The 72089-nt window shown below is 40.2% G+C and overlaps 5 protein-coding genes across 9 annotated transcripts in view; 1 reads left to right on the top strand and 4 right to left on the bottom strand.

Annotated features, from left to right (window-relative positions):
- nck2a (NCK adaptor protein 2a) overlaps positions 1–15695 on the bottom strand; it is a 42728-nt gene extending 27033 nt beyond the window's left edge. The window contains exon 1 of the mRNA XM_073474285.1: positions 15460–15695. The gene's annotated coding sequence lies outside the window, so the exon portion shown is untranslated. The remainder of the gene's footprint in view (positions 1–15459) is intronic.
- Positions 15696–32463: 16768 nt separating this feature from the next.
- Positions 32464–35017, top strand: LOC141002501 (four and a half LIM domains protein 2). Of its 3 annotated transcripts, XM_073473851.1 has the most exons (6): positions 32464–32619; positions 32895–33069; positions 34025–34027; positions 34274–34443; positions 34591–34777; positions 34866–35017. In XM_073473851.1, exons 1-6 carry the CDS (start codon positions 32464–32466, stop codon positions 35015–35017), a joined length of 843 nt encoding a protein of 280 aa, XP_073329952.1. The 3 variants fall into 3 exon arrangements, with proteins under 3 accessions (XP_073329952.1, XP_073329953.1, XP_073329951.1); XM_073473852.1 differs by lacking the exon at positions 34025–34027; XM_073473850.1 differs by lacking the exon at positions 34025–34027 and having other exon boundaries at positions 32895–33070; positions 34269–34443.
- A 781-nt stretch (positions 35018–35798) lies between these two features.
- On the bottom strand, positions 35799–41439 carry c9h2orf49 (chromosome 9 C2orf49 homolog). Of its 2 annotated transcripts, none has more exons than XM_073473049.1 (4): positions 41325–41439; positions 40975–41138; positions 39011–39266; positions 35799–38601 (listed from the first exon to the last, which is right to left on the bottom strand). In XM_073473049.1, exons 1-4 carry the CDS (start codon positions 41433–41435, stop codon positions 38545–38547), a joined length of 588 nt encoding a protein of 195 aa, XP_073329150.1. In that variant the 5' UTR covers positions 41436–41439; the 3' UTR covers positions 35799–38544. The 2 variants fall into 2 exon arrangements, with proteins under 2 accessions (XP_073329150.1, XP_073329151.1); XM_073473050.1 differs by having other exon boundaries at positions 40984–41138; positions 41325–41435.
- Positions 41440–45470: 4031 nt separating this feature from the next.
- On the bottom strand, positions 45471–52298 carry gpr45 (G protein-coupled receptor 45). 2 transcript variants are annotated; one of them, XM_073473887.1, is made up of 4 exons: positions 52167–52298; positions 50541–50634; positions 50381–50458; positions 45471–49098 (listed from the first exon to the last, which is right to left on the bottom strand). In XM_073473887.1, the coding sequence occupies exon 4, from the start codon at positions 48989–48991 to the stop codon at positions 47840–47842; it is 1152 nt and encodes a 383-aa protein (XP_073329988.1). In that variant the 5' UTR covers positions 48992–49098; positions 50381–50458; positions 50541–50634; positions 52167–52298; the 3' UTR covers positions 45471–47839. The 2 variants fall into 2 exon arrangements, with proteins under 2 accessions (XP_073329988.1, XP_073329987.1); XM_073473886.1 differs by having other exon boundaries at positions 50381–50634.
- Positions 52299–60192: 7894 nt separating this feature from the next.
- On the bottom strand, positions 60193–61477 carry pou3f3a (POU class 3 homeobox 3a). The gene is given in 2 exon segments (XM_073474066.1): positions 60193–60282; positions 60284–61477. Coding segments are annotated over 2 exon segments (1284 nt in total).
- Between the last annotated feature and the right edge of the window lie 10612 nt (positions 61478–72089).

The raw sequence follows: 72089 nt of genomic DNA, 5'->3' as shown, positions 1-72089 counted from the left end.
CAAACTAAATTGTGAAAATCGGTTCCTACTGAAGGTGATAACAATCCAGATATGCCAGAGTCACATATCTTTATCATGACTCTGAGGGCAGACACTCATTATATTTATCCTTTTTTCTTTTTTATCTCTATCTTCTGGAGAGCTTATACAAAACCTGTCTTGCAAAACTGTCTGAACACCATCAATCCAATTAGTGTCGATGGTAGGTGAAGAGCTGGGGAGGATAAATGCAAACAAAAGACTTAACTTGTGAATAAAATGCATATTGTTTACTAAAGGAAATCACATATGCTTGGTAAATTACATAACTCTTGTCCTATTGGAGTGGAGAAAAGAAAAACTAAAAAGGGGATTTTGCTTGTTTTTCTGATCAACAGTCCAAGAAATCAGTAGATTAATGGCAGGTTATAGAATGAAAAGCTGGCAAAGAGTGCAGCCGTTTGCTCGTGGTATTTTATTGTCATTAATTCTTCGTATTTCTTTTATTATAAAGAAGTCTAAATTTGAGCCAATCAGTGTAACACAGCTTCAGCAACTGTTGCAAAAGAGATCAGACAGTCTTGTTTTCCAGCAAATAGAGAAGGTGAGAATTTGTCAGATATTTTCAGGAAAGACAAACACTTTCTGGGACATTTTACCTTGCTGTTTATTTTCCATGAGTGACTGTCATTTTCCATGACTGATGGAAAACGGTCTAAATTTATCCAGGTCTTCCAGGACACATGGGAACTCTTTCTGAGGAGCACGAGCAGAGAGTTGTTACTGGTATCCTGCTTGTCTTTCTTGTGAATGTTTGTTTGTCTATGTTACATAACCTCGTGTGGATGTCAGAGTCACATGGGGAGACCAGAAGAGTATGCAGAAAACAGAAATGACATATGTAAAATCTACATGTCTCTTCTGTGTATACATGGACCACATACATGTCAGTTCTTGAAGCCATGTTTCAACATCAGCTGAGCAAGACAGGGAATGAGATCTCTGTGTGCCTCAACTCTTTCACAGCATCAAAACCGGCTTTGCCAAATCTCCAGAGAGACATTGACCTCTGTAACGACATTCAGCCAGTAGGAAGAAAGTTATGGGAATGAGTACAGGAAGCAACTACTTAACAAGAATGAAGGGAAGTTGTTATTCTTTAATTTCTATACTGCCCTCTCCACCGCTCACTGGAAGCATATCTCAGGAATGTCTGACTAGTTTGAAAGTTGATAGACAGAAATATAGTCATCACTGACAAATGAATCATTTCAGCCACCAATGTCTGCATGTAGAGTTGGGTATCCTTTATGATTTTTTTTCAGTAAGAAAAGAACCAAAAGGTGGTTAAAGGAATAGTTCAACTTTTTGGGAAGTATCATTATAGGCTTTTTTTGTTGAGAATTAGATGAGATGATCTAAATCACTCTAGTTCGCACGTGAATATGAAGCTACAGTCAGAAGAAAGCTGTTTAGCTTAGCTTAGCATAAAGACTGGAAACCTTTGTGCAAAGCTAACTAAATCTGTTCCCTAGTTCCTGTAGGCTCACCATTAAACATGTTATATCTCGTTATATCTCTGGCTAATCCTTAAAAAAAAAAAAAAAAGTTACGACAAGTTATTGTCTTATGTGTCATGTATCAGACAAAGTCTTAAATGGGCACAGTCACATCCTGGAGCTTTCACTGGTTGCTTCTCTAATTTCCTGGCAACCTCACAGCGATGACAGGACTCAGGGATCTTCTCATCCAACTATCAGCAAGAGATTTCCCACAATGTCTAACTTTAACTTGAAACTATAGTACTGAGCGTCTGTGCTCCAAATTGTATTTCTAAAGTCACATCTTAACCTGTATTTTATTTTTGGTCCGATTCTCTCTTGTTTTTAAATTATTACAATAAACACTGATTTCCTGTTTTGGTTTTAAAAAACGACATTGTATACTGTGGGTTTTTACTTTTTGGAGTTTTTACAGTGATAACAGCTGCAACTAGAAATAAAAACAACACTATGGGAGCAGTAAGACTTAACCAAAAACAGTTCAGTTGTGGGCCTGACAGCTAACAATGAGTTAAAACTTGCTATAGCTCTGTAAAGATGACGGAAGCTACAGATTCAGCTGGTAATCCTCTGTAGGTACATCACTACAAATGATCACTTTGAAACCATCACATTGTTTTCACATTGTCATTTGATGCATTGTTATTAAATAAAGTATTGATTATAGCTGCTTTAAGGTCCCACTTGTAGCATATTTTAAGACCTTTGTTTTTCTTCGGTTTCACCGAAAAATGTTGAATATTTGTCAGCAGTTTAGCCTCTAGTGTTAAATGCCAAAATTCAAACAGCGAGTACAAAACAAAGAATGTAACACCTGGCTAAGTGCTCCCTGCTATATGGACAAGAATTTTTCCTGACACTAAATCATTTCAACTACTAAAGGTTTCATTTTTGCACTTTAGCTGAGGGCCAAAAACATGATGTTATCTCCATGCCATCATGTTAATCTCTGTTCAGTGCTTCGACTGATCATTTAAACATTTAAATACTTCTTCTCTCCCTCTTAGCTCTATTGGTCCTATTATAGTTGCTTGACATTTTAAATGCACCCAAATGCCACTACAGTGATTTAGTGTGGCCTGAGCATAGGATGGCATTGCTTCTTCCCTGACATGCAGATGATATCACTCCTTCCACTGAACCGCTGCCACAAAAAACACTAAAGCACCACATTCAGCAGGCATCTGCCTGCAGCGCTCTGCCTGCTCCTGAGGAAGACCGAGGTCACGCTCAAACAACTGTGGTTCTGCCCAGCCAAAACAGCAGATAGCGTAAATAGATGCCCTGCAGCATATGCATGTGACTGTGTGTGTGTGTGAGAGAGCAGAAAAAAAAGGAGAGACTCCACAGGCGAAATGCTGTGTGTGTGCAGTCTTGAATTCTCAGGAGAACCCTGTGGCTCTCTGAGCTATACATCTCATAAATAAAGCAGGATTTCCTTCAGCTGCAGCCATGGGAGCGTGTGTGTGTGTGTGTGTGTGTGTGTGTGTGTGTGTGTGTGTGAGAAAATAAGAGAGAGAGAGGCACAAATGGATTACAGGAGGCCTATCATATTGCTCCATTCAGCAACTGAATCAACTCCGTAGCACGCAGCAGCACATTTCAGGTCAAATAAATAAAGACATACAATCTTTGTAGCCTATATGTTTAAAATTACATGAACTAGTGGTTCCAGTTTATTATCTGCCATGAAATATTTAAGGATATTTGGAGCAGAAATATCAAAATTGACCTCTTGTTTCCAAAACATTAATCTGACCTCATACAGATTTCATGAGACTGAATAATGGCCTTGATTACCTAAACTGCTGTTACATGACAAGCTTGTTGTTCTTTATATCTCTGTATAATTTCTATATGCTCGAGTCACTACAGTTCTTTTATACGCCACAAAGACATTTAGGATAAAAGTATCAAGAATCATTGTCATCCAGCTACTAGAACACAGTTGTAACCTAATTATTTCACAGGTCAAGGACATAAAACACAATTAGCGTGGTATAGAAATATGTGACAAGCCAACTGAGAATCAAAACATTACAGCAATGTGGCAGGAAATCCGAGTGCAAGGGAAGATTAAAAGGACAATTCAAGTGAATTGTGATGGAAAAAAACCCTCCTTCATTCTGTGGACCCCAAATGTGGGACACGACAGGTGAGAGTCATCAAATTTTTAACAGCCATTCATCTGGGGGACATCTGTGTAAATGTACAACAGATGCAGATAAGAGACAAAAAACGCTACTCCTCCTTTAGGGGGTGTACAGTCAGAAAACAGCCCTGCGTACAAAATATGGCTGCAATGAGGGGGGCGTGTTGCTTCAGGTACTGGTGAGAACATAGAATACGATCCAGGAAGTCCAGTTGTAGTAATAGATCCATGAGTTTGAAGGCTTATGAGGCAGCAAAACACTGCCCATCAATTTATAATAGTACGAGACAGCAATTTTACAACTCTGAAAAGTTATCACTGCAACAATTATTTTAGCTTTTGTCACCACCATGGTAAACAGTAAAAATACAGAACCTGGCCCTGCATTAACACTCCCGCTGTGTGGCCTCAGATCAGAAAATATTATCATCTAACAATATGTGACAGAAGGCCTGGCAGTTCAGAGCCCTCTGCACACTACAGTTGTCAGATATGTAGCTATTATCACTTGGCTGTTCTGGGTTGTGTCTTGTCTTGCTCATTGTGTAATTCTGACAACATTGTTCAGCTCCCCCATTGTAGAAGCAGCTGAGCTGGTGGCAGGTCTTCACTAGAGTTGAATTCCATCCATATAATCCCTCCCATAATGCATGTCCCAGCAACACTATTGATACGCCTTGAGAAGCTCTCACTTTCTTTTTCTTTGTGTGTAGTGTGGGCACTTTCCCTTAATAACAGAGATTTCTCAATCATCTTGCGAGAAATTACCTTTCCTAATCCTCTCTGCGGCCTTAAGTCAGATGAGTGATCAAGGTGTTTGCTCTCAGGGGGAGTGTAATAATGATTAAAAAAATACAACTTTTAATTTAAGATAAGAAAGTGGACGTCCAGTGCATGCTTACAGATCCCGTAGCCCAGAGGTGAACACACCAGAGATCTGAGAGTGTGCATTATTTTAAATCCAACAAATTGCAAAACAAGCTTATTTCACTCCAATCCATATCTGGTTGAAGGTGTGCTAATCAGGAAATCAGCAGCTGTGAAAACCTGCAGAGCCCTCACCACCAGTGACTGCACAGTCACAGATCCAATTTCAGATCACTTAAACTCATCAAGTCATAAAACCTCCCCAGAGTTTTATTCTGTTCGACACTTTAAAGCTTAAGATGCTACACATCTGCTGAATTCTTAACATGGGTGTTTAGGGCTGGGTATCAATCTTTGATTAAGGAATTAATCTCAACAGTATCAGTGAGCCAATAGGCATGCAGCATGCTTGCTGTCCAACAGTGCTCGTGATTGGCTGTCTTGAGGCATATAGGAAAAACACTAGGTTACACCCAGATACAGGGATCACCACATGTACGTGTAATGTAATCTTTTTTAAAAACAGATTTCATGAAATGGGTATCAAAAAAGTGTCATTCAGGAACCGGTGTCGAAGTCAAGGTATCGGTATCAAATCATTTTTAACGATACCCTATTGCTGTAACACCATCCTGCTGTGTCTGGATGAAAATTGAGAACTGGTTCAAGTTGAGAACCGATTCCAAATCGTCTGATCCATCAGAATCTCATGCCTCCAAGCTTATTAATTCCTTTAATTGAAGCCAGCATGCTTTTTTGGCAGTTTCTCGATGCAAAACTATGGTGTCGAATTTGTAGCTACACTTCTGGAAACTTGCAACAAGGAAATGTAATAGCGGAGAGGAAGAAATGGTCCAAGTCTTCATTTCACAAGAAAGACGACAACAGAGCTAGCTGTAATGTCTGCAAAATGATGCTGTGATCTTATGCATGCCGTTTTTGTACTGTTTCTACACTGTGTTCTCAGAGATTATAAAAGAGTTGTGCTGATGCTGAAATCCTGTGTAAATCCTACTGCTATCAATACAATCTTATCTATTCCCATCCCTACAGCTGTGTTGACCATGCAGCACAACATCAGTGGTATACGTTTAGTGTCATTAGTCTGGTCACCTGACCACAACAAGGACTCACCACTGTTCAGTTATTTAAATAAAGATTTTTTAAAAGGGAGCATGTGGAGGGTTTGGGTTCAATAGTACTTTTGAGTTTGGAGAATAGCAATCAAAACTTGTGACTACAATCTCAAACTGAAATGAGCAGCAGAGGATTAACAAATTTTTTTCAATAGCTATAAGCCCCTTACACTGGAGACACTGATTCAGAAATATTACAGTTAAAATACTGAAATATGAATGAAAGTTGAACTCGGGGATTCTAACTTCTGAAACTGATGCAACCTTGATAGAGCTGCTGACTGCAAAAACAGATGGTGCACTCATGGCTGTAGAGTGGTGCTGCTGAGCAATGTTTCTTTTTACTCACAAACTGTATTTGGACGAGTACACCAACTTCAACTATATTCATCAGATAACACTTAAAGTTTTAATTTTAGCTTATAATCAAGTTAGTTTCGGAATTAACGTTTATAAGAAGCAGCTGATATAACTTGCTGCCAGATATTAAGTCATTCATTTTGTGAAAGGGAGTGCCATGTAATTTTAGAAACAGCCACTAACAAACTGTACTGGATGGCTAGGGCTCCAAAACACTGGGGGTGGAACTGGGGTTATAGCTTGAAGCACCTACTTGCTATTCCTTATTGGTGAAGTTCATTGCTGGGGGTTGAGAAGCACAGCTGGAAACACGAGTCACTGAGGACCACATCAAAGTTAATAGCGCATGGGTAATTAGGTATTCCAAATTGGGAGTAAACAAGGGTAAGTAAAAATAATTAGACTTCATTAAAATCAAGCAGAGTAGAATTTGGCTAAAGCAACAAGGCTGTTGTAGAAATCGAGATAACGATAAATGTGTATGTGTATGTCTGCCTATCACAGTGTGTGGAACAATTCTTCATCGCTGATGAGGGCAGACCCTGAACAAATGTGAGTCATAGTGTTTACTAGAGTGTTGATGCCTTTCGGAGCATCCACAGGAATGGCGAGAGGTTGTTAATGAGTCTGAACCTCAGAGGGATCTGCGTAACGTAGGCTGTGATGCTCTGTGGGGAACTTGGAACGTGGATCATTCTGTGAAATACAGATAAGCAAAACCCTTGTGCTCCGGGTGAGATAACTCAATGTTTGTCTGCATACTGCTGGTTTGTGCATCAGGACCGCCAGAGGGGAGAACGTCCACTTAATTAAATCAATTAGAGCATGAAGGGCCTGTTGAAGCCTCCACTGAAAACAACATGATGAAATAAACTCCAACGATAGCTTAACTCTTTTCACGAGTCACAGAAACTGCAATGATGCATGAGCATCCTCTTTATTTCAACTTCAATGCATTGTTAGACAATGCAAGCCATCTACATAAGATCATTTGATTGTTAATAAATCAGGTAAATAAAGACTTGCTGGGCAGGTACATCAGGGGTACAGGTTATGTCTTCATCTGTTTCTTCAAATATTTTGGAGGGGGTACAACTAATTATTATTTTCATTTTGGTTGGGTGCACCAATGTTGATCTTAACAAACAGTTCAGTTCAGTTCAGTTCATTTTCTTGACCGCTTTGTCCGTGAGGGTCGCAGAGATGTTACCGCTTTATCCCCCCCTTTCGGGGGGGTTGCGGGGGTTAATGGGGCCAAATCCAGTTTTCTTATGGGTGGAGGCCAGGGTATATCCCTGGACAAGTCGCCAGCTCATCGCAGGGCCCTCTGACGGCAGAGGCTGCCACACAAGGTGCCAACTGCGCATCAGGAGCAATTTCAAGGTTCAGTATCTTGCTCAAGGATACTTCGGCATGTAGCTCAGTTCCGCCCAGGGGAGCTGGGATTTGAACCAGTGACTGGTCACTGGTCACCTGCTCTACCCACTGAGCTACAGCCGCCCCCTTTCATCATCAATTTTCATCAAATACAGTTTTCTTGTCCACCCCAATCGTTTACAGTGATATAATAATATCAATAAAGTTATCAATAATTCACCACATCCTGCATGTGTTTCACATTAAATGCATTGTAATGTGAAGTAACTGGCAGCAGAAGTTTAGACAATAACTTCTGCAGTTAACCAATATTACTCAGGATTTACTCTGTATGTTTTTTGACAATGGATTTAGACATTTGCTACACCTTTGGTCCAAATATCTGGAATCCATTTTATCAAGCGTTAACAAAGCTTTATAAAGGAGAGCGGCTCAGGAAACAAGGCCTGATGTTACATATTGTATTACAAACAAAACAAAGCTGGAGCACTGTCATGAGTACTCAGTGTTAGCAGGTGCCAGTGCTGTGTATCAGAATCTGTATCTTAGGAGAAATAGTTCAATCGGTGCATTCTTATTATTTTGTTGATACATTTGTTTGGGTTTTTTTTAGCCAATAACCATCTCTTAGAACAAAGTCTGTCACGTTGAAACTGCTTGCAAATCTTTCCATTTAAGAAGTTGGAAACTTCTTTCAAATTTTTGCTGTTTTTGCTTGGAAAATTAATCGACAGTCTAAACTGTTGATCAATTAATCTTCTCCTGATTTCTAATTTTCCTCAATCAGTGAGTTAATCATTTCAACTCTAATATTTTACAAGTGTGTGTATGTGTGTGTGTGTGTGTGCCTGCATTGGCATGTAGAGGCACATAAGGTCCTGAACTTTTGTCCAAAGTTTACACTCTCCTGCTAAGAAGTGTTGAGTTTCATTCCTCGCTTGGTCTCTCTTCATGGCCTTAAGTGCCAATTTTCTGCTATGTAACATGAACCACATACACACTGAAGGAAAGCGTGGGGGAGTTGCTGACCCTTGATTAAGATTTAACGAGCAGTTCTCGGTCAGTTTGTGAGTTTATGGTCACGTTTGTCTGTTGAGGTAGGAGGAGTCAAATTTACTAATCTAATCTCCACAGTGATCTCCCTGAAGACCTCAGGAGGTTTACAGTCCCCCGCGCCCTTAAATCTCTTTTGCATCACTCCATTAAATAAGAAACACTACCAGCAATGGAGATGAACTGAAAACAGAGCTCTCTGCAGGGATCTGTTGCCCTTTCTTCCTGCTTTTATAATAATATTCCACATTATTATGTTTCCTTAATCATCATGTTTCAAGTTCTTGGACTCCTTCACCTCTATGATTACCTTCAATGCCATCACAGGCCTGACATCATCATGCACCATCCACAGATTACAAAGTCCTCGGGTGTGGTTTATGGACCAAGTGAGTGTGAGGCTAAGATACTGTACCACCGTATTATAACCAGCTTTACTCACTCCGAGTGTCCTCCCAAACTCCTACTCCTTCATGCTCTCCCCCCCCAGTGTCCCAGAGCAGGATTAGGCCCGATGCCCAGTGGTGACACAAGGACACTGGAGCCAACAGGCTGTTAGTTCAGTTGTTGGGCATGAATTAGGAACTCAAGCCGGGTGGTGGAGGAGGGACGTGATGACAGAGATGAAGGACAAGGAGGAGAGAATGGACAAACTAAAGGAACAAAAGAGGAACGTTCAGGGGAGACAGCTGAAACTCTAAACTGCTGATAAGAAGCCGAAAATATAGTTGTGACTAAACTAAGGTGTAAATTACAGGCAAAAGAGACAGATGCTATATCACTATGACTAGACTATGGCCCGATACCATTTCCGATTTTTGCCCCAACCCCGTTTTACGGTTTTAAGATAGAAAAGCAAAATAGCTTGCAATTCATTCACAACTTCATGCAATCAAGCAAGTCATCAAATAAAAAATAAACACTGCTTCATTACCTGACCACTAGCGGTGCTTCATAGGCTAACATTAGCAACCCATGCTCCTGCCCTTAACAGTCTGCACTGATACTAGAGGACCAGTACAAAGTGTGGCAACCTCACTTTTTGAGCTAAATTTTGGGCATCATATGCCATCAAGGGGAGGAATACAACATTGAAATACGTCAAAATGCAGGCCTGTCATGCACAAATCAGCAAGAACAATGTAAGAGCGGCTAGCTAGCTAGTTGTCTACAGAGACATCAGTAAACTAGAAGTGATTGTTTAATGCTTGTTGAAAAATACCATATCACAATGAAACAACAGAGTTCTCATAACCTCGATTTTAGGCATGCCTCTGAAAATCCACCATTTAGAGGGCCATGCAGCACCAACAATTCACTCTACAGTTTTATCCCTACCTCTAGACATGAACGCAGGTGGTCACCATCTTACTTTAACATGTTAGCATGGAACACAAGCACATAGTGTAGCGGAGGCTGATGGAAACGTTGTTATTTTTTCAAAGTATTGGGCAAGTAAAAAATTTGACCCAATGACGGCATTAGAAGAAATGCCAGTCGATTCAATGATTTAACCTTATGATGGCACTCAAAGAAAAGCCAAAGGATTGTTTTGGGGCCTATCCACCATGTAGATGTTAAGATATTTTGCAGAATACTGCTGGTGGTGTTACAAGAAAAGTAATGGGGATCACCATAATGATTAGAATTCACCCTTGGGGACCATGAATATCTGTTCCAAATTTTATGGTAATCTATCCAACAGATGTCAACCTCATGATGGTGTTAGAGGAAAAGTCACCAGATTCAACAGTATTCATCTACTGGGGACATGAATCTCTGTACAAAATTTCACAGCAATCCATCCATGGAGCCTCACGTAGTTTGTAATCATAGCAATTAAGACACATTATTGTGCTGCAGCAACATGGGGGAGGAAAATGACTGATAACACAGGAAGTTGTATATAAATTCTAAAGACAGAGTACTAATGACTAAAACTATTAGGCTATTTTGCTGAAAGGACACATACTGTTTAATGGTCACTGTGTGCCTTCTGCTCAATAGCACAAATCCTCTTTCTCTTCATAGTTCATGGGTCACAGAGAGAAGATCTATTGTCATAACTGTATGTACTCTGAGTTTAATGGACGCCTATTCCCCAGATTACAGATAATTACAAGGACAATGGGATGACCTTTATCTCGCTACCAACATGATGCTCTTTGTGAGCGTGGCTCCACGTCTCCTGACCGGCCATCTGTGCCTGCACTTATTAATTCCTTCTCCTCTCCTAGAGAGATTAGGATTTCCTGAGGGAGGCAAATATTTCACTTTCCACAAAGCCAAAATACCAATTTTGACAGCGATCTGTATTCCCTGCATGGTTTTCCCTGCTGCATTGTAGCTTCCTGAAGGAATAATGGAGACGCTCAACGTGTAGGTTAACTTCAACTGTAAACCATTTCATCATATACACAGGAGAGGCAGATTGTCATAGATAAATAAAAAGTTGTGTTATTTTGTTTGGGCTGTCCAGATAGCAATGAAAAATATGCAGCTGAGGGCACAAACAGGATGAAGCAATACGACAGTGGACTAAAACTATGCTAAATCTAGAATGCCAGATTGTAATTAAGTGTTTTAAAGTGACATATAAATTAGAATTAGAATTCATTTTCCTGGAGAGACTCCATTTATTATGGGTCATTAAATGTAAGAGGATGATGCAATCAACTTTAATAAGGCAGATATTTCACCCGGTCTTGAAATTACTATTCTAAATTATTTAATTATCAATTACATTATTAAAGTATACATTTTTTATTTTTTAAATTATCAAAGACTGTTAAATGTATAATTATTATCACATATGCTAGACTCATAGTACCTTTTGAATACAGTATTAAGACCAGTCATGTTTTAGTAAAAATACACCATCAAGTTCAGATTACACAAGATAGTTTGAAAGAAAAAAAGAACACATCTCTTGTTACAACATGGTCTCTTTCCATCAACTCCTACTCATAACAGTAGAGGAACAAAACGCTGTGTAGGCACTGTGTGATTTTAATCACTTACAGTGTGTGAAGAGGAGCAGAGTAATTAGTCTCAGCTCATAACTGTGCAATCAAATATAGAGGAGGAGGAGGAAGGTGCTTATTATCTCGTCTGTGAAGGCGTGGCTCAAATGACAAGTCTGTGTGCTAAGCGTTTGACTTAAGAAGCCAACCCAAGAAAGAGAAAACATTCAGTTTGCAATGCAAGCGATGTAACCCAAACAAAAACACACCTCTCAACAAATGGGAAACAAACAGGAATGTGTATGAAATAGGGCTGCAACTACCAGTTATTGTCTTTGGCAATTAATATGATGATTATTTTCTTGAATAACTGATTAATTGTTTGGTCTGAAATGTCAGTTTTGTCTACAACACAAAGATTACTGTTTACTCTCATGGTGGAGTAAAGAAACCAGAAAATATTCATATTCAAGAAGTTGAAATAAGAGAATTTGGATTTTTTTTTCACCTTAAAAAATTACTCAAATAGTTTGTGGTTAATTTAAAAGCTGTGAACTAATAAACGAAACAATTAACTATTGCAGTTCAATTTGAAAAAAATGTTTTTTTTCCTCAACTTTGTCAAGTAAAACCAGGCCTGCAAAATCACCTTATTCATCTGCCCATATATGAGTCAAACTGGTAAAAATGTATCTGTAGTTTAAGAGCAAACACATCATAATAAGTAGACACGGCTGCCTTGAGTAACGACTCAACAAAGGACAGAGAAAGCCTGTCTTTTCTTGATCAACTTTCTAAGACACTACATTCAATGCAGGAGAATCAGGAAATATCATACGACTATATTTCATTTTCATGGAATGTGTTTCTATGTGGTTATCAGTCTAATAATAAAGTAATAAATACATCAAATGAATTGGAGCAATGAGAATGCCACTGCAAGTTAGATGTGGAAGTCAAGCATTACCACCTCTGTTTGTTCTTTTATCAGCCTGGATATGAAGTTAATCATTACATGTTCGCTGTTACAGTTACTCACACACACACTTACTGTAGACAATGTAAATAATGGCAATACATTTACCATTAACCCAGAGTATTGTTTGCCACTTTTCCACTTTTCCACTATGTCTTCAAATACATACCATAACCTGTACTTTAAACTCTGGTATTATAAAACTTGCTGGCTGGGATTTAACACCAACTTCCTGGAGGTTAACAGCTTTCATCTCTGCGAGGCGGACTCTATAGTCGAGTCTAAACCATCTCATTTGGACCAGGGGCACAGGTTCATCCTGCTAGCCTTCACATTACACTTTAACTTTAAGTGCTGCAACTAAAGATTATTTTTACTATTAATTCATCGGTCATTCACTTTCTCAGTAATAGTTTGGTCTGTAAAATATCAGAAAATAATTTTCATAAATTCCTATAGCCAAAAGTGATTTTAAAATGTCTTAATGTGTCCAACTAAGTCGAAAGCCACAAAATATTCAATTTACCATGCAGTGATTGAGAAGCAATAAATTCTTACAGTGGAAATGCTGGGACCAGAGTATATTTATTTTTATACATGGAAAACATGTAGATGATACCAATTAAACAATGATTCGTTGTGCCTTTCAACTTCAATCATCTGAGGGGATTTCACATAAGCTGTACTTCTAGGAGTCGACGCAGCCTGACAGAGAGTTTTGTTTTTGTAAGAAGTGTTGCCTGAATGACTAAATCCTTTTTACTTGTCTAATTTCACTTCAACAACAAGGAAATGATTCATGCTTTCATGTGTATTTGGCTTCCAGGAGTCTTAATATTTACAAGCAGCAGCCTAACTAGTAAATGGATGACAGCTCAACTTACATGAGACTTGAAGGGTATTGTGCCGAGTCTTGACCTCTTGAAAAAATACCTTACATAAGGTGAAACCCTATTGTCAAGCTAAATAAATACAGTGCAACAGCAGAGGTGCACTTACCCATTATTTCTATTACTGATTAGTCTACTGATGACTTTCTCAATCAATCTGGTAAATATTTGGTTACTAAAATGTAAAAAATAAATAAATAAATAAATAGCCAGCACATGTTTTTATCTGACTAACACTGAACAAACCACAGATACCCAGCTTACTATCATAGAGGACAAAGGAAACCAGCAAACTCTCATTTTTAAGAGCTGGAACGAGATAATTGCTTTTGAATTTTTGCTTTAAAATGACACCAACAATAATCGACAGCCTTAAACGTTGCTGATTAATTTCCTGCCAACTAATGAGGGTTTCACTGAACAGGTCTCAACATCAAATCTACTTTATCAGACAGTGGGAAAAAAATTTACTGATATATTTTAATTAAGCAAAAGTAGCAATACAGTAAAAAGAGTCAAAATAATCTGTCCTGCATTCAGATGTGTACCTAAAATTGGAATTGGGCAATATGACAGTAAACAGAAAATAGGGCTGAGCAATTAATCAAAATATGGAAAAGAGCACTATCCAAAGCACAGAAGCGTGCACTTTCTTTGATTAAGGCAAAATTTATTACGTGCGACCTCATCATTATTTTCATAGTTTTGCCAGCGAAAATGAAGAGATGAGAGTGACAAGAAAACATGGAGGAATATCAAATTGTAAATACAAAGCAGTAAGGATTAAGTTTGAATTTTTACATTTGTTTTTAGCTCAAGTGTTGTCTCGTGTGAGGCAGTTGCTTATGTTTGTATAAGTACGGGACAAAAATAATCAAATTTGATTATGTATGGTACAGTGTGGTTTGTTAATTAAACCATTTTTGAATTAAGTTTACTGAACAATGACTGTATTGTGATACATACAGTACCATAATATAAAAAATATACACAATGACAGAAGATTTTGGTTTAGCTTTTAGATGAAGGTAGAGGAGTAAAAGTACAATAATCCCCTCAGAAATATAGTGAAGTAGTTTTAGTCTGTTTTCAGTACTATTCTGAGTCACATTTTATTTACCTCAAGCGTTCGTCACTGTTGATGCAAGACAGGAAGTTTCTGTAATACAGGCCCAGCAGTCTATCACTGCACCTGCCTTCCACATACCTGTCATTGCTGAGCGAACCTTGTCCTACACACTGTTTTACTATTGTGTCCTTCACAGAGGGTGTGTCTGCAGAATAGGTGTGCCATGAAAGTACATCTGCTGCCTGCGTCTTCGTAACCTGAAGCACTACACTGCCTGAGACAAAAACACAAAAAAAAAAAAAAAAAACACCTTTCTCCCCATCTCTTCCATAAATAAGTATGAATTCATGGACAAAAACTTCTCCAGACAAGAAGGAAAAACAATGCAGCCCACCATCTATTGGGGCTGGTGTGAGGGATACACGCTGCAGTTACCATGAGGAGCCACTAGAAACATTGACAAGCTCGGCATGTGCCACCAGTCGCCAATCTATGGTGTTCTGGCAAATGTGGTTCATTGTGCAAGCTATTAGGTTTTTAACAGCAGCTCGGACACACGACACGCACTCTGCTATGAAACAAATGACTAAACGTGTTTTCAAAACAAGTAAAGAAAGCAGAGAAATGAAGGAAACAAGTCAAACAGAACAGATGTTTTGGAGAACAGAGGTGTCTACAGACCTTCGCTTACAGGCCTTTTTAAAGAAGTGGCCCAGTGTAAATAATGCGAAATTGTAAAGTGGATAAATTAAAACTCCCTTTTTTAGTTGTAAGGGTGAAAAATTAACCCACACAGAGTGTTTTATTTAATGCTAACCGGGACAAATGCGAGGCTTCACCGAGGCTCTAGCACAATGTCTAGTTAAAGCACATCTGAGTGGACAAAGAGCCAGCGTCTAATATACAAAGTGACACGAGCCAGATGCAATTTTTGTCCCAACTTTTACGACAGTTTGGCCGAAAAATTCCGTGTGGAAATAAAACAAAGAGAGACCTCAACACAGCGCCTGAGTGGAGCAAAGTAGCCCGTCCAACTGCACCAACTTACACAGTTCATTTGCGGCTCCAAGCTTACCTTAGTGTTCACTCCAGTGAGAATGGGCAAGCGGCGACACTCAGCACGCAAGAAAGAGCTCCTCCGTACCGAACAGTAAGTAACTAAGCCCGCGTAAAAGCGACAAAAATGACGCTTAAATCCACATATCCTTGGGTTTCACTATTTTTCTTTCCTTTAAAACATGGGCTGACCATGTACTGCTCGACCTATCCTCGCTTATTTTTCTGTCGCAGGCTGACTGACTCCACATCGATCACTCCTATCAAGCTAGCTAGTCCGGCTCAACAACCGACTTCCGTTATCAGATTTCAAAATAAAACGGCCTTTTGGTGGCAGCAGACAGTAGCTGTTTACTATCTTATACAAAAGATGTCACCGGTGTCACTTGTGTAAGCACAGTAGGCCCACACGTTATGCAGATAAAATACAAACACAACAACAATATAACAAAGTGCTTAACAAAGGAAAAACAAACTCAAAGTAAATCTGAACCACAATCAAATATGCAAATAAAGAAGTGTATGATGAAACTGAAATAAATAAAACACGTAGTGGAATTAGAAAAATAGTTTAGTAGTTTAGTTTGTGATCTAAAAGACATCACTGATTCTGCAAGAGCTGCCCCTTAAAATTATTTCATTACTTATTATATTGCTAGAGTATTATTACAGATGCATTCAAGAATAAACAGTATTTCACTGTTGCAGCTCGGAGCTAATTTGACTATTTAAAATATTAGTTAAGAACGCTTTTACAAATATTTAAATCTAGAAAAAAGAAACGCAAGCATAGATAATCAGTCTCACAATTACATACGTAAAAATGCACATATATAATACGAAAAGGGCTCTTTGTTGTGCTTTCCACAAAGAATGGGAGCATTCAATTTCACATAAAAGCTGTAATGACTGTAAATGTCTTTACTCACTTAACCTCTATTATTCTGTAATCATTATTATTATTGTAATATTGTATATTGTATATTTATTTTTGTATTGTATATTTTCCTTCAATATTTTAACCTTCTTCCTTTTACCCTTCTCATTAAGTCCCTCTCATTAATTTAGTTAATGAGGAGAAAAGAAACCTTAATTGTGGAGGAACATCATCTGATTTCCGGTGAAACCCTGCTCTCTTCTCCCAGCTTGATCGCTGGTCCCGTTGGTGACGTCACCAGTGCCGGGACCAGTGTAGGACAACGCCAGAGGAAAAGGGACTAACTCTGGGGGACTATGTCGCCCCTTGCCGATGACAATGGGATGTTTGCTGCTTTCTGTGTTCATTTTAATGAAAGAGATTTTTATCAGGAGTCTGGTGAACTCTTAAAGGTCACCCCGCCTCAGCAGCGTCTACCCATTCATGATTTCAACAGTGCTTAATACAGTGACACAACAAGTTCATTTACTGGCCACTGCCTCCGCAGTTTTTTCTACACTTGCAGAAAATAGAAAGAAATGTTGAGATTCAACTGAACAAACAATGGCACAAAAAAGATTTGCTATGTTAATAATTATTCAGGAACTAAATTGACCTCCCTGTGGCTGTTTTGTCAACTGCTCTTTTTCCAGTATTTTGGGACATCTGACTTACTTCATGACCGTGTGGCATGATCAGCCCACACAAAACAATCATATTTCCACTAGATGCCCTAGCCCCCATTATGAAATCATGAGACAATGCTCTAATAAGATAATATCAGCTTCCCAGGCAGGAAAATTAAAGAAGTGTCACCACCACAAAATGAAGTACAAACATAAGGGCATAGAACAGATAAGGGAAGTGAAGCAAGAATACTGAGTGTGTTGTTATGTAACGAAAATACAACTAACCAGCAGAGAGGAGTTATGTTAAACAGTATTGAGGGAAATTTAGCTCGAGTGGGGTCTGGCCTGGGTCCCTCCTTCTGCTCCATATTGGTCGGTGACAAGCCAGCTGAACACACTGTAGAATATCAGGGTATGATTAATAAGATCTATATGTGTCCTGAAAATATGTGTTGCATGATGGATGTTGGATAAACACTGACAGTGAGTCACCGGTTGCATGCGAACAGGTTATATTTAACAACATGGTAAAAATGAGTCAGGTTTTTTTTTTTTCAGTATTACGAGTGTTGACAGATGAAGTGAATCATAAAGCAGAGCTGATTGAATGTTGACTTGGAGGAGGGCAAGATTTTTCTTTTTTGTTCCAGGTCTAGCTTGTATTCTGTTTTTGTTGGTTTTTAGATATCTTACATTTTCATGTTATTATTGTTTCAAGTCTGTCATAAACTGTAATCTCAAATTACATAACTGTATCAATAAATTGTCATTTTTTACAATTATTTATTATTTTATTTGTTTTGTTTGTGTTTATAATAAACACCATTAACATATGGTCCATCTATTGTTAATGAAACTGTAGTTAATAGTTATATCCCTGTTAACATACAATAAAATGCTTTATAAACCACATATTAAGGAATCATTTAATGTAAATTTTTAACTGATGTCTGTAAGCCTTTGTAAATAGTTAATAAATACCATGTATGTCATCTATAAACATCATTTGGATATAAAGTTATAAAGTTGTGACTAATGTTCATAAAGCTTTAGAATTGATTAATAAGTGGTTTATTAAGCATTTGCTTGTTTGTTAACAGTCAAATAATTAATAACTAAAGTTTAATTGACTATAAATTCATCATTTAATAATGATGGTTATTATAAAGTGTTACCTCTGTTTTTGCAAATTAGTCTTTATCATGATGTTTAAGTTTTTAAATCAGATACATAAAGTAACAAGTCAGTAAAGATGAACGTTGTGTTAAAAAACGTGGAAAGGAGCCTCCCACAAATGTCTTTGACTTAATGTATTGACTAATTCCCCACTGTTTTTCATGACGCAAAAAAAACATAAAATAAAAAGATTTGAGAGTGCACCTGAAGTTAAACTGTAAACCAGAGGATTGCATCATGTCTCTATTACCTGACCTACATTACTTACTGTAACTGCCTCGTCACCCACTGCACACCTGTTAAATGAGTCTAAACAAATCTAAACAAAACATACAGCTCTTGTACCAACAACCTCCCATTGTACTAACTATTTCCCTCATGTGCAATATTCATCAACTGAACTGTTCAGTCAGGACAGGTAGACTGATGCAAATTCATTTATTTGTTCCTTGTTCCACAGCGCCTCCACATGTCCGATCTTTATTCCTACACTTGAAAGGCGATGATGAACTGTACTCATCTGAGCTTTTCAACAAAACATGTTCATTGATTTTCAAGAACGCAACAACAATCAAAAAACAACAACAAACAAACGAAAATAAAAAAAAATCATCTCTGCTCACAGAGACATATAGACATCTATACAGGAAAGAGACTGAGGCGTTACATCATTTATTGTTCTGTGAAATAAATTATCTTTAAATTGTAGCATGCACCTTAAGTAATATAGAGAAGCATGTTTTAGTGCGACCTCATGCCACTGTGGTTTAGGTGACACTTTGTCTGTAATCCAACTTTGATGTATACACTTCCATGCACAGAATTGTAGCATTTTATAAATATTTATTTTCTATTTATCAGTAATGAAGCTGTTTGATATAAGTGGCATGCATAATGGAGCACTCTCTAGATTAATGGCTGACTCCCTGCCCAATGATATGCCAAAACCTTTCCTGCAAGACCACAGGCAATGGGCAAGACTATATCTCTATTTTGCACTTAAGACAAAGAGAAGGGGAGACAGCATCAAACGTGTGGCACTGGGAAGGAGATGTACAAGTTATGTGTAAAATCTTGATCTTTTATTCTATTACAGACGCTTCAGGTCTATAGGTCAATATCTACATTATGCTCCTGTTCCCATGTTTTTCTCAAGTGAACGGTGCCCGCATCTCATCTGAGGTTTCTGGATGTGAAACTGAAAATAAAAGGTCAAACACTCAAAGTCCACTGTGCAGATATTTGGCTCTTGAGGTGTGGAGTTTCCCATCACAAGGGGGCAGATCATGCCTAACAGAAAAGCTAAACGGCGTCTTCATCTTCATTTGTGCACGTCACACATACTTGGCATTACTATAGTGTCCGGATGCTAAAATAACAAACCTACCAGTGAACTGATCCACACCCAACTCCATAAACTCATCCAACATGGACAATGACTTTCATATAACATAACAAATCAATTTGATTAGGAGCTGATTAGAGGAATAATTGCAAGTGCATGATTTCCTGTTCAAGATCCACATTTTAAGTTAAACTTGTTATGATCACAGCTGACTCCAGTATAACAGGAAAGAGTTAATTCGGATGTTTATACTACCACACAGTTGGTATTATTAGATTATATTTTTGAATTTCATTAAACATAACAGTGTAAGGCAGTGTGTGGTCATGGACTTAGAGGCAACATTGCATAATAACATTCAAAGCTGCTGTTAAAGTGTAAAATTATTGCAATGTATAGTCTTTCATACCCCTCCTCTCTTCAGCCCAGGGAGAGCTTGACTTATTAATCAAGGCTTGTCAACACTTTATCTGCTGCTGCTATAACCAGGATGTCTTCCATTTTAGATCCACGCCCCTCATATTCTCACCAGCCGCACAAAATCATCCCACTGAGTGACGGCTGAGAGCCCTGCAGCTGAGCACAGCTATAGTTACAACGCTGATGAAACTAGATGTTTATTTTGGCGTCTTTTAAGTCCACCTGATTGGAGGTGATGATGTACGTGATGAGCCGGTGGCTCCTGTACTATGTTTGCTATTCTGTGGCCTCCAGACACAGTGGAACATGAATCACATAAAATGGAGAGGACGTGTATGATGAAATATATCTATATGTGTTTTTTATTTTTATTTTGGTGGAGCTGTGTCATGCATGCTATCTCCAAACCATCCTTCAGTGTTGACGTTATGTCAAAGACGTCTATGTATTGTGTTAAAGAGACTTCTACTGAAGTTAGCATGCTAACCAGCTAGCCCCGGGCCTGAAAACCTTTTCATCCGGGATCCAAAGCTCCTTTGCTAGCAGTGTAAACGCCAACACTCCCCTGGTAGTATGTCTAGCTATAGATACAGTCATGGATGTGTGAAAAGACAACATGTCAGCAGCAGTTAGCAGTTATTCTAGTGATATGCTGCCCCCCAATTGTTGGGAGTATGAATTTAAGGTGGCCAATTCTTACGTATTGCACCTTTAAGTACACCTGGAAAAAACAAATACAGTCTAATGGCACGTTCAGACCAAACGTGAGGAAAATACAGCGAACCACATCGGTATGAACCCAAAACGAAGAGATTTTTCTGTGATCTGACTGCAATAAATGGATCAGAAGGACGCCGAAATAATACCATCATGATGCCGCCTTGTAAAAAGCCGACTACACGTCATGATGTCAGCGTGAATGTCACAACGATAGGCTTTTGCATCACAGCGTCAGCGTCATTCACCTTATCCGATCATCAGGCATATCTCTCGCATCTCTTGGCTTCATCAGTACGACATTGGGGACTGAAGAGAGACAGCAGTGTGTTGTGTGTCTCACATTATGAAGACGAACAAGTTAAGACGCCATTTGGTGACATCCTGAATACAGGGAAGCCTGTTGATTTCTTCAGAAAAAACTACTCTACTTTACTAAAGTAGCGTCTGTGCCTTCAAATGTTCAACTCGATTCAATTTATACCCAAGTGTAAAATGACACATCGTGTTTTAGGGGTCTATTTCTTGGCCACTGTCCCGACATCTCATCAGAAAATATTCAGTGGTTTATCACTTACAAATGCTGAAACGCTTTGTCCAACAGTGGTGTCGTGCTTTCTGATAAGGCAAAAGTAAAACATCTCTTCCACCAAACCAGGCATTTGCTCTACGAGTGGCCAAATAACTAGAAGCCTAACAGCCATAAAAAGCAGGGGGAACGTTGGGCCCCAGCTGCCACCACACCACCGGCAGCCTCGATCTTCCACCAGCCCCCAGATCCTGTGGATCTGTATTCTGGGACATGGGGCTTGGTAGGTACTAGCTGCCAGAGTGCCATATGACAGCTGCCGCTGCTTTGACAGAATTAGTGAGATAAACAGAGCCAGAGAGGGGCCCAGTTGTTGTCCAGATAAGTGAGGTCAGATGAGACTACAGCACCCTGTTCGTGAATAGAAACAGGAGGGAAACAACAAAGTTATTAAGACTGGGACATTTCACTGAAGATAATTTAGAGGTGGTCATTAAAACATGTCCACATTATTTCCACAGAGATACACAAGGGGACTACACAATTATATAACTATAAAAATAAAATGACACTTATTATTAAATCAATTAACCTAACATAAACATACAAACCGATCTAAGATGGGAAATTATTTTTCCGGGTAAAATGATCAATCCTGTTGTAAGGATCATTCTGCTCTCTACAGAACCCTTTAAAACCGGTGTCAACTACTGTATGCTTTCAAATGTCACAGTAAACCCCAGATGATTCAAGAGTAGATTCACAGTAGTCCAGTATGTGGTGGTGTCAGTTTTACTCTTTGTGTGACTGTATGTGCAAAAGGCAAAAGGAACAAAGAGAAAAGATAAACTTCAGTATCTAAATAAAGTGTCCCAAACATCCCACCAATCTCTGCAGGGATTTAGCAGTCTGGGAACACAACACCAGGCTAAATGACTCAAGACTTGCTGTGTCATACACTGTTTTTAGACCCACATTTGTCCTACGGCACAGAGTGAGTGAAAATGTGTACAGGAGGTTTTTAATCATCTGTGTAACCTAATGTACACAGGAGACAGGTGTGGAAAAATACAATAATTTCCCAAATTTGATTTTAATTTCGAGAAACATTGCAACCATTGGCCCTTGCTCAAGTTTAAAAATGTATAACTTAGAGGATAACTCCCCAGATTTTACACATTAAAGTGTTGGGGAGTAATACTTCATATGTGAAAAAAGTAGTATAAGCATTTTAACCTAACCCTAAACTAACCCTAGATGCATGTAATCTGACACTCAGTGGCTAAGTTGCATTGTGGATAATGTAGGCTCCAGGTTTTGAAAAGGAAGAAGAATGCATAGAATAAAAAAGGGGATATCTCTGGTTCTGCTGTATTGATTTTGGTCATCCTTTTGGTCCAACTGTCCACTCTGTGTCCAACAATGTGATAGGAGTGCAATGCTAGAGCAGTGGACTGCTTTTTAAAACCTGGTGCCTACATTACCCACAATGCAACTGCCACTCAGTGACATCACTGGAGGCAATTTATCAGATAACATGCATCTTCCTCTGGAGCCACAGAAGGTTGTTTACTACTATTTTATATGCAGTAATAGTCTCCAAGACCTTTAAACACACTTTGACACATAAAATTGATGGAAGTACCCTTTAATTTTGAAACTTTCAGTCTTTCCTGGTTTTGTGATGGACTGGTGGAATGTTCCTCTGCCTGTCTCCTCTCTTGTATCTTCGGACAAGTAAACACAACAAACACGTTTTTTTCCTTTATTACTCATTTTCCTTCAGTTTATCTGAAGATAATCAGGCTAAAGTTTCAATTCAGCTCGTTGCAGAATTTTCTACATACAGCTTTAAAGGTGCCATGTTATTTAAGAACTGGACATCTGTCCAGTTTATACTCCAAACAAACAGGGGGCAGTATATCGCCAGAGTAACCGTTAACTGCTGCTAACTGTAGCTGCTAACTGTAGCTGCTGTTAGCTAGTTAGCTCAGTCAACTGCGCAGCTAGTGGTCGTATAAGCTGACTCTGCCCGGACTGGGAGCTCGGAGCACCAGGGGAGTGTTGATGTTGTTTACTATTTGACTATCACTTCTTGTGGTACAAATTGGCTAGGGGCTAGCTGGTTAGCATGCTAACTTTAAGAGATATTTCTGCAACACAATATGAACATCAACATCAAAATTGTTACTCTGACCTAAAATTCTTACATAGTGCACCTTTAAACATATCATGAAAAGCAATCCAACTCATGTTTGTCTGGTTTCACAATGAATGATTGGACTAGGATATACAGTCCATCTATGTGGGATAAATGTATAAATAGCAGTGAATCTTTGACAGTCTAAAGATATACCTTGGACTTACAGCCAAAGCATCATTTTACTTACTTCTGCAGTGATACAGTAAAGCCCCACAATACAGTACATGAGGAAAAAATATTTTATAAAGACTAATTCTGCCTACTTTTCTTCGATTGTCCACAAGTTTCAGTTGCTGGAAGAAAGAATCACATGCTGTCATCAAAATATCCCTCAGTGAATTATTTGAATTAAATTGTTGGAGCAAGTTGAAACAGCAATTTAAAATTAAGTGGGGCTAGTTTTAACTTTTAAATTGTTTTACTTTTTCAGCTTGGGGCTTAATTCTTATATTACATAACCACAAAGCAAATCCCGTGGTTAGATGGAGGGACTGTAAGGCTGTAACTGGCACCTTTAAGACTTTTTGCAGCCATGCTATCACCCCAATCTCAGGACATTTACAAGCAACAATGTTTTCCTCAGATCTTATTTAATCAAGCAGTTTGTTAGGTCCGAGTCAGTGAGAAGACTGCCCCATTGACAGCAGAATTGGATCACTCAAGCAAAGAAAAAAAGCATTGACCCTGTTATAGCCGCATGTTAAGTCCAGTCCAGAATGAACATTATTACAAGAAGTAAGAGAGCACTAACTGAATCACATGATGTAAAATAAGGACATGACTTCCCTTCCAACTTTTCTAATGTGCATATACAGTACGTGTGCTTTATACATTTTTTTCAACACTGATGTTGAGCAATAGTTTAGCAATTTGGCAAATATGCTTATTCACTTCACAGAGTTAGATGAAAATATCTGTGCATTAAGTATAAAGCTACAGCTGGCATCTAGTTAGCTTAGCTTAGCATAAAGTCCCAAAACAACCAAGCGAGCTGGTAACAAAATCCACCTTCCAGCATCTCTAAAGCTCACTATAGTTAACACATTACAGTTTTACTAGTGCTTATGTGCAGGACTATTTCTTGGTTGGGAGCAGTGACTGAAGTTTTATAACCTCCTCAAAACTGTAACTTGTCATTTTTGCAATTAGCTTTTTCAATCTGTACAAAAACCAAAGTGTAAAAATGAAGCATTACAGTTTTATAAGGGCTTATGTGCAGGAGGGAGGGGTGACTACCTGAAGTCTCTTTGGCCCCTAAAAAGTGCAGCTTGACATTTTTACACTTTGTATTTTTTATGGATTAAAGAAAAGCTATAAAATAATATTTAGGGAGTTTTACAGGTGCTTGTAGGTGGATTTTCTTACAGCAGAGCCAGGCTGCCCCCCCCCCCCCCCCCCCCCCCCCCCCAGTTCCCAGTATTTGTGCTATGCTAAGCTAACTGGCTGTTTGCTTTAGCCTTACAATGAATGGTCATGAATACTATAAAGGGGATATCTACCTCTTAACGAGAAAGCAAATAAGAGTATTTTCTAAAATACTGTATTAAACTATTTATTTCAGTGTAGGTAATCCAGTCTTGTGAGTCTTCAGCGTCAAATCAAGGCTTGTAGTCCTGAACTAATTCCTGCTGTACACTTGCTAAGCTACAAGTATACCCTATCCCCACACTGGGAGCCCAAAATGATTCTGTCCTTCTTCATCACTTCTAATTGGCCATTTGGGACCTTCATTATGACGCTGCACGTTCCTGTGAGTCAGTTGCTGGGATCCATTTCAACCTGTTTGACTGCTTGCAGTGCAGTGAAGTTCTTCCAGAGGATCATATTGGATCCTGGATGACCCAGAGAAATTCCAGTCCAATTGGTTGCTGTGGCATTAATGATTAACGGTCCACTGGTGATGATGGGGTCTGCCTGGCTTGACCTTTCCACATGGCTGTATTTCCAGCAGAAGTAAGCACCAGGCTTTAACATCACGATAGCCTTGCAATGCCCAGACAGCTGCACATTTATCCCCTGGCCTTAGCAGCTGAGGTGGAGGCCTCGATCCAGAGCACAGAGCGGGGGAGGGACATCTGTGTGCCTGCTGGACTCAGGCAAAATGTAAAGGCTTGGGGCTGTGAGGCAAGGACTGAGGGCATGAGAGGGTAGTTCTGGGCATAAAAAAGATTTGGCCTTGAGGCATTCATTAGACCACATGTTTCAGGTTAAGTGAATAAACATGATTTCCTGAATCAAATAGTTAAGTATTATTAGAGAAACATGTTGAACATATGTGGTTTCTACATGGATCTTTGCTCAAGTTTTATCAGAGAAATCCTTTTATTTTTTTTTATTATTAGTAAATCATAAAAGATGCCACATGTCTGTTAGGCAGAGTAATCAAATTAAAACTGTTTCCAGTATTGTCCTGGGAACTTATACAACATCCTCTTCTGTCTGACAAACTGACATCTGACTTCAATTATGCCTACTACAGAACAACACAGCTTCGCCCTTGTCCAAGTTGTCTCTTAAAACATGGTTAGGGTGGCAATCATTACAGGATTGCCTCTAAACAGGGAATAAAAAGTCCCTGGTGCTAATCTAATTTGTCAGCTGATATTTGGAGAACATTACATCTAAGAGCAGTAAAGAAAACATTGTTTTAGTATTAAAAGAAAAGCACAACTTTTACTTATATCTCCATACCATGGCTAATTTAACAAGGTTAAGAATCTACAGCCATGCTAGGGGTTCTCTGAGGCTACACTGCAGTGCTATGAGCTAATGCTAACATTAACATAGCCTACAAACATGTGCAACACTAACATGCTGATGTTTAGCATGTATGCCATGTTCACCATCATAGTTAAGCATGTTAGCATGCTGACATGTGCCTTAGCACATTTTTAGAATCTGAAGAGGTCACTGGTGAGGTCAGTGAGGAAACGATTATTGGCGATACTTCCACATGAAGAAGAATCATATCGACCTTCACTGAATAAGACTTTATATTTTAAAAACAGCAACCAAAATATTATATAGTTAATATGTGACATGTATAATCTGCAACAAAGGATTAGATTAAAAATGAGCCTGTTGGGCGCTGACTTTCACCACCCCAAGGCCGTGATAAACAGCGCGAATAGGAATCAACGTAGGAGAAGGTGACGTAGAAGTCCGCAGAGAGTTGGAGGAGCCTTCAATGATCAAGTGAGTTGTGGAGAATAGATAGAAAGAAAGAAACAAAGAAACAAAGAAAGAAAGAAGAAAGAAAGTTCAGTTAAGTCGCTGAAAACAACACTGTTTGAGAGGAGAACACTGCAGGAAAAGCTTTGAGTGAAAGAGCTCAGACCCGACCAGCCGACATTGTTATAAAACAACAAGCACAAGGCAGAGGAAGACAGTACACCCTGTCTTTTTCATGAAGCCGGTTTGCTAAGAAGTCGTGGCGTTCTGCATGCAGTGAGGTCGGCATCTTATTTTGCTTTCCCGGCCTCCTTTTTCAAACAGCAGGAACCGAACCGGCATGGATCCACTCAGGTATGACCAATTTAAAACACTTTGCAGAAAAAGTGAAGAGACATGAACAAGTTAAGAGCCACATGGAAAATGCTTTGGGTCTTGGCATGTTTGGTAGAGTAAATTTCGCTTCTCAGCTTGATGAAGGCTACAGGATAGGGATCCGAAGACACAACGAGGAGGTTGACAGGAACAGGCACATCTTGTTTAAAATAATAGACTGTGTAAAGTTCTGAGGTGCGTTTGAGCTAGCCCTGCGTTGCCATGATGAAAGTGTACGCTCAGAAAATCTGGGCTGCATCAATAGATGCAGCAGTACAAGAACATCTGCAGAGTGCGTCTGTGTTTAAAGGAACACCTAAGACAGTACAGAATGAACCCCCAGTTTTGAGAGAGCACATCTTTGAAGAAATCAGGAGTGCTGACTTGTTTTAAGTCATTTTAGTCATTTTTCGAGCTAAAATATCAAACATTTGCTGTTTCCAGGTTCTTGAATGTCATTTTTTGCTGCTCATTTGTGATAGTAAATGAAGAGTGTTAGGTTTGATAAGCAGGGCTCTGGGAATGTTTGCAAAACTTGTGGGGTCATTTTAATGTGGTAATTATACCTTTTTTTGTGGAAAAACCATATCAGACAAATAATACTGTTCCAAGCAGAGTATTTTAATTTTAATTTATTTAAATAGACTGGTGTGATGCACCAGTCGGGTGCTTTGGCGCATCCTACTGGTTATAGCTCATCTTTCAAATTACTTTTGAAAAAAAATTTTCACCAGCTGCCGCTGCTAAGCAATAATAACAGAGTTAGTACTGTTCACTCGATAAAGTTGCGAACCAAGAGTTCATGAATGAATGATACACCATATCAATCGAGGATCGAGTTACAGGTCCAAAGTAGCAGACTGACCTGTAACTATGCCACTAGCATGCCTGAAAAGATCTCTTTTTATACATGATACAACTCATACAAACACGAATATATATGCATGCACATGGAAACACAGCACAAACACAACACTCTGTGATGCACCCTTCTCTTTATGGCTGTCTATAAATAGAGCCCTTGAATCTAGTGACGCATTTTCTAACTGGAGAGTGTCCAGGGAGCACCGGGTCAGGAAAACCTGCTTCAGACAGACAGAGAGAGAGAGAGAGAGAGAGAATTAGGAAGAGCGCGGGGTTGATGGACGAGGGTGGTGTGTGAACAAGAGAGTGTGGGGCTGCAGAAAATAGTGCCAGAATTTTCTTAGAAACGATGTAGGTGTCTGTCATTACGGGGCCTGGACACTGTACCCGACACGTTGGAGGTCTGGGCTTGAATGCGTATTCCCTTGTGAGTAAAATACAGGGAGGTAGAGACAGATGAGACATATATAGGGACAAAATCTCACAGGACAACAATTTTTGACATTTGACCCTTGGCATCCTTTCCATCATGCATCAGTCTATAGGAAGATTCTGGCATTTGGTAACAGTGTGCATTGTGTATGTGTGTGTGTGTGCGTGTGTGTCAGAGATGGAGGAAGTACTATTGTATTTAAGTGAAAGTAGCAAGAACTCTGTTACAAGTTAATGTCATGCATTTAAGTTTTACAATATACTTAACAATAAAACTTCTCATTGTGCAGAATTTTGAATAAGTAAGTAGTATTATATAACAGGATTATAATTAAATATACGTTAATTCATGTTATGTTTAGTCACATTCCTCGACTTCCTTCCTTACTTTGCAACGCTCACCCAAAAGTTATAGTGACAGGTGACCAAATGAAACATACCATGTTAGCTAGACAAAATTACAGATTTTCCTGGGTTTGAACATTGTTGGAAAGAGAAAGTACACAACTCAACAAAATATAGATGTATATAGTTGTTTTCTGACATTTTAATGCAGAATGTTAGGTATATCTTTAATGACAAAGCTGGTAAAGGTGGCCAAACAACTGGAAATCAGAGACGGACGGACCATGTTCAGTGTTCAGTGTTCAGTGGAACAAGGTGGACTGTTTTAGACTTACATCAATGCTTGGTGCTCACACGCAGTCAAAGGTGATGGATGGTGTTTCCCAGATGTCAAACTTTTAATGTGAGGATGACAACCACATTATCATCACCATGTTGCTGTTGTTTACATTCACCCCTGGCACAAATGTGTTTATGAACAGTATATATGTGTAGAAATAACTATCACATACACATTATAATGATAATTCATTTGTTGATTATATTTTCTTTTATTAAACCAAATCTGCAAACAGTATTCACTAAAGTTGTCAAATAAATGTAGTGGAGTAAAAAGTACAAGTACCTCTAAATTGTACACTTGATTAAATGTGCTTTCCACCACTGGTTTGTGTGTAATATTATGATAATGATAACCGCAGATATCTCTGATTAAATGAAAACAGTAAATGAGAAGAATGACCTTCTTTCCTCCAGGAAGTGAGATAGGGAGGGATGATATGATCAGGCTGTTGTGGGGAGAAACAAAAATATTGGAAGGATGAAGTAAAATGTAAGTGAGAGAGTGAACAACTGAGTGACCTTAAATGGCCACACGGTCTTGCTGGTGACTGGATGAGCAAGTGAAAGGGGGCCTTGGGGTTATCTCTGTGAAGCGCCGCTGTATTTATAGATCATCTCAAAAAAGATTCCCTGCCCCCTTGCTGGCTACCCCCCTGCAGTTGCCCCTCCCCTGCTTTCAATTAGCCCCTGATGGGTGGAGTAATGCAATCAGGAGTAACTTCAGCTCTCCCGCAGCCTCCTCTCTCAGTCTGCCCCAGACTCCGCACAGGCACACACTCCTCAGATAGGAAGGTAAGACCCGACTCTGTTCAGCTGCTCCACTCTCCATCCATTCCCTCGTCCATCTTTCCACCCATTTCACTGGTCTTTATCCACCGTGTCTTCCATCCTCCGGGGCACAGCTGCTCACTGTGCGCCTGCCTCCCCACCCGTCTGCTCATGTTCTCCCTCTTTCCACCTGCACAGTACCTTCACTACTTAACCACCTCCTTCTCGCTCAGCACTTTCTGTCTCAGACACGGTGCCTGACTTCCTTCTTTCATTAAATCCTTTTATTTTCTATTTTCGTCCAAAAAGCTGTCAGCTCAGAGCTCATTTCCACCCTTCTTTTCCCCCCACTTCTCATCTCACACTCCAGAAAAAACTGTGTGTGTTGATAGAGATGTCTGCTCCTCGCTTTTTATTACACAGTAGTGACTTTAGTGTTGGCAAAGTGGTCTGTTCTTTTGCTTTTTTTTGTGGTTTTACAGCATTTGACCCACTTCACAGTATAGTATGGTTTAGTATAAATCTTGTAGTCACACTTTCAAAGTGCAGAAAAGTCCCTGCTAGATCTCTCAATAGTAGATCAGTATTATCTACTGTATGTACAGTAGCTTGTGATTCAACAGTTGGTGAAAGGGGTTACTGAAAACGTTTAATTTTGCATTTAGTTTGAGTTTGGATGGGATCTGACAGGAGCATTCTCAACTGAGAGCTTAATTTGATTCAACATTTAAGTCCATTATCCACTTACAAGGCTATTGCGTGTGTTTTACTTATTGAATTGACCAAGAATTTCCAGAAAACAGTTGATTTGGAAGAGTAGAAAACGGATGTAAAAAAGCTGTGTAGAGGTCTCACTGTCAGACAGTAGTTGTTTATGGCTTGCGGTTGCAGTTGCAGTTTAGATGGTTGGATAACATTTTTAAAGACAGTCTTATGCACCTTTCTGGAAGTGCCGTTAAAGAGTTACAGATGTTAGGTGTTCAGCCTGACTAAAAACTAGACTTACTTGCAAAAAATAGTGAAATAACTGCAAATTTAAGCAAATAAACCCCCAAATGTTACATGTCACAGATAAATCAGTTTCAGCATATATGTTGCTTGATATGCTGATATTAAAACTTTTATTCAGATAATAATGAAAAAAATAAGCTTGGGATGATTTATAATTATTAAATTCCTTGTGAAGTTTACTGTTTTAGTGCATTGCTGTCATTTTAGACAATAAAGTCTTTTGTTAAACTGTAAAATACCTCTGTTAAATGTCTTGGTCACAAGTGTTTGATAACCACATTTGAGGGATTATTGCAAAAAATGTGGCATCGCCATCAGCCCAAAAATCAAGTAAGAATCTGGCTCCACTTTTAATCCAGATAGCTGATGGTCTGGGTGACACCTACTGGAACTTTCTCGGGATAGACCGGGCTGTAGCTCAGTTTGGCATCAAGCGATTTGCACCGTGAGACTCCCAGATGGGGCCGCATCAAAGGGACCCCCAGAAGCTGGGAAACAGCTGCCTGACATGTCTGGATAGCTCAAGGTTTTATTTGTGGCAGTTCAGATTATCCTTTTTTTATTTTTAGGAGTCAGATAAATCCTTACATAAGCTAGGTGAGTCATGGCGGGAGACAGACAATGAGGGAATGTGGGAGGGGGCTGACAATAACTCAGAGCAGAAAGGACAGGCAGATTAAACGTCTCAGTTTCATTCAGCCAAATAAAAGATGATAACCTTTTGAGTGTGGGGAACATCACAAATCACTCACAGAGATTATGTTTGAACACTGAGGTGGGCTTACATAGTGATCATAAATAGATAAAGTTCTGACAGTCTGATAAAACAGCAAAATAACAGGAATTATTAAGGATAAACTAAAAACAGGAAGGCAAGAAATTAAGAAATGCAGAAAAGACTTAAGCAGTGCCAGAAGGGAATTTATAGGGGAAATGTATTTAATATGGTTAAAGCTTTGCTGAGGAATAAAGGGACATGTAGTAAGAAGAATAAAAGAGTATGTGAGTGTGTGTGAGTGACCATCTTATCTTCTCTATAAGGCTAACAAAGACACACACATACACTTAAATATACAGCCTACACTATCCTCCGTCAACAGAGAGTAAGAGTATTTAAGCACAGGTGGGATAACCAGAGGGCTTAACAGACGCACCACAAACAGCTGCAGATTGTGAGCAGCCATTATTACAAGTGCCATTCAAACCCACTTACACACTGAGACACACACTCGCTCATTTACACACACACCCACACACACACACACACACACACACAGGATGACAAGGGATACTGTGCTCTGGTGCTGACAGCTGGACGTGAGGTGATGGATGGGTCGTTGTACAGTGTGCATGACGAGCGTTGGAATGCACCGGGGCAAAAGTTGACTGTCTCTAAGCAGGACTGATAGGGGTTATTTATAACCTCCTCATCTGTCACCTTCTCCTCCTGACGCCGAGAACAAAATGAAGGACTGCCAAGAGATGAAGGCGGAGAAATGCAACATGGAAAAAGGCTGTAATGTGAAGAGTCTTGATAATAAGCGTGTCCTCGAAGACATTCATTTCTGGGAATTTACAATCTCTAGGAAATTTCTACACGCTGCAGCAAAGAGACCTAACTGTCTAACAAACCTAATGTCATTCAGGCGATAGAATATGGAAAATAGTCTTTCATCATCCAGTGAATGCTGTTATTCATGTGAAATTCTACCTCACCTCCTCTTTCTTTCTGTGTCTCTTTGTCCTCTTCGCTCTCTCAGCTGAGTGACTCCGGGTCAAGATGACCGAGCGCTACGACTGCCACTACTGCAAGGAGTCCCTGTTTGGGAAGAAGTATGTCCTGAGAGAGGAGAATCCCTACTGTGTGAAATGCTACGAGAGCCTGTACTCCAACACCTGTGAGGAGTGCAAGAAGCCCATTGGCTGCAACTCCAGGGTAAGTGATGTCACAAACAAATGTACAAATGATCCATGACATGCTTCATTTTTAAAAAGAAAATTGCTTCTTGCTGATAATAAAGTAAAAATCTGCCAACAACAAGTGAAAATTGTCCAAAAACAAGTCCCACTCACTATCTTTCTACTTTCTTGGTGATTCTGTCTTACATCAAGTGTAATTAGATATTTTTCACTAAAATGTAAGCCAATACTTAGGTAAGCCTTGTAGTATTTGCGGTGTATCGCTTTCAATCTGCTGTTCTTCTTCTCAAGGATCTGTCCTACAAGGACCGTCACTGGCACGAGGACTGTTTCAAGTGCTTCCAGTGCAAGCGCTCACTGGTGGACAAGCCCTTCTCCACCAAGGATGAACAGCTGCTCTGCACTGAGTGCTACTCCAATGAGTACTCCTCCAAGTGCCATGACTGCAAGAAAACCATCATGCCAGGTAGGTAGAGGGCAACATGTCTAAGTTAAAGGTCCAGTGTGTAGGATTAAGTGGCATCTAGCAATAGCTGCTAAAACTAGCTCTCTCCGGAGCTAGTGTCTGGTTTGTTGACTCTGGGCTGCTGTAGAAACATGGCTCATTCTGAAGTTACGAATAACATTCATTCTTACTTACAGTTGATAATACAATAATGAAAACATTGTCATGAATATTATATTTCATTATGATCCCTCTAAATCATATATGTTGGACATTAAAGTCGATAACACTTAAAAGTGCTCACTTGCTGCTCAACCTTGTCCTTGTCACCCTGAACTAGACTGTTATTATCATGTATATTAATACAACTGTTCACGAAAATGTCCACGCTTCACCAACCAAGATATTTCAGTACGTGAGAGTCAAACACACAAACTATGTTACATTTAGATGCTGGCAAATATATCATATATTGTATGCACAGTAAACCAGTGGTGATCAGATAGCATCAAATAACTCATTAAAACAAAACTCATCAGAAAAGTTAACTCAAATTTATTTGACATGCATGTTGATTTTTCAATTTGGCCCATCTACTTATAAGTGAGAGGCGGTGTTTATGACCTGTCCTGCAGCCAGCAACCAGGGGAGCAATGGTGATTGTTTTAGCTTCACTGTTAGGGAGCTGTCATGTTGTATCTGCTCCTATAGCATCATGTAAATATGCAATCTCCTGATTGTCCTTACAGCGCACTAAATAATGAGTTTCCTTTAATGGTGATTTCTTTAAAACAATATTGTTCAGGTGGAAAAAGCACAAGATACATGACCTCTAAATATGGAACAGCCTTACCACCAGTAACAGCAAATATCAAGGGGAGATGAAGAGCAAGATCTATTCTTTTAGGTTAGGTTTGACATTTTAAACTCCTCATACTGTAATTAGAATAATGCAGCTCACCTGGGGGTATAACAGAAGGTACTGGGTATGTATTCTTTGCTCATGTGTATTTTGAAAATAGAACATCAGTGCACAGAGAAGCACAGAGCCACACGCCTAACATTCCTAACATCCAGGAAATGCCTTATATTTCTGTAGCTGTTATTAAGGAACAATGAAGTTAAACTCAAGTTTTTCCATAAATTGGACCAAAAGTTCTTGACGTGAATATTTCACCACTTCTTTTTTTCTCCATTCACTCCCTTCCTTTATGTTTCTCTGAAGGCTCCAGGAAGATGGAGCACAAGGGGAACAGCTGGCATGAGACCTGTTTCACCTGCCAGAGATGCCAGCAGCCTATTGGCACCAAGAGCTTCATCCCTAAGGACAACCACAACTTCTGTGTGCCCTGCTATGAGAAGCAGTTTGCCATGCAGTGTGTGCACTGCAAGAAGGTAAGACACGACTCTCAAAAGTAGCTGGTTTTTAAAGTATAACTGTATTTTTCTCCATCTTAACTCAGAGAAGCATGATTACACCTCCTGTATGTGCAAGAAAGATGTGTGACAGTATGTCATTGCTGTCTTGCTCCCTGCTATCAGCCCATCACCACAGGCGGGGTGACCTATCATGACCAGCCCTGGCACAAGGACTGCTTCCTGTGCACCAGCTGCAAGCAGCAGCTGACTGGCCAGAGGTTTACCTCTAGAGATGACTTTGCCTATTGTCTCAACTGCTTCTGCAACCTTTATGCCAAGAAGTGTGCTTCCTGCACCACCCCCATCAGTGGTAATCATAACTAATCAAATTATCATTCTTCCTATGAGTCGACAGGATTGTTTATAGTTATTTTGAATCGTACTTCTTCTCTTTCTAGGCCTTGGAGGAAGCAAGTACATTTCCTTTGAGGAGCGCCAGTGGCACAACGACTGCTTCAACTGTAAGAAGTGCTCCGTGTCCCTGGTCGGTCGTGGCTTCCTGACTGAACGTGATGACATCCTGTGCCCGGAGTGCGGCAAGGACATCTGATTCGTCTGAGGGACGACAGATACATCTGATCTGATAACCATGTAATGACAGAGTAATGAGATAAATAAATAAATTAAAAAAATAAATACTACTAAAGCACAGCATCTTCACAACTAGCATTACTATGAATGTACATTGTTGTATGCCATGAAACAGAGACTAATAACAGTGTTATTTGAATTTAGAAAGTTTATTTAAGTTAAATGTTCACTCTGAGAAAAAAGTAATTACTAATAAAATAACTTTTGGCATGAATGTAAAGAGATTTGCTTATGAAACAGCAACATGTTTTCAGACAGACACTGTATGAAGCATTGTGAAATAAATTTACAGTATTAATATAGACGTGAAGTGTAATAATAATCACTGCTGTGTGCATGGATTAGCTTGATGAAGTGAGTAGAGGTTTTAGTAGAGGTTTTGTGAATGAGATCTGCTCTTACCAAAGGCCATTTTCCTGCCTCAGCTGGACAATAAAGTTTAATCTATTCAATTAGTTTACTGAAACTGTGTCTTTACTCTTATAATGGCTAACTTTATTTGAACTTAATCTAAAAAAATGTTTCCATTGCCAAATTTGGAGGAGAAAATGCACACAATCTTGATATTAAAGTTACTGAAAATTGTTTCCTTAAGAGGACTTTAGATTTCCCTCATTTCTTACAACAATATTAGTTTAAGAGTGTGTTTAGTACCGTTTATGTTATAATACCAGGATATCAGACATGGGTCACAAAGCTTCTGACTTCTCTACTTTAATTAAATCGACAAAACTGATTCATTGTATTGACATAATTTATTTAAAAACTGTTGGTACAAAAATGACAATGGATTCAAAATGCTTGGTAATTGTTCTTGTGTGTTTTTGATGAACTCTGATTACATCCACTTCAAACTAACTGCAAAGTCAACTGGCCCCAATTCAAAATAAATATACTTTCAAAAAGACATTTTTCTTGGTCTAGCTGATATTCAAATATTTGCTTCCTGTGTGTCAAAATGGCTATTAAGCAGTATAATGACCATTTCCATGTAATGTTACATTAATATTTAAAAAACCCTGAACAATCTGAAAACAGTGAGGTTTACTCAGTGGAGAACAAATCGACACCTACTACTCTTTCAAAATTTTCGCATTAAGTTCAGCATGATATGTGGTTTGTTTTTGTTTTTTTTTAAGGTATACCAGAGAAAAACTGAATATTTCATCAAATATTCAATATTATTTGCCTCATAACGTGTTCGCAATACCTCTTAGATATGTCCGTCATTTTGACAATCACAGTCTCAATGAGAGTCTATGGCACTTTCTAGAAAATCAGTCTGTCCAGTCAAGTCACAGAACCACCAATTACAAACTCTTAAAGGGCGACTCCATCTGTGCTCCCAGGTTTTTAAAATGGACACTCCCACTTAGCTGTTAGCAAACAAAGTGATGTATGTTACAGCGCTGATACCCTCCACTCCCTCAACCCCCACACATAGAGATTTGCTGACAGTGAAAGCATATAGTGGCGAAAGTGTTCGAAGATTTGAGCTCAGAGGTACAAGATGATGCTATTTTACTATTATTAAACCTTCATTTAGAGGCATACTATGCAGGATTTGTCGGTAGCTGTTTGTAAAAACAGTATTCAAAGTTGGCACCTACTTCACAGCTTATTGAGAGAGACTGAGTGACACAGAGCTAGTGTTGTAGTCAAGACCACACCAACCGAGACCAAGACATTTGGAGGTTGAGACCAAGACAATACCAAGACTTTTAGAGGTCGAGACCGAGACAAGACCAAGACCATATATATCAAAGGAAAATCATAACAAAACATCAAAATGTGAGTTTTCTTTTTATTTAAGTGTGCAGGGGGGCGTGTCAGTCACTCTCACACTGACACCGGGCAGGTAGCAGCTGCAGCTGGGGGAAATCTTTACACTACCAATGATTTGAAGTTATTAGCTGTTTTTGAGAGGGTCCTATTTCACTCTTATCTGTAAGGCATGGACAAAAAGCCTATCAGCGTTGGTCTTGACCAGTCTCGTTCAAAAAACCCAAGTGCGCCCAGTCCGAGACCGAGACAAGACCGAGTAAAAATGCCCTTGATTCCAAGACAAGACCAAGTACCTCAAAAAATGGTCTTGAGACCGGTCTCGAGACCAAGGCCGATCTTGAGTACTACAACACTACACAGAGCAGCATGAATGAATGAAGAGAAGGAGCGACATTAATGAGAACAAAGCAGTGAATCAGAGAAATAAAATGTTAATTTCTGATTGCATCATGGTCAATACATTCCAAAGCACAAAAACAATCTTGTGGGAAGGTGCCGCATTGCCTTATTTGGTGCAGCCGAAGTGCACATTTTATCCTGTCTGTTGTGAGTAGTTCCCTCGGTCATGTTCAAATGAGGGAAAAAGTCTACAGGTCTTCAACACAACACCTCTTATTCGAGCTATGAAATATGAAATCATCCATCTTTGCTCACTACATCTCAGTCTTTCTAGCCCTCAGGTACGCATAAATTACAGGTTAGAAATTCAGTTATCGTATTGGTATTGGCCATGAGAAGCAGGTAATTATCGGTTATGGGTGTGCACCTGGTTGTTGAGATTTCATTCGGTGGTTTTCATCGGCTACATAATTAACAAGCTCTCTCCACACGCAGCTAACCTGCTGTTATGACAACAGAGTGAAGGGTGAAAAGAATTCTAACGCGAGGTGTGATTTTTGGGCGACTTCATAACAAATTTACTGCTGACGAAAAAAGCAGATAACGTTGCTGGTAGAGAGAAAACAGAAACAGAGATACAGAGAGGAGAGAGAAAGCCAGTGACAATTAAAGCAACACTATGTAATGTGGGCAAACTAGTAAAGCTCGTCTGATGAACGACAATTGACTCATTCTCAGGTCATCAAATACCGATGGCCCGCCAGAAGCACACAGCCATTCTGTAGGAAAAACTGTGTGTCATGCAGCTCTACTTTAAAACATACATATTATGGCCAAAATGTGAAGGTTCAGATTTGAATAGATAAGGAACACTACTGGGAAGCTAAAGGACTTCAAAACCACAACAAAAAAAATGATAATGTCTTTTAAACAAAATCCAGTCCACAGGCTCTCACAGCACTGGAGGCCATCTTACCAAAACCAACTCATGCACAGACAAAGTATACCAACAACCCTAATTAGATCAAATGGTGTTTCGGGAAAAAAAATGTTGTGTTGTTGTTATGTCCTGTAGAAGGTCTCCATGGGAGTGGAGGAGTTGCTGATTACTGATGGTAAGGCCACTTGAGGTTGTGGGAAGCAACATGGAAGCTTGTGACTTGAAAAGCAGGATGACCTCCACAGCACCACACCTTCTTGTCGAGAGGTGGCCTCGACACACAGGTTAAAGGGTTTTCTGTTCCCTCTTGTGATGCCGTATGATGGGGAGAACACAGGCAGTGGGCAACAACATGTAGTGGGAGGGGAGTGGTCTGTCCTTCAGAGCCTGAGCTCCCGTCAGTTCCCGTCAGGGGTCAGAGGTCAGGGCCATGTCACATGCTGGATCTTTTTCTTTACCTCTGGAGAACTCACTGACTCCTGAAGAGATGGAAAACAAGAACAAAGTATTACAAAAGTGGTCAATGTAACATATGATGTCTTAACAATGTTTTTGCTGATCCATTGGCTTTTTTAAGTGTTTGTTTTGCAAATACTGAAGAGGTTTGATTCACAAAAACACTTTTTCTTTGGTATCTTAGGGGTTTGTTTTCATCTTCATTTACACAGTGATTGTGGTTCTCTTTCAATATATTAGATATCAAATAATCACCTGTATTTTGAAAGTACTGTTTCAGTGTTTGTCTTACATGATTTCCCTCCCGATCACTATGCAAACGATACAATTAAATACAAGAAACACAGAACAAAGTTGATAATTGTGCACATTTTCCTTGAATCACACAGTAAATTTGTGTATTACTGAGTTGACATAACTAAGAGTTCCTACCGAGCTGTTTGCTCCCCGTTTCAGGTTTGTGTCTGTGTCGTTGCTGCGATTAATGGATGAAGAGGTGGAAGATGTGTTTGCAGACAACTTGCGAATGGGGTTGGACAGGTTTGCAACAGGGGGAGGTTTTAACCTGTCAGTGATTCCTGTTGGCACGTTGGTTCCCTCTGGTTTCTTTACTTTTAGCGGGCCAGAGTGAGAGGAACTGCCATCAAACACAATCAGAGGCCTTTTCCTATGGTGGTCGTTACTGGAGCTGGAAATGATCATAAAACAACGACAACAATAATCAGTTGTTAACACTCATGTTGACAGTCAGGGCTCTATTTTCAGGCAGGTGCAAAGGAAGAAGCTCTGCTCTATGCGGACATATTTTGGAAGCGTGCCGAGATTGCTCCCTCACCTGTACTGGTTTGTTATTATTTTTTGACTCGCCACACATTGCAGTGGAAGGAGAGACACACTGGAGGGCTCTGTGGAACTTCTGTGTTGTACTGGAAGCTGGTTAGTTTGTATTTGCAGCATGACTCCATTTCTAAACCAATGTTAGCTACTATTGCTCTCTGTTCGTGGAGCGGAGTGAGGCACTTAGACGAGGAACTTGAGAACATGCATAAAGTCACATCCTTTGGACTGTCGTGGAAAATCTGAACTGAGTCCTTCACAAAGAAATCCACAGTCCAGCAACATTAAACAAGTTCAACAAATCATCCTCAGGCTCTTTGGGCAACCAAGAGAGACTGGGAAGGTCTCATTTTTCACATCACATTACAATTCGCTCACATACGACTGATAAAAAAAGTGATTAATACATGTTAATTACAACAAATTGTTTCAAAGAGACCCTTTGATTGTTAATAAAATTAAATGTTTTACTTGTGTGGCCAGTGTGACCAAAATGATGCGATAGAGAATCCAATATTTCCCCAGCTAGTATATCAATGCTAAATACATTAAATATTGTACTCAAATTACATATATGAGGTAGTTGTACTCTGAGTATTTTCATTCCACTTTATAGTTCTACTCCCTCCCTCACATTTCAGAGGGAAATATGGTACTTTTCTGCAAATATCAGACAGTTTTAGTTACTACTGACTTCACAAATTAAGTATGTGAATTCAAAACGTGTGAAGACCTTATAAAATATCAGGTTTTCTTACAAATTTAACTACCCAAGACAAATAGAACTAAAACAATTACTTGATTGACAAAAGAAATATTTTGTATCTACTATAACTATATAATTATACACTGATAAACAATGTATTATTGTGAGCTGTTGAAATTCAATTTAAAGTGATAGTTGGGGTCTTTTGATGTGGGGCTGTATGAGAAACTTATCCCTAGTGTATTACTTATCAGTGTATTACCTGCAGTAGATGACCATCAGCTCTACGCCTGTGTGGAGACGCGGCGCCTAGCACTGACAGGAAGCAGAGCACTGTACTGACTGGGGACAAGTACCTCATACATCCCCACATCAAAAGACCCCAACTATCACTTTAGGTAATTATCGGGTATGGCTGGACAAACACTATGAAGGTGTCTGGTTTGTCTGAAAATAGCGAAAAACACCATCACAAATTTACTTCAGAAAAGTGTTCAATGCAGGACTTTAATTTGTCATTTCATATTGCTTTTAATAGTGTTACAGTGTTGTATTTGTACTTTGACTTGAGTAGATGAGCTGAATACTTCCCACACCACTGTTAACCAGACGGGTCTAACCTGCTGGACGTATTGCCAATCTAAAAACGGCACTGTTATATTAAACTAGCCTATGAGAGACTGGGGTGACCACATTGCAATAAAAAGATAGAACTGGGCTTCAGTTTGTATTTTCCCCATCAGTTATGGTACACTGGCTGACCAAAACACAGAGTGATGTACTAAGTGATGATAGCACAATGGGGCAAACTTACTGCCCATGAAAACAAGGTAATGTCCTCCAGTAGAGCTACCTGTCTGACCTGTGACCGGCCGGTGTCTGTCTCCCTCGGCTCTTCTCCATCCTCTTGCCCCAGCGGGTGTTGGGCAGGGTCCTCTGCGGCAGCGGGATGACATGCCTGAGGTACAGCTCTGTGAGCTGGTCCCGACTCTCACAGTCTTTGGTACTAACATGTTTCTGATTCAGACAGAAAGAACTGTTAGCTCACTTTGCAACGTCTGATATCAAGCTGACGCAACAGCTAATATAAACACACAGCTATGCTGAATGTTAGCCGGTATGCTGCTAACATTATGGCACCTTCCCTCCTTAACATCCGCATTAAATGGGACTTTCCGCGTTCCTCTATAAACATTAACTTACCTCACTTAAGAGTAGCTGCATAAAGTCTTGAGACAACAACTCAGGGTGCAGTAAAAGATCCACATTGGAGGCACCGACAGCCTTTCCATCTTTTTCCGTGGAGGTCGCCATATTTGATTCTCACCTACTCCCAGCATGCACCGCGTCATAACAACCCGGCGTGCCGACAGCAGAAACCAGGGTGGACACAGATCTTAATAGAAATCTTTGTTTTCAATGCCCATTACAATAACATCCAGTCTCTTATTTTATTTTATTTTTATCAAGAATAAAAGAGCTAACTGCAGACTTCACAAAACATTAGACATTAGCCTTATAAATGCTCAAATTACTCCAGTACCTCTGACTGCAGATTTACCATCAATACAGGGAACATGTAGCATGGTCCTGTAGTCTAAGGTTAGGATACTTCTCCTTGGGCACATCTGTAGGACATAATGCAGTTTCAAGAACAGCTGTCCAAAGGTATTCCTTAAGAATAATAGCTTATATTTAAACATTAAGAAAATGAAAACTTATTTATTCAATCAGTCCATAGATAATAATTGTTTAGCCAAATGTGTTTTGTTTGCGTAAATGTGATGTTGCACAGTCCATTGTGTTTGTACAGTACAAACTCACTATGTGTAGATATAAAGACAGCATAACTTTTGCAATAGTTCCCAGTGGAAAACGTAATCCCCTTTGTGTAGTTTAACTCCCTATATGTTAAAACATGCTCATAAGAAAATGTTAGGATTGTTCTATCAACATAAAATAAACAATAAATGTCTGTCATGCAGCTGCTGAAAATGAAAATAAATGGAGAGCCTGGTCATGTGTCTCACCCGGTCAGATGGCGCCTTGTTCCCAGATCTCAGCAACATACTTGGTGGGTACTGTTATTTATATCAGATAAAATTTACAGCCACAACTATGAAAATAAAACTCAAGCAGAATTATCCTTTGATATCATTCCAGGTTGATGTTTTGCAATTGTGACAAACAGTAGTCTTATGTGTCTTTATTGGAGCCATGCTTCTGCACTTTTTCTGAAATTTTGTGTTCCATGTTATAATAGCAAACTGCACCAAATGATTTTAGACAAGCCATAACTAGAATTACAGCCTCGTGATTGTGTATCTCTGCCAACCGGCAAAAGTTGGAGTTTACAGCCATTTCTGTCCAGTCCCATGCTATATTTTCTCGGAGTGCTTGGAAGGAAAACGTATAATATAATCAAGTGTAATTTATGGCAAAATTGAAGTTATGACAATATTGACATGTTTCAACAATCTAGCAAATAATGTCTAATGAGAAACACACCGCCTCCACTTAGAGCGTAGTTTTACAAAGGAGCTTCTTCACATGGTGCCTGACGATCACCTGAAGCTCAATAGCAGCAAAACCGCAGAGCTTGTGATTGACTAGAGCTGTGTGTCTTTTATTGAGAGTAACACTAAACAGTCAGCTGATTCTGATAGAACACAAAATTGTAGTCATGACAACAGAAAATGATTCAATTGTGGATGTTGCTGCAGAGAAGCTACAAATTCTGAAATATGGCTACTTCACACGCATCTTCAACCAGACAGAACAGAAGACACAATACAATACAATCAGCACAGTTTCAAGATTAGTGTTATGAGTTATGGTGTTGAATTATGGCCAGAAAAGTGTTTTTGCAGAACATTATGGTGCAACAGTGATGTTGACCTTTGACGTTTTGGGTATAACATATCGTCACTTCATTGTTTTATCCTATTAAGCATTTGTGTGAAATTTTGTCATACTTACAGCAAACTAATTCTTAACGGGATATTTTTTAGAATATGGTGAGAATTCAAAGGTAGCTCCAAAAGCATTGGGTGCATAATATCACCTAAGTAACAAATAACTGCTGCTCTTTGCTAGCTATTTTTGGCTGAAGCTATCTTCCGTTAGCTGATTAGCTCAGGGCTCAATCAGTGGCCTAAATCTGCCTGGACTGGGACCATCGGCGGTGATACAGCAGCTCTGACCAAGACTATGACAAGACACAGCAGTAGGAGAGAAGTGACAGACAGTTGGACAACAGCAGCGGGTGAAAACGACATGTAGAGCTGGAATATTTTCATATCTTACTCTGTGAATTTTTGGATTTATTTCCAAATGTAATAATTTTTTTTATCAAATTAATGTCAGTATGATGCAAATTATCTGCAAAACATATTTACAATGTGCTTTAGGTGTATAGAAGAGCAATCCCTCTTTCGAACACTGTTTTGCATCGCAGTTTCTAAACAAGGAGGCCTATGCATCTAATAATGTTCCAACACATGACAACCAATGCACGGGTCTTTCCATCTTAATTTAGATCTCATGGTTGCTCCAACATCACATTACAGTCCTAACTTAATCACTTCTTGGAGCTGGATCTAACAAGTCATTTCCAGACACCACAAAGACGTCAGGAGAAGGGACATTTTTGTTCTGACCTGAAGCCGCCACAGAAAGCTCACGAACATGGGTGTGGTATGAAGAAAAAAAGCTCTCATATGAATTTGGAAACTTGCTGGTGTAAACACGTGTTGATATTAATAATTCAATAAACAATACAGTATGTTTTCAGTTCCATCCAATGAGATGGAAGTGGATCCAGCTTGTTTAGCAGCATGCTCATGCAGAAGAGGGACCTCTCTGTCTGTCTATTAGCCAGGGCCAGTTCAATACAACGCCTCCATGTTTTGGGGCCCCCGATTGACACAAAGTTTGGAGTCGTCTTGTCTGCAGGAAGTTAAATCCTAATCACTGGACTGGAGTCCTGATTGATGACATTTTTCCATTGAAATCCGATCTAGTCTGATCGAGAACGGGGTGTTCCTGTTTTCAATACTTAACAGGACATCATTGAGAAATAAGGATATATGACTGATTGAGACAAGCCTGTAGTTTATACATTGAAGGGCCTCTACATTTTATGTCGTATGTCCCTCCATCCATCTGTCCGTCCCATTCTCTTGATTAGGATATCTCAGGAATGCCTTGAGGGAATCTCTTCCTATTTTGTGGTCACACACACCTCCTGAATTCAAGTTTCTCTCGCTTGATTGCCTTGTTAACTCAGCATAAAACACACTTCATTCAAACTGGACATAAGCTTAATTATACTCACCAAAACAGTCCTGGTTTGTCTTTCCCTTTCCACTTTAAAGAATAAATATGTATTGAGAAGAGAGGAAAGTAAGAAAGTGAATTACAGCAGCTTTGATAGTTGACAATAAAAAAATACTCCTTGTTTTCTTCCTGTGGTTCAGAAGTTATAAACAAAAAATAATCAGATTTAGGGATTTATCTCTTCTCTGAATCATGTGAGTTTCAGGTCTAAACCATGAAACAATACTGACCACAGTGCTTTAAAAATAAAACAAGATTGTTGTAGAATTACCTACTTTTCTTAAGTAATAGTAAATCTCAAGTCTTGACAGTCTGTCTGACAATCTAGGCTTTTGTTTTTTTAACTTTGAGGGGAATTTTTAAACTATCTTTAAACAATTGATTAGGAAAATAAAACTGATTATCCAAAAAATCCCTAGCACAGGACGTCATTACAAACATAAATTAAGACCAAATTTCCAATCCTCCCTACAGTTTATTAACCTACTTTCAGACCACCTGATCCTTGCCAAAATCGCTGATGAATAAATGAATGAATTAGGGAAAACAAAATGGCAATTCAGTCTGGCGATGAAGCTCAGAATTCAGTACGAAATGGAGCTAACTTAATTTGCAATGAAAGAACAGCACCATCTTCCTGTTTTGTGCTGTACAGCAATACAACTTCTATCTGTATTCTTCCAACCCTCATAATTTATCTATATTGAAATGCCAAACATGTAAAATGTAACCCAGTGCATTTCCAAGAATTCCTTGGGGAAAAATGAGTTACAGTTGCTGTGCGGGCCTCACTCTTCCAGTGGGATTGCCTAACCTGATTGGATTCACAATACAAACCTCTGTCTATGTCGTCCTCAGTGAAGTAGATGTATATCAGCTCACAGTGAATAGATGTCTCTAGTATCCCAGCAACTCGGCAATCTATTCCCTTTATGTACCAACGTGGTTTATGTACATTATAAAAGCAGCTGACGCATCTTTTGTCCGAGCACTCGAGTCCGTCGATGCAACCTCTTTTAAAAACAGTGTTTATTTACCTGGTCATTCATGACACAACAGTACATCCAACATTCACAGCTCAATAACAGACGCTTCTTTGTAAACACACTCAAGGTTTGAAATAACAGCTTCATCTCACATAAGGCTGGTTTCAGCACAACAGTTCGTTAAAGTCAGTTTGTAAGTTAAAAGCTTACAGACTCTCCTCTGAGAACACCACTGGACACTAACACCATGAATGCTTTTTTGTGAAACTCTTCACATAACTGACAGTAGAATTATTATCACCACTACTACTTAAAGAAAGTCCACAGTCTGAACAAAACAGAATGACACTGAAGAAACACATCAGGAACAAATTATGAAACAGCGATGTAAACTGACAATGGAGGGTATGGGATTGTTTAAATGGCAGTAAGTTTTGTAAATCGTAATGGCCATGAAGTTAAAGGTCCAGTGTGTGGGATTTAGTGGCTTCTGGTGGTGATGTTGCAGATTACAACCATCTGAATGCTCCTCATCTCACCTTCCCCTGGGGTGGCTGCTAAAAAAAGTGAAAGGTCCTCTCGAGAGTTGGTATTTGGTTTGTCCGGTCTGGGCTTCTGAAGAAACTTGGCATTGCAACAAGGCCAATGATTTATAAGAAGAACTAGATATCGAATGCAAAGGTGGGGTCTATTCACTCCAGTCAGAATTGCTCACCTGGCCCATACGCCCAAAAAAGTTCCCGCTCAGACCATAGACTTTCCATTGTGATGACATCACAGATTTTTAAAACGCTTTTCTCCACTCAAGGAAAGTTTTACAGATATAAAACCTCCATGGATCAAAAAGTCTTCATAGAAAGAGTCATAATTGACCTACTTTGCAGCTTGAGGTGACCAGTCAACTGCTTTATAGATGTCTCTCTTATAATGGACGGACTTCTAATAATCGTGGAAGAGGATGATATCACGCTAATCCACAGGATTATCAAGAAAGGTGAGGTTATTCAAATATTTGACATTAGAGGGATAGTTTGGGTCGTTTGATGTGTATGTTGTATTGGTTTGTATGAGGTACTTATCCCTAGTCAGTGTATTACCTGCAGTAGATGACCGTCAGCTCTCCCCCTGTGTGGAGAAGAGGTGTGTAGCACCGACAGGGAATCAGAGCGTTGTACTTACAGCTGCTGAAAGTCCGACCCAAACAGCTGATCTGCGGCGTAATACAGCGTGCGGCAGACACAGTTGTGCTTGTGCGTAGGAATACAGCAATGTACGGTTGAGGGGATGTAGTGCCAAAGGAAAGGGCTGTCTGAGGGCAATGTAAAGTGCCAAAAATGTTCAAAGTACAGCGTACACTTAAACATATATATTGTTTTTTAGGTGGGCCTTCTTCAAGGTGGCTAACATACATCTTCACACAGGGGGAGAGCTGACAGTCATCCACTGCAGGTAATACACTGACTAGGGATAATGACCTCATACAACCCCACATCAAAAGACCCCAACTATCACTTTAAACTTGCATTTGTTGAATTGCTCTGGTAAGATGAGCTGAAGTTGGTGACGTGAAACCGTGCGCATGTGTAGCAGAAGTACAACCTTTGGGAAACAGCCATTTGAAACCTTATTTTGGGGCAAAGTCACCTAAGTATTTAAGCGTTTTTTGAAATGTATTTATTTTTTAATCATATTTGACTAGTGATGTGATACATGTTGTTTGTATGTCCAGATGACCACTGAAAGTGAAGTTATGACTCTCTGCCCATTAATTTAGATAGGAGCCTAGTCTTGATAGCCTGGATCAACTGGCCAGGGGCGTTGCAGAGATGGCTGAGTGCCAAGACTTGCCTATAAGGACTTTGGCGGCCATATCCAGGTCTTTAATACATTCATGAACATGGGTCCATGGGAGAGGACCCGCTCCCTCTGTAGATACAAAAAGGCTCATTCTAATTTAAAACACAATGATTCTTAGTTTTAGGTGATTATACATTAGTGAAAACATAATTATGAATATTAAATTCCATTTCTGGCCCTAATCCTACACACTGGACCTTTAAATTAACCAAAATATCTTGAGACTGCAAAGTTCATCGTTGATCTGGGAATCAGCAAACAAAATAATCTCACCACAAGATCCATTCAGTAGCTACGCTGGAGCTTTTGATTGTATGACACACCCTTCCTCAGCATATCTCCATTTCTCTGAGCACTTTAAGGACTTCTCTGCCATGTGGGCATAAAAGTTTAGATTAAAAGTTTATTCTTGTGGCGATTATTTTGTCAACACCCTGTAGATTCTTAGCCTTAGTAGTCTCCGATTGCTTAAAATGAGGAAAGGTCAAGTTAAAAACATTGCACGTTTGTGCGTTGACAAGCTGGCCGTCCTCGCCTTCACACAGCTGACTGAGTTTCGCTGCACACGTAGATGTTGCTGGGCCTCACTCTCCTGCGGCTCCTGCCCGGCACTCTGGGACACAGCCTGCAGCTCTTGGGGATGAACTCCTGACAGGCTTCCCTGAACTTCCTGATCCTCCAGCAGTAGATGACGGGGTTGAACACTGTCTTCAGGTAGCTGAGCCACAGGGCGCCGATGCTGATTGGATAGAAGACGGAGCTGTAGTAGAACTGCCGGCTGAACACGGCCAGCAGGCTGACCACCGTGTGCGGCAGCCAGCACACGGAGAAGCCGACAAAGAGGATGAGGATGGTGGTGAAGGCTCTGGTCTTGAAGCTCATGTCCACCTTGATCTGAGGGGGCCGCTGCAGCCCAGTGAGTCTCATTTTGCTGACCTGGTTGAGGGCCGGCAGGCAGGAATGCTCACTGGTGTGGTTGTGGATGCGCAGGGTGTTGCGGCGCACTGTGTTGAGGATGCACATGTAAGAGTACAGCATGACAGCAAAGGGCACAAAGAATACTGCTACTGCCAATAGCACTGTGTAGCCACGGTCTGCCAGAGAGTCACTGTACCCCAGCACACACTGCGGCGCCCAGGTGCCTCTCATACCTGCCGCACCAGTCCTCCACCCGACCACAGATGGCAGAGACACACACAGGCTCAGCACCCATGAGCCTGCGATCAACAGTTTAGCTCTGTGCGGGGTCAACTTGTCCTGCCGCTGCACAATGATGAGGAACCGGTCCACGCTGATAATAAGGAGTATGGACACCCCCTCCAGGACGAACAGCCAGTACAGCATGATGGATGCTCGGCAGAAGCCGCTCCCAAAGCTCCAGTCAGCGGTGGCCACGGTGACGGCAGTGAAGGGCATGCAGAGCAGGGAGAGCATGATGTCCGAAAAGGCCAACGTGGCGAGGAGGAGATTGATAGCAGAGCGCATGGCAGGTTTCTGGTAAACTATCAGACACACTATAGCGTTGCCGAGGAAACCTATAGTGATCATGAAGATCATAATGGCCGCCAGGGTCACGCGCAGAGTTACTGATATGACGGGAGTCGCAGCTTCCGACGGGAAAGTTTCCTCTGCTTTGTCCGGCTCCATGAAGTCACAGTCCTCCAGCCGGCTTTCATTACAGAAAGCCATGGCAGCTACTATCAGGGGATATCAGCCCAGAAGAAGGTAGAGGTTTGATTGTTGTGGTGGTGTTCGCATTAGGTCGTCTTCCAGCAGTTGTTCTTCCATGGCATTATCTGAGATGGAAAGACAAGAACATCCACATGTTGCATGTTTCTAAAATACTTTGTGAAACAGTAAAACCATTTGTAAACCAACAATCGAAATACATAAAGGTTAATAACTGATAACGTGAGCAATCCATGATTTCAAGAAGAAGGAGAAGAAGAAACCAACTCCAGATCCAAACCAGGGCCTTGGTCAAGGGCACTGAATCTAGAATTAACCTATTACATGTTTTGATGGATGGATGTGAAAGGTCATATTGATAAGATTTTTATGCAGACAAATTATCTGTATATTTTCAGAGCTTGTAGAAAAGTCCCTCATAAAAGTTTCTAATTTCTTTAAAAACATTATTATGATTGTAAATCAGTAATTTTAAAATGTTTGTTGTTGGGTCCAAAATTATTGTCTAATCTATGTTTGTCTGAGAAGTCTGACAGTTGGTTCAAGCTTCAAACAAGGTCTGTGAGCCAATAGTATAACGCCTTTGGTATCACGTGGTATCAGTGATCAAGAGTCTAAAAAGACAATGTGCTGATTTTGCTTTTGCTCATTCTGAATTTGAGGGCAGCAACACGTTTCAAACAAGCTGAAACAAAAGACTGAAAAAGTTATGTGATGCTCAAAAAACACCTGTTTGTAACATTCCACAGGTAAATAGGTTAATTTGTAACAGATGATAGTATCAGTAGTATGAAAGGAGCGTCTTCGAAAAGGCTCAGTCGTTCATAAGCAAGGATGAGATGAAGTCCCCCACTTTGTGAAACACCTGTATAAAGGATATTACTACCTGGGCTCAGGAACACTTCTTTAAACTGATCTCGCTCAACAGTTTGCAAATGATTTAATTCAGTTTTTATTTGTTTTATACAGCGTCCTAATTTTTTGGAAATTGGGCTCATACATTATTGTGTCTCATAACATGGCAACCCACAGAAAACGCTGACTGTCTCATTAGATAATCAGAGAAGTTGAGCAGCCCCCTGATCTATTACTCAGTGATAATTTCACATTTGAAGCAGTGAGAGGAGGAATGACGTCCCTGTGATGCTGACAGTTATATAAACCGTGGGATCAACCCACAGACACGCCATATTACAAGATATTGTCAAACAGGACAGAGACGTGCTGCTCACCGGCTCCAATGAGGTTGATGATTAACAGCTGAGCTGCACAGATTCACATGGGCGCATATACAAACATTCACACCACCTTCCCACCAACACACACAGTATGTGTAATGTTTCACACATGAATAGAAACACACACATTGACACAAGTATTAGTACCTACCCGTGGTACAGTCGCTGCTGTCTTCGGTCGGCTTAGCAGAAGCTGAATCTCGGCTGACGCCTCAGACTCTGATGCAACCTTGATAAAACAGAGAGGCATCCTCAGGACACACACACACACACACACACATACAAGACACGTCTGTTGCTATGGTTTCCACCTCCTGCTCCAGGTGGTGGGACAGTGCAAGCGTTAACGATGTGTTGAGGTCAGGTCTCAGATGTGGTCCTCCCAGGTGGACTGGCACCGAAGAGCTGGGAGACAAGAAGACCAGTTAAGGGTCATAACCTCCATGTTTAATGCCCTGTGAACTACCACCTGGATGGAAAAGGCTTTTGGTGCAGCGGACATTTTGACTTGTCAGAGGAGTAGGTGTTACTCATCACATTGTCAATGGATTTGCTCTATTTAAGTGTCCAAGTAAGTCAAAAACAATACTGATGCAGCTAAATGGAATTCAGCCATTTTTTTTTATGTATTTACGTCAGGGCTTTTCCTCTGTGACATGTCAAAATGTCTTATGTGAAAGGGGCCTGTGGACACAGTGACTGATAGTCTTTGTCACTGTATGATATCTAAAGTTTAAGGCGTAACATGTTACACAGGTGGCAGCATACCAACAGAGCAACAGACAGCTGCTGCTATTTGCTAGCTATCCTTGGCTGTAGCTAGCTGCCGTCACCTAATTAGCTTATGGCTCAACTAGCTGTGGAGCCAGTGACTAGACTATTGCCTCTCGTGGTACAAAGTGTTATCATTAGACAGGATGAGCCAGGGCTAGCTGGTTAGCATGCTAACTTCAGTAGACATCTCTGCAACACAGTATATACATAATGTCAACACTGTTGTTTCGTCACACTCTGTTGATAATGTTAAAAATTCTGGCTACATCTTACAAATTGCTGCTTTAAGTCAAAATCTAAACATGTATGTCTATGCTGAGGTATTTCATTAGAGAGATTATAGAATCAGTGAAGTTGGGCATTTATTCAGTCAAATGTCAGAAATAAATCAGCTAGTAGGAGAAAAAATAAAAATACGAACAAAAGGAATGAGGTGGCAAATAAGAAACAGTGGGATAAAATTAAACAAGGCAAAAAATAACATTTACATTTCTAACTTTAATACATTTTTTGAATAAATTCGAGATGATGAGGTGCAGATAACTTGGAGGAGGATGGTGAGCTGACTCTTCCTGCAGGGGGCTCCCAGCTGCTTGTGTTCTGTGCTTTTACCCAGCTGCTGGATCACTGATTCAATGGGTGATAAGAGGCTGGTGTGTCAATACAAACAGAGAGAAATGCTCCAGCCAGAGATCATGTACAGAAAAACAGATCTAATGACACAGATCAGTCATAATCGTCCTTTGTTCATGTCTCTCTCTTCGTGTTAGATTTGGTTGGAAACAGCATCCAGATGTGGTTCATTTCAGCAGACTGTGCTGATGTGTTTTACAACGTAGCACCACAACCTGTGTTTACCTCTGCTGATGATCCATGGCTGACATCAAGTGATATCAAGGAGTTGTTTTTTTTTACATACCGCCACTACTGAGCCTGCACAGTGAGCTCCCCTGTCTCCATCTGAGCGTGTTTCAGCCTCACACCTGTGTTTGTCTCAGCCTCAGCTCCTCTCTGTCGACCTGTCTGCATCACTACAGCAGCACAAGTCGATGCAAAAATCTCGGCTGCCTCGTCAAAGACCGAGTAACTGTTTTTTTCCTCTGAGCACCGAGTGTGGGATTAAACCAATAAAGCCACACACGTTGAAGCAGAAATAACCCTACCTTGACGTTACACTTGGTATCAGTGTTAATGTCCGTCCGTCGTCGAGTCAGTCAGCCCCGCAGACCGCGTTTTTCTTCCTGTGCATGTCGAGATTTTCGCAAAACAGCCCACTTTGAACATTTTGCTGCCGTATCGATCGCCATCGTGCCGCCTGCGGAGGATGGTGACGCCAGAGGAGCAGGTGGTCGCTGATTTAAAGGAGCAATGCGCCAAATACATTCATTTACAAGCTGCTGTCCTCCTAGTGATTTAATATTACACACGGAACATTTAATCAGTAAATGATTATTCATGTCATGCTCTTTGTACCGAGATATATATATATATATATATATATATATATATATATATATATATATATATATATATATATATATATATATATATATATATATATATATATACATATATTATGAAAATAATTTCAAAGAATGATAAATAATATGATCATGACGAGAAGAGTGACACTTTGCACAGGAGGACAGTCAGTTAAAAAATAAAAGCTTGGGCACCCCTGGTCTGGTCCTTAAAGCTGCTTTAATCTGTTTTCCCCTCCCTCCACTCTCTTTGCCTCTTTCTTCTCTTCAAGCGTTCTTCATCACTTGGCCTGTTTGGCAGTATAACCCGTCACTGGGAGCGCTGGAATTGTTAGCTTTCCCTGTTCCTCCATTACCAGTGTAGGTACCAGAACAGGAGTTCTGTCCTGACTGGATAAAGGTGGCAGGGATACCAGAACAGAGACATGGGTCACTGACCAACAGTGATTACTGTTGGAATACAGAGATATTTAACACTTATTTTAAAAAGAAAATAACGCTTACAGCAGCTTTAACCCATAAAGTAATAAAGTAGTAAACTGAATGACAAGCCAATTAAGTTATTAAGTTTACTGCAGAGCACAGAAACAGGACACATTTAAAGAAATATATGGATCAACAACATCTAACTCCCCATTATCAAACTTTGTCATTTATCATCAGCTCTATTTGGTGTAGGCCTACAAATTAATCAACCCTTATGTGGGTTTTTCACAATGCCATAAGCAGAGTCCTCCTTTGACTCTGCTTTTCACCTCACAGACAGATAGGTCAAAAAGTCATTTATTTAAGTCAAACTAATATACAACCTAACTGGTAGGGTGTGTAAATAGGAGAGAAAGCAGTCATGTTAGCAGTGTGTGGATGAATGACAATAAGGTGTGATGTGTGTTGGCTGGAGTGCTAAGATCCCCAAAAATCCACCAAAACTAACAAGTAACACGCAGTACCAAACACAATGATTACAAGTCAGGATCCAAATCAAATACACTGGTATATAACCAGATGTCTACAACCTGCAGGCAGTCTCATACTTTTTTTTACAAGATGGTATGTTAATTGTTGTTTGATTAATCAAACTATCTCTGTTTGAAAATATTTAACTTTTGTTTAAGAATATAAAAGGATTGTGTCCTCTTGTACTGTAAAACAAAATTCAGAAACATGCACTAATTATTTTGTGCAGGAGATGGCAGCATTGCATCTTACGTCTGCCTGTACTTATTGAAGCATTTTTATGTTGGTATGTTTAGGGTTTTATTGGCATGTATAGGTTTTTTTAAAATTCAAACTTATTTAAAGTTTTTTTTTTTTTTTTTAGATCATCACACATCCATCATAATTCAGAAAAACACATTTCACTCTAAATTGATCAAATTCTTATGTTGTATTTTAGAAAAGGAGGCAGATCACATATCAGTGATAGCAGTGATAATGATAGTGAGCTCAGATGTGCATAATAAGATATACAGACCCAGATATTTTAAAGCTAATTCAATTGTGACTAATTTGTATTTTATTAAGAAAACAAGCGTATCCTCAGTCTTCACACACGGTTACGTCCTCACACTTAGCATGCAGGTCGGAGATTCTTTTCATGGGCATGCTTGTCTAAATTGGCATCGTGCCCATGTGTTGAACATGCCCATCAAACGAGTTCCACTCCACCGGTCTGGCACATGCATGCTCGTCACGTTCAGTGGCACCCACACACACACACACACACACACACACACACACACACACACACACACACACACACAACGAGCTCGCTAGTGAGAGAATTCATTTTCCTGTCCATTATTCCACAGATGTTTGCTTTAATTTCTTCCTGATGGAGAGACTTTGGTACTCCATCATTCCCCAAAAAAGCAAACAGAGGGAAAGTGAAAAATGTTCACCACTAAATCAGAATATTCAGAGGAGAAGTAACAATATTGACTCTTCTGTTGAGTCTTTGTGCACACAGTGTTTGCGTTACATTTTAATACATTCACTACACAAATATTCTGACATCACAACCACTTAAAATGCACTTTTATTCATGCCTCAGACTCCAGGTTGGAGTCACGTGTGTCGGGAGTTTTCACACTGAGTAAGCCACAGTGTGTTAATCAGTGTTACACTTTAGCAGTTAACCAAGCTCCGCCATGTGAAAATAATTAACACCAAACAGTGGGGACTGATAATATGCAACCCACAGTGAAATAGTTGTAGATTAAAACTTTGCTGTTGTTCAGTAATTCTTAGAAAAGCTGCAGCTTCAGTGTCTGTTGTGCCCAAACTGTGATTCATAAACAACAAACACTGAAGAGCGGATTATCATGCAATAATTGCTTTATGTAAAGTACCACTGAACAAGGCTTTAAGAGCAATTATGAGCAATTATATTAGCAGTTTTTATTGGAGGAGGTAATAACATCCTTCATGTGTGGCTGCAAACAGACCCTGTTCCAGTCATGAAAGAAACAACACTCCACTGATGAATAATGCTACATTTAAATGGCACATAAATGCACAGATACGTGTTTTTGAGGGGTCTTTGGTTCATGTTACTGTAACACCATCAGCTTGTACCTTCACATCCCAGCATTAAGATTCAGAGGAGACACCTAGCGATGACAAAACCCTTTAAAGGGCTTTTTATCCCCCCAATTCCAGCCTTATCTCCCATCTTTACATCGCTAAGCTTCAAGGGGATCACAGCGCAATCCTGCAAGCTTAGATTTTGCCTCCATCTTTTTATCAGACAACTTCTGCAGCTCGGTGGGAATACATCATATTAAGAGGCATCGGTAGACGATTACAGCGAGCTGCGGTACCACCCCTCCACCTCTGTGTGATATTAGTGCTGTAGCTGAGAGAGCACGCAGAAGTTTTAATTTGCATTAACTGTGGGTGTTCGACGTGTAGACCGGGATTTGTTTGCATGACAGACTGCTGTGGATGTCTTTTAGCTGTTTTACGTTCAAGTTACGAGACAAGCTCAGTGTGTCTTCATAGTAGTAAGTAATAATAAGTCACATTTTTTCTGAGATTTTTCAGTGTCAGCATTGTCTGGTGAATATAGTGTTTCTGAAAATTGGCAACGTGTCTGAGGCAGAGAAACAGCTCCATGTTCACTCTGAGTTTTTAAGTTCACTCAAATGATTTTGACTTTGATTTTATCTGCCCAGCAGAGATGGAAGATGTTTGTAAATCTTGCACCTAAACTGGCAAATAGACAACTTTTTATGCTTTCAGTTATTCTGAAGTAAATGCTGATTGAAAAATGGAAAAAATGACACCATCCGTGTAAGGATTGGTTCCCTGTAAAGCCTCACTATACTATTTGACCTGCCTCCAGGCTCCATTTTTCTTGCATAAATGAAGGTTGCATTATGGCACGAAGGAAGCGCGTCTGCTATTATGCAAAAGAGGCATTGTTTTCCCTGGTCACTATCCCCAGGTACTGGTGGAACAACTATAATAACTGTGGAAACTCTACACTGCAAAAGAAAATGAACCCCGCTGATGGAGGAGGCAAAGAAGGTGAAGAGGGAGAGTGACAGGAACCGAGGTAAAACAAGAGTGGACGACCACTCGGTTGATGGAGAGCGCTCCTGTGTTGGAGTCCATTCCCCCGTTGATATGTGTTCTCACTTACCACCAGGACTTGGGATGGTTCAAAACCAGCATTCCTTCTACTAAATCAGGAAGTAACAAAACCTGCTTGCTTATTATTACAATTTAGTGTTTTACTCTGCATTTTCATGGCACTGAGATCGTGATTTCTAGGTCACATTGGGATTCTTATGGTTGTTTTTTGCTTCAGACAGTAGCCAGGCCATTAGCAGTAGCCATATTGCTAACGCTGTCTTTTGCAATGGTAATCCCACCTGGAAATGCTTGGAGGGGGGAATTTGAAAAGCTGTCTGTCTCTGCTTGAAGTAGAGTCAGGGTTTCTGGCACAACTTCACCTCCTTCCAAAGCGAAAAAGTCTAAAGTGATCCAAAAAGCTCCAGCAACACTTGTAGTATATAGAAAAACTTTATTAGACCGACACGTTTCGACTTTTGGCATTCATCAGGGTTTAATAAATTTTACAGGGTTAGGGTCATCCCTGATGAAGGCCACAAGCGAAACATGTCAGTCTAATAAAGTTGTTCTGTGTACTACAAGTGTTGCTGTTTCTGCTTCAAGTAAAAGAGGAAATACCACAGTGCAGAAATATGTTACATGTAAAAGTCCTACATTCATTCCACTTAGTAAGCTCAAGTAAAAATACTACAGTAATAGAATCAAAATATACTTAGTTACTTATAAGTACCAAAAGTAACAGTATTCGTTATGCAGAATGCATATTTCAGAATAATGTATATCATATTACTGGATTTTAATAATTGATGCACTGTTGCCTTGAACCAAATTATAGATTTCTCCGGGTTTGAACACTGATGGAAATAGGGGTGTCACCATATACCATTATTAAAAAATGAAATATTGATACTGTGTCAATATTGCACAAATGATAATATCGTGTGACTAATCCATCAGTTTATCTGTCTTTTCACTATTCCTTCAGTGTAATTGTTCTTTCTGTATGCTTTTATACAGTTATGGTTACAGACTCTCCCTACACAATATTTTGAGTGTAATTTATTTGCCAAACAAAGAGACAAAACACACAGTAAACAAAGTTAAGGATACATTTAACTGATAGCATTTTTTCCCGTATTTTCTACAGATATCATCATAATATGGCTACTGTAAATTTGTTTGGCCATGATAATCATGTAGTAAAAATCTGATATTGTGACAGTCCTAGTTGGAAACATTTAGGATAATGTATATAACAAAGGTCTAGTCGTTGCTAGAATAAATGTTACATATTATATCTATAATGGCGATATATACCGTATCTCCCGGGTAGCTTGTGAACATCCCCTCTGGGATCAATAGATTTTTATCTTAATATATAATATTACATCACAATTTATTTTTAGACAATATTTTGCATTTATTGGACTAAATGTAAGGCAACTAAAGTTGTCAAATAAATGCAGTGGAGTACCAATTAAAATATTTGCCTTTGAATTGCACAAGTGTAAAGTAGCAGCACATGGAAATACTCAAGGAAAGTCCATGTACCACAAAAGTGTACTGTAAGATAGTACTTGAGCAAATGTACTTAGTTACTTTCCAAAACTGCTGCCCAGTAACAGCAGAATCTTTGCAGATTTTCCCTTAAGTTTTAATTATAGAGAAAAACAGAAAAAGACCAACAATTTGATGTTCACGACAAAACCTTTTGATGAACTGGTCAGTGTGTCTAATGTAGCTTTTTTCTTAGATATCAGTATCATAAGCAGATGAAGCACCCTAGACATTGTCCTCTTCGTGCGTCCTATCTCCCTTCAGCCTGTTATGGGGTTGAATATTGACCTGGAGTGACGGCGGCTGAACAGGCTGACGTCTGAAGACACATTCAAACCATCCATTCATACAGGCCGGCTGCTATTTATAACCCGCAAGGCCAGACTTTCCCTTTCCCCTAAATCCTGCCAATGTTCACCCAAAACACACACACACAAACACACTTTACACACTTTCTGACATATTGGCCTGCCTGTCTGCCTGAGTTTAACAGAAAGTATGATTTATTTTATTTTTGGCATCATTAGGAGACACGCAGTTCCGAAAGGAACATAAATCCATAAAAATAATGTCATCAACACTCAATGAGATTTTGGATTGGTCGATTTGGAAGCTTCTCAAAGATTGTCAGTTAAAAATAACATATTTAAACTATAATTAAAAGCGTAACATTTTCAGTGATGCATTAACTTTCAGGTTTGTGTTTGTTCCTCGGTGTTCTCTCTACGGCTACTGCACCACCACCTGACCTTTGACCCCCATCTTAAGTTTCACTACAATTTCTCCTCGGCTTTTCCCCCGACTGCCCCTGTTATCTTTGGGGTCTATGAAACATCAGCTCATGTACGTGTGTGTTTCTGCACTATGTCTCATGTTTATGTGGATCAGAGACGGGGAGAAGAAACATGGATTGTTTTCCAGAGCTTCTCGCTGCCTATATCTGCCAAACCCATCATCTGTGGCAAAACATCCGCCGCCTCATGTCACTCCATCTCGCCGTCACCTTGGCAACCGCTGCCGAAGTGAACTGCCAGCTGGGATAGCCGACCTCTGTTGGCTGCAGTCCACATCACCACCACAGGATGTATGTGGCTGGACTGATTCACAGTATATCACACAATAATGTGGTGGCAAACTCGACGAATGGACTCGTGAGGAGTTCAATATAAAAAACTAGGATTTGGTGGATAGATTATTTTGATTTACGTGTCAGTTTAAATGGTGATAACTTAATGAAGCTGCTCGGGCTGCAATCACTGAATGTTTTGATGAATCTGCCACTTAATTTTCCCGATTAATCTTTTGGTCTAAAAACTGTTTAAAACAGATTGACGGATGACTGTAATTTCCCACAGCATCAGACGTATCCGACAGCTTGTGGTGTTCGAGCAAGAGTCCAGAACTCGATGATAGTTTGAGTTTACGATCAGTTTATTATCACAAATGGCAAAGAAAGTCGTCAAATCTTCACAGCTGAGACTGGCTGCCAAGTTTGGCTTTTTTGCTTAAAAAATAAGCAAAGCTAATGATCGATTATCAAAAATGTTCTGTCAATTCACAGGTTATTTTCTCCTCTTGATTAATTGAGTAATTATTGGAGCTTTAGAAACTGCTATTGACAAGAAAGCCCAGGTAGAATAGCAAGAATCTTTTAAAACTTTAATTTCAGCCTTTCAAATCTCTTTAAATCATTTATCGGCTATGATTTTCATGTAAGACAACTGAAGTTGCCATTTTGGCATGTTTATTAGGTCACTGCAAAGGTGTGTGTGTGTGTGTGTGTCATCATCTCAAATATCTCAACACGTTTTTTTTTTCTTTTGTCAGATTTATTAAATAATTAGTCTATTCCATGAAAATAAACACAGTGGAAAAAATAAATAGTACAAATCATCACACAAGAATACACAGCAGACTTACTCGTATAGAAACTCAAGGGAATGTTCTTGCTAATTTTTAAAAAATAAAGTTTCCTATGGAGGAAAAACACCATACTGGATTTATCTGAATGAAATCAATCTTTGACCTCAAACTGTGTCACAACATGAATCCACTGGACACACAACACAAAGGTGAGAAACACGTTTTGAAGGGAGATAAATTATTGCTCATTAAAAACAACTTAATGCTGAATAAAGCGCATTAAATCAACGTCTTTCGTTTGACTAATACAGCCCAGTCCAGCCTGTGGGACATCAAAACCTGCAGCATTGCAAGGGAGCTTTTATTTTGAACGATACAGAGACGGAAATAACTTTTTGTTTGACCTTCTTGGCATTAAATTGATCAAATGTCCAACCTATAGGCCTTTAATAGACTTTAAATTACTTTCTACTCAGATTTTTTTTTTTTACTTCTGTGTCCCACAGGTTGATTTATAGTGCAGAAAAATGCATAAAAGTAGACTGCTCAGAAATGAATACACACTGGATAACATTAATGTGGATGAAGGACATGTGGAGCTGTAAGAAAAGTGAATTTTCTCCTGTCATTTAGGGAGACGTGTTCACCAAAAAGTTATTAAAACACTTCACGTCGCTCAGATTTCTTGTTCTCTTTTATTTGTGTATGTTCACGTGTCGCTGTACATCCTCTTGCAGTCTATGGAGGGTGACGGTGTGTCGGGACCCATGCTGCCCACCTGTGAATACGCGTCCTCCGGGGGTGCGCGGCAGTCCGGGCGGCGTCATGCGCTTCTCCTTCTGCCTGCGGTTGCAGAACCAGACCCTGACCACCTCCTTCTCCAGCTGCAGAGTATCCGCCAGAGAGTTGATCTCCTGCGCGGAAGGTTTGGGACACTTGAGGAAGTGGCTCTCCAGCGCGCCTTTCACGCTCACCTCGATGGATGTGCGCTTTTTCCTCTTCCTGCCCTGGGTGGCGATCTTATCGATGCTGGTCGGGCTCCCGGTCGTGGAGTCGGCCTCCTCCAGCCACTTGTTCAACAGAGGCTTCAGCTTGCACATGTTCTTAAAGCTCAGCTGCAGCGCCTCGAACCTGCAGATGGTGGTCTGTGAGAACACGTTGCCGTACAGGGTGCCCAGAGCTAAGCCCACGTCAGCCTGGGTGAACCCCAGCTTGATCCGTCGCTGTTTGAATTGTTTGGCGAAATGCTCCAAGTCGTCAGACGTTGGGGTGTCCTCGTCTGAGTGCGGCTCGTGGCTCACGCCGTGGTGCTGGTGATGGTGCGCGTGGTGGTTATGGTGGTGGTGATGGTGATGGTGGTGGCTGCTGTGGTCCAGCTCCGGGGATTCCCCGCGCACCAGCCCCGGGTGCATGAGACTCTGCCCGGCGTGCGAGCTGAGCATCCCGTTGACTGTGAAGCCGCCGGGCTGCGAGTAAATGAGGGACTGTTGTTGCTGCTGTTGCTGCTGCTGCTGCCCCTCGGTGATGCTGATGTGCGCCGCAGAGGTGCCTCCCCAACTTCCCGGGTGCGTCTGATGGGGTCCCAGATGTGGGGACCTGTGGTGCAGAGCGGTGCCCGAGTGCAGGTCCTCTCTGCCGGCGTTCCTCTTCACGTCCTGCGGCTGGGAGCTGGGGGGCCATGGGGAGCCGGCCTCCACTGCTGCCACCGCGGCTGCGGCTGCTGCGGCTGCTGCGTGAGGCAGCGATGTCACCCACTGGTGGGCATGGCTTAACATGTGGCCCCCGTTGCTCGCCACCATGGCTCCCTGCATGAAGTCACTCTGCACCATCTTTACCGAAGGGTCCCCTCTGTATCCACTAGACACCGTGGTCACAGCGGTGCTGCCCGGCTGCATGCCACCACCCCTCCGGTCAGAGTGAAGGACCGGGCCGGATAAAATCCTGCTGCTGGCTAGGTATGGACTCGAGGTAGCTGTTGCCATCCCCCAAAGCATAAATCTGAAGATATATATTTCTCTCTTCTGGTGATTTGTTACAGTCCCAGTTTACTCTAATCCATCAAGTCTATCTCAACATGAGCGACACTGTTGCGTGATTGGTTTTTGAAAAAGGTGCGAAATCACTCCATAGATGCTCAGGTGGTAATTTTAGGTATAAAGCAGCTTTCTTAACATTCCTGTGCAACAAAACAAGTCTTCAAAACTTTACTCTGTCCCGGGAGCTGCGCCCTGCGTAATCCACAGACCTGATGATAAAGATAAACACCTGATTTGAGTCCGCGCCAAACTCTCACGTATTATAACCTCTGATAATAACGTTTTAAAGCGATTCAGTGATAATGGCACAGGTCCTCTTGGTAGTTGCGCTCACTCCATCCGCTCTCTCCGGCGCGTCCTCTGCGGAGCGAAGGAGACAAGCATGTGTTTACGGTGTGCCAAGGCTGCGTATTCCTCTTCCCTCTCCATCCAATTACAGCAGCAAGGCTGCGCTCAGCTCCCGCTGATTGGACGCACAGCTAGAGAGGAGTTGTGTGTCTCAGTCGAGCCTCGGGTGCACAAAGTTGTTGCTGCAGAAATCAAGGCGACAATATGACGGAAAATATTGGAAAATTAAAAAGACAAGGTACACAGAAGAGCCCGGCTGTGTCTTCAGTGATGCGCTCATTATGCGTAAATCATCTGAACAGAGAAATCCTGCAACAAAACACAACTTCTCTGCTTCTTCTTCTTCTTCTTCTTCTTCTTCTTCTTCTTATTATTATTATTATTATTATTATTATTATTATTATTATTATTATTATTATGCCTCAGAATTCAACAGTTCTGACGTTTCAAAGCCCCTGACGTTACAGATGCTGTAGGCTATCTACTGTACATGGTTATCTCTTTTCTAAAAAGGCAAAACAGCCGAGGCCGGTGTCAAGGATACTCAAGTCGGCTTTGGTACATAGGGGGTTTATACGCCTCTTGCATGTCAATGCGCTCTCCTTTTCATATGGTAAAGGAAAAGGCCACAGTGTCGTGACGCGCCGCACTGGTGAGCGCTGAATGTGCACAAAAACCAGCCAACAGTTTGATTTTTCCATCCTCCAAAAAACAAAACAAAACAAACCGGTTCTGCTGGGATGTTTCCATGCTGGGTCAGTTTATGGATGGCCTGTTAAATAAACGTGTCATGCGGAATTTTCTACCACGGCTCTGCCTCAGATTTAAGGGCCTTTGGAGAGTAAAAGCGTCGACTGAGAAGCCTGAAGTTCTGTGACTAGAGGAGAGAGCCAGGTGCAGCCCAATAAATGTGCTAATTTATGTTTTTCAGCAGATTTGTGTTGGATCTCATCCAAAAGGTAGAAGATAAATAGGCACAAAAATGTCTTTACCCAACCTGCAACATAAACTGAGACTTTTATCATAACATTTAAATCCACCCCCAGTGACCATGTACCAAATTACCTTTAGATGTATGCAATTTTAGGGTGTAAGTTTGAAATAAGTAATAGCATTCTGTAGCAATAGAGAAGATTTATCAGCAAAAGTAGTTGTGTGTCATGTCCTCTGTATCAGTGATTGTTCAGCTGTTGTCTGAGTTTTATATTGGAGATTAAAATGCAAAAGTCCCAAATAGACAGGATCACCCTCAAAAAACAAACTGTCTGAGATATAATTTCCTGAATCACCATGGAAACCAGTCAGGAAATGTCCCTTCCACAGTCCAGCACCCTTTTTGGGGGGGACGGCATGGCACTCAGGGGTTCATCCCTGACACTCTCACTCTTACGACATAGTTCAACTAATGGTAGCATCACAGGCTGCACAACACAACAAATAACACAACAAAATATTGCACTTGAAGTGAACAACCTGCTGTATTTAAATGCTGGAATTCAATTGCTTTACCCTTATGACAATCATTTAATGTTAGATACCAATTTAAAGAAAAATAAATAAATCAGAAAACAATTATAAAGGTCTGAACTCCTGGCGTTTTAAATGCTGCTGCTATACAGATCAGTTTTTAACTATTAATAAGCAAAATGTGAGGTGACTAGCTGTGAAATGTCTCTCCAGCTGGTGTATTCTCCTCCAACTTAACACTTGTTAACAAGTCATTAAATAGGGCTTCTTACAAACTCCAAGTCTGCAGCTGTGAATGTTAGTAACCTAATATAGAAACAGAAGCTCCGCAGCCCTTTTGCAGATGGAAACTGGACCGAACGAACTTAAGAGCTGAAAGACAAAGCAAGTTTTTATGCACCACAAAGGCCAAATTAATTACCGGCATAGGTGTCACTTACACCGGGGATGCTTGGGACATGTCCACACCGCTTTTTGATATGGCACATTTTTTCCCCACCGCCCCAGCATAATTTCTTAAAAATTCGTTCCTGCCTGCTGCTGATTCTGGTGTGAAATGATTAACATTTTAACCCAGATCTGATATGTACACTGTAAACTAAGGCTAAACAACAGCCAACAACATGTGCAGGAAAGCTGTTATTGCTAATTAGATGATGTGATCAGATACTGTTAAATCAGAAGGTACATTGGATGGGCTAATTAGCCTGATATCCAGCTGGAATAGCCTAATGTTTACTGACACATTAAGATCAATGGGTCTTTTTTGCAGTACATAATAAGATAGTGACTTACAGTACAGTGTTGGGGAGGTATTTGGGGTTTAATTGTGTCAAATGTGTGAATTGATTGTGAGGAATTTAAAAGAATAAAAATTAAAACAAATCAATGACTTAAGTTTTTTTAAATTCATATGGATAAATAAACTAATAATCTAATCCCCGTTCCAGTTTAATCCATGTTCTCACATATCAATATTTAAACCTTATGCTTTCAATGAGTCATGATCAGCTGAACTTGACTCATGAACTCTTGTGATCACTCTGCTTCTCGAGTGTTAAAAGTACGCAGTATTGAAACAACAAGGTAGATTAACTTCACATAAAGGTGCAATGCATTTTTTGTAACTATCTGCTCTGTCGTCATGCAACCGCCCCATTAGATTACAAATGTTAAAGATGTTACAGACGGTTTAAAAAATGTTTTTTTAATGAATTTATTTCCAACACATCCCACACATTCGTAGTTTTTCTGGTTTCAAGAATTCATAATATAATCAAAAAGGATATGGGCATATGTGCATCAAGATTAAGTTCATCCAGTGCCATATCATAACACAGATAATACATCACCAGATGGCACATAGGTCGTTGGTAGTATATGCAGTTTTATTAACAGCTTGTAACTGGTCTGTCAGGCGTTATTAAATGGTTAATTTACGGATTTAAATTCTAAACTGCTGACTGATTAATTAATTAATGACTAACTAGCATTTATAAGCAAGTACAACCAGCTCCAAAGTTATGAATGACTTGTGACTGATCCAAAAAGCATTAGAAGAAATTATTTATCAACCATTAACGAGGCTTTTTACAACTTACAAATGGAAAAGTAAGTAAGTAATAATGTACTCCAGAGTCTATAAAACCCGTTTATTGTTGAGCAGCGTTCAGTAAAAACAGAGTTCGCCTACAAAAGCACCAAAGTGTTTCACATTTCCAGCCTACCAGCACAATGTAGAGAAAACCAGACGAGTCGGGGAATGCAGTAATGTTTTTCATGTGTTGTGCTGGTTGGTCACAGCACTGGATCCTCTATTTGTTATTCATGAAGGAAGCTGGGTGAAGAGGCCTTCTTATGATGCACATTTTTCTCCCTGCCCTCTCTCGCTCGCTCTCCACCAAACTGCTTGACAACTAAGCAAATAATCAGTTTCAGACGAAGTGAATGCTGCAATTAATCCGGCATAATAAGCATGACACCGTCAGCTAATTGACATTATTGTTTCTTTTAGATCATCTTCAAATCAGGTACGCGTAGACTTTCTCCCTCTCTCTCCCTCCCTCTCTCCCTCTCTCTCCCACTCTTCGCCCTCTGTTGAGTCTTCAATATGCAGATCGGCCATTTCTGCCCCTGGGCTATTTTCTTTGGTAGACTTTTGAAATATGCAAATGCTTCCAACAAAAATTGCAAAGGAGAAAAGGAAGGGGGGAAAAAAAGAAACCTTCATCTGGGCTCCAGGAGTTTTCCATTCAAAGAAACAGATGATTTTCTCTTGTTCATGCTCTTGTTCTGGTTCTGTTTGCTTTGTCAGTCAAAGGTCTGTCTAATTAAGCAGAAAGAGAAACACAAACCAGGCAGATAAAACAAAAATTAAGTTGTGAGGATGACTAGAAGTTATTGTTGTTTCTACTCTTATTATTAACGTTCTTCGCAGAGACTCTTACTAGATCTCACTCTTCATGGCTTTCAGGTAACATATATGTTTATGTTCGTATGTCCTGAAAGCTATAAGAGCAGGCAGATCTCTGTCTGTGGTGTTTACAGAATGGAAACACTGCTGAGAGAACAGGACTTATCTCTCGTGGCCTTCATCTCTGCATTCTTTATATTCCACCACTTCAGTGTCATCCTGTGGTTCTGATCATGAGTGTGTTTGACCTTCAGCTCTCCCTGAGTCAGAGAGAGTCTTCGCAGCGTGAGCCTCTACCCACAACCCCCTGCTGCGTGTTTAAATCAGAAGCAAAGGCAGCTGCGGAGAAGCGGGAGCGACGCACGGAGAGACAAAGTGTGGTAGTCGAGGTAAAAGAGGAAAAGAGTAGATGGAGGAGAAACTATCAGAGTTCATCTTCTTCCTGAGAGAGAAGAGAATATGAGGCAGACATGACCAATAATACTCAATTGCAAAGGGAGGTCTCTCTGAGGTTTGGCTACATGTCTGAGTGCACTGTGATGATTCAGCAGGGGTGAAAAGTTTGCTGGGACAGCTGTCCATTTCTTAAAGGAGTAGTTTAACCAAAAATGAAAATTCAGTCATTATCTCCTCAGCCCCATGCCGATGGAAAGCCAGCTGAAGTTGTGGTGGTCCACAGAACATTTCTGGAGCTTCGTAGCCAAACAGCATTGCAGCATTCTCCTAAACAACTGAAGTAGATGGGGACTTGTTTTAAAAATCCAAAAAATAAATAAATAAATAAAATAACCCAACATAAATTGGCTCATCCAGTATATTCTAAGTCTCTAGAAGCCCAGAGATCCCAAATTGATTTGAAAATATGTTTTTTGCACCCTTTTCTAAACCAGAATCTTTACTGTAGCTGCTAAGCTAAAAGCGTTAGCACACACTGTGCGTCAAGGGTTTAAATAACACCTTTTCAAATCAATTTTGGATCTTGGGTTGTACAGAGACTTGGATTATGCCGGATGAGCTGTATGGAGACATTTTATCTTGTTTTTATGTTGTTTTTTTACATTTTAAAAAAGTCCCTAGCTACTTCAGCTGTTTAGGAGAATGCTGCAACCCTGTTTTGCTGTGAAGCTCGAGAAATGTTTTGTGGACTACAAAACTTCAACTGACTTTTTGTCAATATGAGACTGGGTAGATAATGACTGTTTTTTTCTTTTTGGGTGAACTGTCCCTTTAACTGTACTTGATGTAGTGCAATTAGTCATCGCAGAAGGGAATATTCAATTACGAAACCCTGCTGTGGGGTAAATGATGATACCCAACGGACAGATGCACTGGTTAAACACTGTTGTGCTTTGGCCCATTATGTATGAATAGGTGGAAGTTAATGTGTGAAAATTACATTCATTAATCCCAGCGGATCATTTGAAAGGGCCAAAGTGACAAGGAACAGTACAGAGAATACAGCCGGGAAATGGTACAAAGACATCACTCATCTGTGTGTGTGTACGTGTGTGTGTGTGTCCGTGTGTGTGTGTGTGTACACACTGGTGCTTGCAGGTGTCAGAAATTTGCCCGTTCTAAGTGTCTACGCGCATTAACATAATGGTGAAAGACACTCTTGGAATGATGGCCTGTTACAAGCAGACGTCTTGGCTGAATACTTATGCTCAACTAAACAGAATGCGGGGAGAGAGGAGAAACATCTGGGCTGTCATTGAAGGAAAACAGAGGAAATTGAGAAAAGATGAGACTCACGGGATTTAGTGCATTCGGATGAAGTCACGGCCTAAAATGAGAAATATACTGCATATACATGGCTCCAAAAACACAAGACATTGAAGGAAGGCCTGTGAGTTTTTAATTTCCTTTCAGCTTTTACAGAGGCTCATGAACTGAACTAGAAATAAGAAAATATATTGTGACTACTTTTGTGGTTGTATTTGTGTCTTTGAGTTTCTATCTCTAGAGTTCCCATGCCGCCCTTCGCATACGCCTGCAAACAGTATGACAGAGAAATTTAGTCAGGAAATACCTGCAGCTCTGCAGCCTGTGGCTACAGACAACCATAGCCCTGTACCTAGGCCCGGTGCTGAGCCAAGTCAAACAGCGGGTGTCCCTGAAGGGCCGGTCTGGCTGACTCTGGCTGGCCCTGCACTTTTCATGAATGGACAGATTTCTCTCTGAAGCTCCCACCGAGGTCCACGTGGTTATAAAGGCTCTCTGTAGTTAAGATGATTTCTCAGGTGGGTTTAGAGGGAGAGAAGGAAGTATCAGATACTGAAATATTAAGTGACTCTGATACAAGTGGCAGAATAGTTTGTGGCATTTTGGATTCGTGGTACTTTACTCCTGTTACACTGTGGATTATGGATCATAACTGCAGCTATCATAGGGAAAGCGTTTGTAATTTATTGGTTATTATGAAATCAAAATTATGGATATCAGTTGCCTTTTTGTGTCTTGTGTTCCCCGACCCTCAGGGAAAGCTGCACAGATCAAATAATTCACCAACCTGTGATTATTCAGCAGGGTGAGAACAAGTGGCTGAATTTATAATGACTTTTTTGTTCAATTATGTTTGAATCATTGTGGCAATAACAAAAGAACAAACTCAAACATGTAGATGATATTGTGAATGTATCGGCGCCAAGTAGAGCTGAGACATCAATCAAGAAACCTTACAGTGGAATCTAATTAAATAAATGCAATGCATACCTTTGAACACAGCGGGTTAATGATGGTGTGCAGCTTTGGAATTAACACTTATTCACTGCACAGTGAGGGGAGTCTCACATCAGCACTGCACACCGACTCCAAGAGGGTAAAAGCTAAAAAAAAGCTATTTTTAGTTGTTCAGTTCTTGTCAAAGTGACACATTTGGACAACATGCAGACTGACTAAAGTTCAGTGCTGATGAAGGTTTGCAAAGAAAGATAATGTCAACTAGACTACCTGACACACACTGCACTACGTTCTACTGAATGTGGTCTTTGTGAGGATATTCTGATCAACTTTACAAATGATAACCTCTTTCTTAATATTTGATAAATCATCTATGAATGCATTATCAGTAACAATTATACAGAACAACCTGAGGCACAAACTTTCAACTGATCTATCTTCAAATAGTCATCACACTGGCTTCCTTCAGGCGACCAAATGAAACGCACTGTTGCTTTGAGTAAACTTGTAGATTTCTCTGGGTTTGAACATTGCTGCAAACATTTAGGATAATGTAAGTACATAACTCGAACAAAATATGTAACAAAGGTCTTGCCGTTGTTAGAGAAATCTTACATTACATCTTAAAACACACACACTCACACGTACTCTCATGTATGCACTGCCAGAGAGAGGGAATCAAAGTGAATCGAGGGCCACAGCTTGAACCTGTGACAAGCCTTTTGTTGGTTGTAATGTTTGACTTCCCATCCTTGAGAAGTTGTCCTGCAGACCTCGCAGCTCACCTTGTGCCATCCGACTGGCCCCGAGCGCTAACACCACACGAGCCGGATCAGAGACGACCTTGGCACGCTCGCAATGAAAACACAGCCTACTTCAGCGCCTCTCTTTGATGTACATTATCAAAGACCTTTCTCCTCCTCTCCTCCCCGGACCAAAGGCTACTATTGTTTTTGTTGTTGTTATTGATATTGTTTTTCCACCCTTATAACACAAAGCAGTCTGACCATGACTCTGATGCTAATGCGGAGGTGGAGAGGGTGTTTTAATGAGCTGCGGAGTAGATCAGAGGAGCTCAGGGGGGTTAGAGAAAGGGAATAGGTAGCACTGAACATCAAAACACAGCTCGTACTCCAGCCTCTGCTTTTCACCAGCCGTGACCTTTCAGTGCAGCATTGAGGATTGAGGATGGAACAAGGAAATTGTGAATTTTCGCTGAAAAATAAACAATAGAAAAACAAAACTGACTGAAGGTTTGCTTAGAAATTAAAGAGCTGGACAGGTAATTTGGTAAACTGGGCATTTTCCAGGTGGGCTAATGCACATTTGGGCCAATATTATTTACATTTTAAGTGTTAAAGTGGGTCTTTCTTTATAACCAAATCACACCCTGATGTGAGCAGGTCCCTGTGTCAGAATGTAGTTGTAATTCCTTCATTGTTTTGGTTTTGAGCTTGTATTTTGCTTGTCCTAAATTAATGTAATCAGTGCTTGAAGTGAAAAAATATGCTGGTACTCCCCTTATTCACATTTTGGCATTCAGGGGGATGGGATGATGCTCAAGCATCATCCACAGAGCAACCAGGATTTCTCCTGAAGCTCCCAGTGGCCAGTCTGACTAGGTTGCCATGTGTGTCCCTGAATACTTTCTCTGCCCTCTACTTTTAGTGTTTCACACAAACAGAGAACTTCAAGCACTGACAGAGAGAGCCAGGCAAGCGAAAACTGGAACAGGTGAGCATCATGTAGTGCTCCTGGTAATGTGGTTTGTTTCAGTACATTGTGAACTTGATATGGAGATGGTAGAGAAGAGTACCAGGAGTTTATGAAATCTGGCAGTGCACAAGAAAAAGTTAGACACTGCAGGCACTTAAAATACACGGCTGCTGATTGAATGAACCATCTGTCTGTCACCATCTATCATAGGCTAACTTCAACCAATCAGATCAACAGTAGGAGAGGGCTACCACCAGCAGATCCAGCTGGTAAATCCCACAGGAGCCAGTGAGGAGAAGAGCAAAAACATCAGTGTCGCAGTTCTTTCAATTAAATAAACTCTCCACTTATGAAATAAACTGATGCTACAGCGGAGGCTACGCTAAACTCTTCCTAAAACCATTTTTAAGTTTAGCACAATTTAATTACAAAGTACCAACATGTCTTAAAAACTGCAGTTTCTAACATGTACTTAAATGAGACTGCAGAAGTTGTCAGGGACATCAAACATCTTCACAGTGAGACTAGTGAGAGTCATCTACTCACTAGTCCATCTTTACAGGCAGACTTTAGTCACAAACTATTCTTACTCTAACTTTACAGCTTTGATCAGTTTATATAAAAAACGTGTAGAGTTAGTAGTGTAGTAAGGAGCTTAGTGGTGGTGACGTTGAAGTCATGCGACCACAATGTATCGTTCCTCAATGGGTGCTGACTGGGTCAACCACTGTGTGTTCGGCCACAAGCGCAGAGCTTGAGGCCTGGCAGGATGGATTTGTTAGATCACATGATCAGGAAAGCTCGTGCATAAGCTGCCTCACAAGGTGAAGAAAAAGTCATATTACACCAAAGAGTAAAATGCAGAAGTGCAGGTACTGCATACTGTTGAGTACCGGCTCACTTTGAGCGCTGTGTTTAATCACATTACCACACAGCAAATCTGGGACCAGGTAGTATTCCATCATCAGGGAGAGTTCACGAAATTCACAGATTGTGGGACTAACTGGAGATTAAAAGAGATGGAGATGGCTCCCACCTATAAGGATGATCTGTACTGACCACAGTCTTATCAGAGCCTGTCTGAGGTACATATAAGTATGTTCTAAAATGACAATATAAGTAAACAAGAGGAACAAAAGTGTACAGAAGCACAAAACAGAACAAAACAACTTCTAAAATCCTCCTTCACAAACAGACTTGACTAACTCTGTCTGCACAGGTTGTTTTCATGCCTATCAACAAATCCATCATTTCAACACAGACTGTGACAGTTGTGCAAAGATGGACAAAAGCTTTGTAGGAGACAACAATAGGTAAGTCTGAACTGATGCGGGAAGAAATACTGTCTGAACATTCTGAGCTGCTTGTTGCATCAGAGCGTTTTGTTGCTGCTTTGTTTTGTTAAAGAAGACCCCAAAGTTTCTTCAGACTGCTGCTCTCTACCGCTGATCTTCAAAGTCAGAAAAATGTTTGTATGATGGCTATTATTTCCTTGTGGATGCTTCAAAGTTTGCAACTTCTAATTCAAATCTAATCCTACCGTGCACATACTCCAGCACCGCTCACAACTTTTTGGGGCATGGAGGTGAGTCATAGGTCCAGGTATGACATCCTCCTGCAGTCTGGGATCTTTTCGTCTGAGCTCCTGCTGAGATGAAAGTTTATGAGCATCTCTTGCTTCTTAACTCTTTGGATAATGAGATGATACAACCAAACATCTAGCAGCACTGATATGGAACCTTTTTAATCTGGAGACAAAACACAATATCATGTCTCATTTTGAAAACATATTTTACTTAACAACGCTTGAAGAATGTTATTTCAAGACCAAATAAAATACTGTATGATGAGACTTTTGTGGAATTTCAATAAAACACGAGACATGTCATATTTGCATTGCTATATCCCCATCCCACACCCCAAAAGACCGTTTTTTAACAACCAAGT

Source organism: Pagrus major, chromosome 9 (assembly GCF_040436345.1).
Source record: "Pagrus major chromosome 9, Pma_NU_1.0".
NCBI classification, from domain to species: Eukaryota; Metazoa; Chordata; class Actinopteri; order Spariformes; family Sparidae; genus Pagrus; species Pagrus major.
This window is presented reverse-complemented; position numbering and strand designations above follow the sequence as displayed.

What these genes read in the sequence shown, in the direction of transcription:
- LOC141002501 (XM_073473850.1), top strand. Translation starts at nt 32,464, where the DNA reads ATGACCGAGCGCTACGACTGCCACTACTGCAAGGAGTCCCTGTTTGGG. An exon ending in AGTGTGTGCACTGCAAGAAG is followed by an intron (nt 34,444 to 34,590) that starts GTAAGACACGAC and finishes CCCTGCTATCAG; the next exon opens with CCCATCACCACAGGCGGGGT. An exon ending in CTGCACCACCCCCATCAGTG is followed by an intron (nt 34,778 to 34,865) that starts GTAATCATAACT and finishes TTCTCTTTCTAG; the next exon opens with GCCTTGGAGGAAGCAAGTAC.
- c9h2orf49 (XM_073473049.1), bottom strand. Translation starts at nt 41,435, where the DNA reads ATGGCGACCTCCACGGAAAAAGATGGAAAGGCTGTCGGTGCCTCCAAT. An exon ending in TGCAGCTACTCTTAAGTGAG is followed by an intron (nt 41,139 to 41,324) that starts GTAAGTTAATGT and finishes TGTCTGAATCAG; the next exon opens with AAACATGTTAGTACCAAAGA. An exon ending in AACGGGGAGCAAACAGCTCG is followed by an intron (nt 38,602 to 39,010) that starts GTAGGAACTCTT and finishes CCATCTCTTCAG; the next exon opens with GAGTCAGTGAGTTCTCCAGA.
- gpr45 (XM_073473886.1), bottom strand. Translation starts at nt 48,991, where the DNA reads ATGGCTTTCTGTAATGAAAGCCGGCTGGAGGACTGTGACTTCATGGAG.